This window comes from Paramisgurnus dabryanus, chromosome 4 (assembly GCF_030506205.2).
Source record: "Paramisgurnus dabryanus chromosome 4, PD_genome_1.1, whole genome shotgun sequence".
In the NCBI taxonomy this organism is placed as follows: domain Eukaryota; kingdom Metazoa; phylum Chordata; class Actinopteri; order Cypriniformes; family Cobitidae; genus Paramisgurnus; species Paramisgurnus dabryanus.
This window is the reverse complement of record NC_133340.1, coordinates 30,919,045-30,991,133: the sequence shown is the minus strand read 5'-3', so window position 1 is coordinate 30,991,133 and position 72,089 is coordinate 30,919,045. Positions and strand designations below refer to the sequence as shown.

The following is a 72,089-nucleotide window of genomic DNA, read 5'->3' as shown; positions in this document are numbered from 1 at the left end:
GTTAGAGAGTCGGGGTTGGCTCGTTGAAAAGGCCCTCTCGGGTAGGATAAGGGACCCGAAGGGCGAACACCCCGGACTTAAGGTGCCTGAGCTATGACCGTATGAATTTCAGGGAGTGGCACGCTGTATCTCGGCCAAGGAAAATAAATAACATTTAAATTAAACTGGCCGTCAGCACAATTCAATTGGTTTGGTGGCGAGTAAGGGAAAATAGAATAAAGTGATCCCTAAAAAATAAGTACTTTTTGACTGTAAATAAAATTGTAAGGAGTAAAAAGTACTTTTTTTTCTTAAAAAATGTAATTAAGTAAAAGTAAAAGTACTGATTTTAAATTGTACTCAAGTAAAGTAAAAATCCCCAAAAATAATACTTAAGTACAGTAATCAAGTAAAATTACTCAAGTACTATACACCTCTGCCATTACACCACCACCACCAGCCAGCACAGTGGTAACAAGGCATGATGGATCCATGTTCTCATTCTGTTTACGCAAAATTCGTACTCTACCATCTGAATGTCTCAACAGAAATCAAGACTTATCAGACCAGGCAACATTTTTCAGTCTTAAACTGTCCAATTTTGGTGAGCTTGTGCAAATTGTAGCCTCTTTTTCCTATTTGTAGTGAAGATGAGTGGTACCCGGTGGGGTCTTCTGCTGTTGTAGCCCATCAGCCTCAAGGTTGTGCGTGTTGTGGCTTCACAAATGCTTTGCTGCATACCTCGGTTGTAACGAGTGGTTATTTCAGTCAAAGTGGCTCTTCTATTAGCTTGAATCAGTCGGCCCATTCTCCTCTGACCTCTATCAACAAGAAATGTTTTTCCCTTTTCACACCATTCTTTGTAAACCCTAGAAATGGTTGTGCGTGAAAATCCCAGTAACTGAACAGATTGTGAAATACTCAGACCGGCCCGTCTGGCACCAACAACCATGCCACGCTCAAAATTGCTTAAATCACCTTTCTTTCCCATTCTGACATTCAGTTTGGATTTCAGGAGATTGTCTTGACCAGGTCCACACCCCTAAATGCATTGAAGCAGCTGCCATGTGATTGGATGATTAGATAATTGCATTAATGAGAAATTAAACAGGTGTTCCTAATAGGTGAGTGTATATAACACTGTGATGGTGATTTTTAGATATTAAGAGTTTGGTTCCAAGAATATTTTTCTGTCAAAACATGTTGAATGCTGTATTCTGATTGGCTGATAAATGTTCCATGGGTGTTGGTTATATTTCTTTAACCTGCGCACCTAACCTCTTAAATGTCTTAAAAATAGCCACCAGAATGTTTGTGGTAACGTGGTATACGTTTGAATTATTTGAAAATAATCCGCTTTGCGTCGTGCCACATTGGGTGTGCATTATTTTCAAATAATTCAACGGCCAATCAATTATTCATTTTATCACGTTTTTATTGTGTAATATTGTGCTACTTAGCTGTATTTTTTAGTTATGAAAGCTTTAATCAAAACAAACAAACTGCTGTTTGATTGGTTAAAAAGCACAATCAAAAAAATTAATTTTGGAAAAATTTAAAAACTGAGTTATCTCGTTTTGGAACCAAACTCTTCATTAATGCAAATATTTACATATTGTGCCTTCAAAGGTGGCATTACAGTCGAGATGTACGCCCCAAAATTAACCTCCTAAGACCTGGATGTTCACATACGTGGACGTCACCATAATACTTAATTCTGTGTAACTGGAACCTGTTGTACACAAACATGGATAAATACACTGCTTCATGTTCTAAGAAAAATATTTGGTTATTATATGTATTGGTTATATCTAACCCCAAAATAGCTTGTAGAAATTTGAAAAAAGACAAACCAAAACTCAGGTCTTAGGCGGTTAAATTACACATTAAATTAATTAAAATGTTAATTAATGCTATATGCTAGCATTTAGGCTGAAGTTCTACTATTGACGTTACAGTTACGTTTTGCGCGTCCATACTGAAAAAACACAAACTTACCCACTCAGAAACGCCCATTAACAATCTCCAAACAATTGATTTTTCCTCAAAATTTGTATCTTCATCTGATACAGACTCAAACATAAGGTCTGTTTGCACACACACAGAGCTACTGACCTGAACTGCTCTGTGAAGCAGCCAATCAGAGCACAGCTCAACATTATTATTAATGATCCTTTCAAATAAGGTAATAATAGACCATTTAATTATAAAGGCAAATCCTAGGGTTGTAAATGGACATGTAAAACAGGTTTTAGATAATTGTTGCACTTAATAAAGCCACATACCTTCTATGTAGATATCAGATTTTTTTACATATAATTACAATACATTCTTTGTCACCTTTAACAGTTTGTGATTTTCTCAGATGGTACATTCATTGAACGCTTAAACGTTCTGCTGTCTCATTTTATTTGCACAGACATATGATGATGTTACACCTTCTGGAAATCTCATGAAATGTCCCACTCATGGCTTTGGTCCTCTCCGCTTCCGTATTTGGCTAAAGAAACAAGATGTACCTCACTTCACCACATTAAACAGTAGGCAAGTTTGGTCGGCCTCGTCCTGCCAGTTTACAGTCTCAACCAATGTTGTCTGTCTGGGGTGTGACATCACTCGCTCACTGTATGCACATGTACCATGAGGTTTCAGGAACCACGAGGAGTCGGAAAGATTTTATTTTCTCTCTTGGCTCCAAGCTGACAAAACCAGACTTGTTTGCAGTTAGTCTGCTAAAGTTATGTAAGTTATGACACTTCCCCTTTTAGAAGGTGGAGTGATAAACACATCAATGCAACTTGTGTGTGTGATATTAGACTAGTAAAAGATGAAGAATCTTGTGTAGATGTATTTTTATAGATGTTATTCCTGGGATATTAAAAAATAACTCATTACACCAATATTAAAGATGTTACACTTAAGAATAAATTCTTAAATTAAGATGTATTTTCTTGATGAGCAAAATGACCTAGGAAAATAAGTCTAGTTTTTAGACATAATATATAAACTTTAAGTAAATTAGTGCTTAAAACAAGCAAAACTTAATTCAAGAAAATGTTTCTTATTCTATTGGCAGATTTTTTGCTTGTTTTAAGCACTAATTTACTTAATGTTTATATTTTTTGTCTAAAAACTAGACTTATTTTTTAGATCATTTTGCTTATCAAGAAAATTCATCTTAATTTAAGGATTTTTATATATCTGTACTAAAAATCAAGACAAAAATACTGAGTAAGAAAGTATTTTTTGCAGTGTAAGCACTGCAAAACATGATTTTCAAGAAAATAAATCGTAGTATTTTTGTCTTGTTTTCAGTAAAAATATAAAAAAATTTTTAAATTAAGATGAATTTTATTGATAAGCAAATAACCTAGAAAAATAAGTCTAGTTCTTAGACAAATATATCAAATTTAAGTGATTTTGTGCATAAAACAAGCAAAAAATCTGCCAATGGGGTAAGCAAAAAAATATTTAAAATTTTTATTAAACACTTAATTCAAGAAAATTCAAGAAAAATTTGCTTACCCCATTGGTAGATTTTTTTTTTGGCTTGTTTTATGCACAAAATTACTTACATTTGATGTTTTTGGTCCAAAAACTATTTTTTAGGTAATTTTGCTTATCAAGAAAATTCATCTTAATTTAAGGATTTTTAGATATTTGTACTAAAAATCCAGACAAAAATACTAAGTAAGAAAGTCTTAGTATTTTTGTCTTGTTTTCAGTAAAAATATCTAAAAATTCTTAAATTAAGATGAATTTTCTGCCAATCTGCCAATTGGGTAAGCAAAAAATCTTTACCATTTTTATTTAACACTTTTTTTTATTAACACTTTTTGCTTGTTTTATGCACAAAATCACTTAAGTTTGATGTTTTTGGTCTAAAAATTGTTTTTATTTTCTTGGGTCAATTTACTCATCAAGAAAAAGCATCTTAATTAAAGAATTTTTAGATATTTTTACTGAAAACAAGACAAAAATGCTAAGAATATTTTTCTTGAAAATCATTTTTTGCAGTGCTTGCATAACATACATTTATGATTGATGATTTCTCTAAAAGCCCCCACATAACTGCAAAAAATAACTGTCTTACTTATTTTTGTCTTGTTTGTAGAAATATCTAAAAAGTCTTAAATCAAGATGTATTTTCTTGTTGAGCAAAATGACCTTTGAAAATAAGTCTAGTTTTTATACAAAAACTATACAATTTAAGTGAATGTACGCATAAAACAAGCAAAAATAAATCTGCCAACGGGGTGAGAAAATGTTTTCTTGAATTAAAGCAACACTAAAGAACTCTGGCTCTTTGCTCCCCCTACAGGTTAGAAGCGTAATTGTTCATTACCACTGTCATAAATACTGAGGCATAGCTGGCTCTGATTGGATTGTAGGTCTGCCGTAAAGCAAGTTTTTGTAGTATTCACTCGGACTACAGGACCACTACCCGACGTTTGGAAACTTCTTTAGTGCGGTTTTGGTCGATAGAGGGCTGCAAAGCGAATGTGAAAGTGCTGTTCACCCTGTTTAGAGTGGATGAACGACTGAAACTGTTTTGGAAGCGTTATTTTAAGGTAAAAAAAACTCTTTGGTGTTGCTTTAAGTGTTTAAAAAAAGTTAACTTATTTCAAGATTTTTTTCTCACCCCATTGGCAGATTTCTTTGCTTGTTTTAAGCACAAATTCACTTAAGTTTTATATGTTTTGTCTACCTGGGGTCAGACACGCTTGAGGCATCAAATTCACCTCTACCGCGTGTAGTTGGACGTTTGAACATTTTGAGTGTTCTCGCTTCATTCGTGCGTGAAAGCCGTGTGTGAAATTCTAGTCATCGAGACAGTCACGCGGAAATTTACGTCATTCTGCGATTCTGCTCGCTTCCTGTAATCACGTCACTACTAGAGCTATTAGCTCCTGATTGGTTAATGCAGAGCGTTTTTCAATTCACGCCATTAGCGTCAAAAGTCATTTTCTGCAGTATATTGCCCACATAAATGACAATACATTGTTAAACAGCATTTTGTGCCCACATGTGGATAATTTCTATCAACTCAACAATGACATGAGTTATGCATTCCTTCCCAGACATATCTTATGGTTGCTGGGAAATACCTTAATTAGCACCAGGTCTACGCCTACGACTGAGTCTGAGTCATGCAGAGGACTTTGTTAAAGTCTAGAGAAAGTTTCACCCCAGGGTTAGAGTCCGACAGAAGCCAGCATGCTGACTGGTGTTTCTACACAAATCATTTTGTCTTTGTGGAGTTCCAGTGTTAAAAGGAGAGTCAAGGGTGCGGTTGATGTGCAAAAACAGACTCGGTGTGCAGTACTGAAACATTTTTGGTAACATCCTGGACCGAAACAGACAGGCCAGTGTTAAATACGGGGTAAAGAGTTTGCTTTAACATATCGGTGGGTTGCATGAGATGTGACTTACTGTATCTCAAGTATGAACTGCAACTGATGCAAACTAGCAATTTCAAGGCATTAACTGGAATTGGTGTGACTTGTGGGGGTGTAATGGAAAATGGCCTAGAATGTGTATTTAGTTTATTTTTTTGTTTAAAACTATTTTGGCATTGTGTTGCAGACCTATGCCAGGCACAAAACTGTAGGACTGAATCGACTGTATATAGGTCAAGGATTCCCACCCATGTGTATGTCATGTGTACCCCAGAGGATATTAAACAGGTTTAAGAGGGTACTTGGATGGATTTGGTTTTTTTAAACCTATAAAACAGAAATTATTACTTCCAGCAAAAATTCAGGAAGGTGAAACTGCTTGCTGGGTCTGTTTATAAGGATTGGACAATAAGGACTGTATTCAATTTATTATACAAATTATTATTTGCGGCACTTAAATAATATGTATCCGGTATTAATAATGATATCCAGTATGGTAGTTAAAGCAACAATCCGTAACTTTATTTAGTAAAAACAAAACAGTTATTAATGAAAATTTGTTGTTAAAAATGTTCTATTTACCATGATTCACAACGGTAAGCCTATAATAATAATTTATCGTTTTAACTGTCGGGTCGATTTCTCTAATGTCAGTAGTTTCTCGAAGAGCACCAATGGTCCAATTCATGATTTTACATTTCCTTTGATGTGTAAGTGTGTGTTAGTTCATGTTAACAATATGCAAAAGGTACAAACCCCAAAGTAAATGATAACGCAAGTTATTGTCTCCAACGTAAATCTCTTTTCTTGGACTACAACAAACACATGGATTAGGCAACAGTTTACTTCCTTGGATTGGTGATGTAGACAAGACCGACATTATCATAATTTCTTCCACTTTGGACTCACAGCCGATAAATTAACTTCTGTTAGCATTGCATTGTGAGCGAATCTTTTAAACATGGTAAGGAGCGTCACATTTCCTGCTGACATCAGAGGTATTCAGGCCAATCACAACATACAAATTGGCTGGCCAATCAGGTACACAGCGCTTTACAAATCTTTGCATTTCAGGAAGTAAGTGAAATCTGGAGCTACAAAAATATACGGCATGTGGAAAATGATGTATTTTTAACCACAAACCACGCACATTTTGAACATTGTATCATACCAAATACACGAAATAATTTTTTTTAGCAATGAAAAGGTGCTCTTTAACAAAGTTAGGTACGTAAAGTAGCCAACTATAATGTTTCAAGCCACGATGGAGAGGTAAAAGTTACGGATTGCAGCTTTGAGGGCTTTTCACATCAACCGCGTATATTGAATGTTCAACACTTTGCGACAGTTGATTTCTATGAATGACTTTACACTGGCCACAGTTATTTGCGCCATGAAAAAGCAAAGTTGAAATGTGTTGAATTTTCTCTCTTTCGCCCAATGAATAAACGTGTCGACCAATGAGATCTGAGCATTACTTCACGTTCCTATCTAGTGTGCAGGCGTTAAATACAATCTTGATCAGCGACACCTATCTGCCAGGCGTGAAACTGCTCAAGTTGAACAATCGCTGACATGGTTTGTTGGCGATTCACCTCGCTTTATTGCATCCTTGTCAATGTGGAAATGTCTTTAGAATCATTTTTTATTAATGGATTTTTATGAATAATTTGGTGTTAATTAAAAAGTATTGAACTTGAACGGTTGTGGGGTTACATAAGAAATACATGTTAAGAAATACTGGTCTTTGTCCACTAACAAAAATACCATAGTAGTAGCATATTTTTTGTACATGTACAAGCACAATTTTTTAAGTGTACTATAAGTTTTTGTCCCACTCTGTAATTAACAGGTCGAGCTTTTTCTCAATAAAAATAGCTCATATAAATGCTAAGTTCTTGTTGAAGGTTCTGAGCTCCTGACATTGAAGGTTATGAAAACATTAATCCCATCCTTTAATATTAAAGATGTTTATTCAGACTTGTTTATGACCAGAAGTGATTTGGATGTTCTTAAACTTATTTTGTGTGGTCACTAAGGTAACATTTGCTTATTTCAAATGATGCTTGTCAGATGGCTGTTTATCCCAGACAAAGATTTACTTTAGGAAGCAACAGTTTCATGTCCACTTCTGAAATCTATGAGTTCTTATGTTCTAGTTCTGAAACAGAATGAAAGTTCACGATCCTTTTAAAGTTTGCTCTCCTGATAAAGTCGCTGGAGGTTTTGTGATCATATCAGATAAACAGGCACATTTTCCCATTCGCAGACAGTCTGGATGCAGAAGTATCAGGGCGTGCATGAACGCAATCGTACAGCTGTTCGGTTACGTCACCCTCAGTTTGAAAAGGACATCACATACAAATTCCTAAGGAAATATTTTTAAAAGCTATGAACTGTGTGAAGCTGTCTCAATGGCTCATTTGGTTTAAATTACTAGTAGTTACACACTACAGTGCAAGACAGACTCATTTCTGATAAGTAAGATTAGATTGACTTAAAAGCTTTACATACCCAACTGGATTTGGGAACATATATTATACTTAAAATGCTTTTGAGAAGAGCAAACTATATGCCAAAGGGGTAAACATCTGTAAGTATGTTGTGTTCTCAGCATTTTCTACAGCTTTATAGAATTTGTGTTGTGTGTTTATTGGAAAATTGCAGATAATTAGGACATTACATTGAATGGCTGAACATGATTTCTGGATCTTTCTGGATATTTTTTGTAAAGTTTCACAAAATGCTTTCCAGGAAAATTTCTTCTGAAAATATATAAACATACATATATATCAAATGAAAGAACAGACCCTCAAAGAAAGAACAATAAAATAAAATGGGGAAAAATAACGTTTCATCCTATCTATATTTTTTCTTTGCTTATAAACTCTTAAATATGGGTATTTTTCTTAAAAAAAATTTTTAGCAAAAAAAAATAATGCTGAAATAATTGCATTTTTGTGAAGGAATTTTGTTAGAGATCAGATTCAGAATGACTATCAAAACATACACAGAGTTTAAAATTAGTAAAAAACATTTTTGCTTCAGTTTTTGTTATGAATTGGGTAAGTGAATAATCGCGCTATTACAGATTAACATAAAAATTCATCAGGAACACTTTTTTCATGCAAATGTTTTCCCTTAATTGACTCGATAACTCGTCAATGGCAGGGAAAGAGTTAAGAGCTCTAAGCTCCAACTCCGTCAAAAATGAGATAATGATATTGACTGAATGCTCTCGGCACTTATATGTTCATCTAATACTTTCATCACAACTTTGCTTGATTCAGAAATACAGGTTTGTTGGCAATCTGTTAAAGGACAAGTTCAGTATTTTAGACTTAAAGCCCTGTTTTCAGATTGTTTATGGTGAAATAGAACGGTTTTGACTGAAATGTCGACATATGCGGCTGCCCTGAGAATTTTCGCATGTTTGTGTTTCACCTCACACCTCTACAATGGGTTTAATGGTGCACTGGAACAATCCTTCATAAAATGTATTAAACTTTTGTTTACAAAGACGTGAAACTCACCGAGTGGTCAGGGGTGTTCACTGATATGCTCACACAAAAATCGCTGCAAAATACGCATTCCAACAGGTTTTATCGTAGTTTTTGCCAACTCCATTGACTTGTATTAGATGTCCTGTGAGGTATGGTATTACTCGGCGCCGGGAACTTTGTTTCTATTCTTGCAATTGGCAAAGGCGGATTAGCGCCACCACCTGGGCTGGAGTGTTTATAATTCAAGCTCTCAGCGGAAGAATGTACGGGTGTGAGGCGTTTGGAAAAATAGGTCCACAAGTTAACAACGAATGCTAAAACAGCTGTTGGAAAGCATCTTTTGCAGCGATTTTTGTGTGAGCATATCAATGAACACCCCTGACCACTCGGTGAGTTTCACGTCTTTGTAAACGAAAGTTTAATGCATTTTAGGAAGGATTGTTCCAGTGCACCATTAAACCCATTGTAGAGGTGTGAGATGAAACACAAACATCCAAAAATTCTCAGGGCAGCCGCATATGTCGACATTTCAGTCAAAACCATTCTATTTCACCATTAACAATCTGAAAACAGGACTTTAAGTCTAAAATACTGAACTTGTCCTTTAATGACTAGTCCGTTTTTCAGCAAAGTCCTCTATGTGCACCGAGAAAGAATTTGATGAACGGCGGCACACTTACGTCAGATGCAAGCTGCAAGTGTTTTTACCCAATGAAAGGATGTGTACCAAATGGTTTATGATATTGACTGAATTTTTTTTTTCTTTAAAAAAAGGACACTAAAGAGTGACTGGAGAGAGATAGGGTGGGAAATTAGGTTTTCGCCAAAAAGACTTAACACATTTGTTAAATACCAATGAAATGACTAAAGTGAAATTTGTGAAATAAGGCATTTCAATTACTGACTAATCATAAAAGCATGATAAAAACACTTATTTACAAGAAAACATGTCAGATGCACAAAGAGTTTTGCATCTGAACTCTTCAAATATCTTATAAAGCGAAATTATAAAATTGTTTTCATGTTTTGAGTGTATTTACCAACCGTGGTGTTCATATGTATTACATTTAGATAAAAAATGGCAGCACACTGGCTCCATGTTGGTAAATTTATTTTGTGAACCTCTGACCATCTTGCTTACCGGCATGAAGTCGACGTACCGTCAATTTTTTAATTTAAACATGTGTATTTTTAACGCAATGTATCAATCACTAAATATGTTAAAATATGAATTGTTTTGTCTCTCTAACATATCATTTTAATGATAGAGTGTACGAATGGTTATGTTATATTTTCCCGATGGTAGTTTTGCTTTTTTATCCTTGACCTGTTTTACTCAAACAACTCATTGATGTCGGTCATAGGCTGAACAAACTCTAAAAATGTTGGGTTGTTTCTATCCATGGTTCGGTAAAATGGACAAACCAATTGTTGCGTATTCATTAGAAAAAGTCTAGACTGTATCTACCTAACCTGATGTTGAAACAACACAGAATTGTTTAGAGTGCAGGAATGTTGTTTCAGGACTACGAAAATATGGTGATTCAGGTGCAAATCATGCTCAAAGATTTCCCAAAGAGATTCCAGAAACTACATTACCGACCATACAGATCACAGTACATAACAGGACTCTTTGTTGAGCAAGACAGTCACTAAAACAGCAACCGGAAGACATGAGAAAGCCAAAACATTTGCGGGCAAGATAGACGTTGTATTATCTTTCCTGTTGCTGAAGGCGATGACTCGGGCCATTTTTATTATTAAAAAACATGGAGATATGAAAACATGTCCATTTTAGGCATGTCTCTATTACCAGATACCTAGCGTCTGTGTTTGTTCGTGTCATTTGCCGTTAATATTGGCTTACAAGAACAGACTCGATGAGTACCAGTGGACGGTGAAGTCATCTGCCATCATCATCCAATAAATCAACTCTTGTTGGGCATGAAACTGTGGTCTGGCCAGGCTAAAATAACCTGGATGTTGTTTCATACAGAGACCACAGGTGAAAAGTAATGCAAGACATGGGTAGACAGAACTCACTAAGAAGAAGATTCGTGAAAATACGTTTTGGATTAGTTATCTGCCTGTCTTACAGGTTTTAACTTTATGACGAGCAGATATCAAAATTCAGTGCAACATGAATTATTTTTAAATTACAATTAACAAGAGCGTAGGAAGTTAAACAATTTGACAAATGTCTGTGGGGTGGGGGACAGACAAACTTAAACTTTAGTTGTAATGTTTACGCCCCTGAATTGAATATATATATACCAAGGCATAAGAGTCTTATCTAGCAAAACAATCGTCATTTTTGCAAACGCATTCTTCTAAACTTCACATAAGCATTCTGGGGACACCAAAAAAACCTGCAAAAAATGACTTTCTAACTTAGTATTTTTGTTTTCAGTAGAAATATCTAAAAATTCTAAATTAAGATACTTTTTCTTGATGAGCAAAATGACCTAAGAAAAATTTCTAGTTATAGTACAATTTAAGTAAATTTAAACCTAAAACAAGCAAAGTTATCTGCCAATGGGGTTGAGAAAAAAAAGTTTTCTTTTTTCCTAAACACTTTTCTCACCCCATTGGCAGATAATTTTGCTTGTTTTAAGCACAAATTCACTTAAATTGTATAGTTTTGTCTAAAAACTAGACTTATTATCTAAGGTCAATATGCTGATAAAGAAAATACATCTTGATTTAAGAATTTTTAAATATTTTTACTGAAAACAAGACAAAATACTAAGTAAGAAAGTCATTTTTTTGCAGTGCACTTATTTATTATTTATATTACATCTTAAAAAATCTCATAATATGACCCCTTTAATACACTGCAAAAAATGATTTTCAAGAAAAAAATCTGAGTATTTTAGTCTTGTTTTCAGTTAAAACTATCTAAAAATTCCAAGACCCAAGAAAAGAAGTTTATTTTTATAGACCAAAAATATCAAATTTAAGTGATTTTGTGCATAAAACAAGCAAATCTGCAATGGGGTAAGCACATTTTTCTTGAATTTTTCTTGAATTTAGTGTTTAAGAAAAATTTTCATTTTTCGCTTGTTTTATGCACAAAATCACTTAAATGTGATATTTTTGGTCTAAAAACTAGACTTATTTTCTTCGGTTGTTTTGCTCATCAAGGAAAAGCATCTTAATTTAAGAATTTTTAGATATTTTTACCAAAAACAAGACAAAAATACTAAGAAAGTTTTTTCTTGAAATTTTTTTTTTTTTTGCAGTGTATACAAAAAAATATTCTTGATAAAACTGCAAGATGTACTTGCTGGTATTGAAGTATATTTAAGTACATTCAAATATACTTTATTTTTTACCTGGGATAATTTAGTGTTTTCCTTGCTGGCAACATCATCATCAAAAACAGAATCTCCGGTTGAAAACCAGATGTGGCCTCTGTTTTTGCCGACTGTGGTTAATTTATTATATTTCTGCGCAAATATATTAAGTGTTTTTAAACAACAGCAGAACCACAGTGTTTTCTCAGACATTTCATACAAACACAAGATATGAAGATATGAAACAGTCAGAAACATTAGCCAACAGCACCTTCCGATTCTTTTAACCCCTTAAAGTTCCAATGAACCGTGGGAGGAACACTGCATTATTTGACTGAAAACTTCATGACAACAACTCAAAAACAAAAAGCTAAACATGTCACATATCTTTAAAAAGCTGTAATTCTTGTGATTCGACTGATGTAACCCCTTTTAAGATACAATCAACAAAGCAGGTACAATTAGCGTCCTTTTTAAGCCTTTTTTAGCCTTTTCAGGAATGCTGAAAGGCAGCTGTTTCATTGCGTCTCTCAGCCATCACCTGTTGTCTGTGTGTCCCACCCTGGCCCGCTGGTTCCCAGACACTGTTTAGACTTCACCAAGGTGTGTTGACTAAAGTCCTGAATGCTCCATTAGTCATTTGTCATTGTTTTAGTAATCCTGTCGCCCCTTTCCAACAACAGTATACTCTCAGGTAAAAGGTACAAGAAGGTACAAAGTTGTCACTGGTGTGTACCTAAATGTACACTTTTTGGTACCTAAAACAGAAAATACTGGTACCTCAAAGGTACATATGTGTACAAAATGGTACAGGTACTCTCCTAGTGACCACTTTTGTGCATGTGATCATGCAATTTATTGCTTTATGAGCAAAATATTAATGTTTCCAGTGTTTTGCAATATCAGCAGAGCTCGCAGTCTGCGCTTATTCGTTGGGGTCGGTTTGGTGGGTCTCTACCTCAAGTGACCTCTGTTGCTTATTGGTCAATATGGAAGACTTCTTTAGTTCTTCCAAACACCTTACTGAGGCAGTCTGCAAAGCCAAGCATGGTGTGAAAGCACATCTCGACAACATCACCATTCACAAATGGTCAACAAACAAACCTGCCTGAAGAGCCGCGCTGAGTCATCGAGTTTCTCAGACGATCGCGTCTAGCCTTCCGTTCACTGTCGAGTGTCCTGACAAACAGGAATTGGTCCGGTGAAACATCAAGCTTGTGTTGAATGCAGCACTTTGTCAAAGCTATGTGAGCAGAACATGATGTGGATGAGGTGAAGTGACGTTCAGCGAAGAGATTAGAAAGGAGAAATGTTAAACAATTTTCACACGAAGGCAAAAAGCGAACAAGTTGTCCATTAAATAAGTATTGGATGGGTTAACAAATATGACATCTGTATCTAAAATAAAACAGACAGGAGATCAAGCGATTGACGTTTGGATTTCTCATTATATTTACTGTACATGATGACGTTTACATTAGGCATTAAGCAGACGCTTTCATATAGAGATTTAAAAAGTGAGAAAGGAAAGCTTGAAGATTTGTCATTATGTGCATCTTTGTTGTAGAAAAATAAGTAGGCTATAATAATGTATAATATAATGTATATAATAACAATATAGAACATGTTTAATAATATAAGATACAGAAAACATTATAATATAAAATATAAACATGTAAATTGTATATATCAACATTATATATTATAATTATAGCCTAGTATTTTATTATAGCATACCGGAGTTGTTTTTAAGGTTTTTCTTGAATTTTTGCAAACATTTAGAAGACATTTTGATACGAAAGTTTTTGTTGAATCATGATTTGTTCGTGAAAACATCCGTACGCACATCTCACGCACAAATTTGTGCGTACGCATGCTTTATGAACGAGACCCACTGTCTAAATGTGTAAGTGTCTGTACAGTGTTAAAGGTCCACTGTGTAGATTTTAAAGGCTTCTAGTGGTGAGATTGTGAATTGCAACCAATGACATTGTCCACAGCTCGCCCTTACTTTTCAAAACAAGCCATCATCTGAGACAACGTAGTGACAAAATGCGTTTGTCTATTTAGGGTTACTGTAGAAACATGGCGGTACAAAATGACCACTTCCATGTAAGGGGACCCACTGTGTATGTAGATAAAAACGGCTTTTGTAAGGTCTTTATACACCACTAACAATATAGTTACGTATATATTATATTGCATTTCTGTCAAAAGATCTTCCTAAAAGTTACACAATGCACATGTAAAAGATTCATTACCATTCAAAGTTTAGGGCATGGTCTCCAGCTCTGTTCTTAGACGGCACCTGTCCTGCAGATTTCAGCTCCATCCCCAATTAAAAACACCTACTAATTTGTTCAGGGCTAACTAACTAAAAATTAGAGGCAGGTGTGTTGGAGTAGGGTTGGAATGAAAATATGCAGGACAGGTGCCCTCCAGGAACAACGCTGGAAACTCATGGTTTAGGGTCACTGACATGTTCATCATAATTAAAGAAATCTTGGTAACACTTTACTTGAAAGGGTGTTCATAAGACTGACATGACACCTTCATAATCATGACATGACACGTTCTATGAACATGAATGAGATTGCACATTTACGACAACTGTCATTAAGTGTCATTCGTACAATTACTGTGTGTCATTTTTAATGCAAAGATGACATTACTTGAGATGTCTTTGTTAACTTGACATTAACCAATACATAATAACTTGTCATGACACTGACCACATTTTACCAGCGATACAAAATAAATTTGTCATTTAAATGTTATTAAGTGTTAAAACTCAGTATTGTTTTATAACAATGTCATTAATATTTTTCTTGACCTCAACTAGAGTGGTACAAATATAATATAAAGTGTTAATACTATGTCAAATAGTTTTATATCAACATCATGAATATTCATCAGTTCATAATGTTTTTTTTTTAAGTTTTCTTATGTGTTTTACAAATAAAATCAATCATTCAATAATAATAATTAAAATAATAAAAATAAATTTTGTTGCATTTGGAGACAGATTCACCTAAAATTAAATGAATACCGTACAATAATGGGTTAAGCAATGCAGCGTTCACTGCAAAATGAATAACATTAAATTAAATTTATTAAATGTTTTGTTAGTTTTTTCTTCTATGTCAAAAAATGTCAGAACCCTCTGTGTGAGGAAAAACATGTTCTGTTAGTTGTCAGTTTTTTATGTATTGTCCATATACATTAAGTTAAGTTGCATATTTTACATAGTATTAACAATTAATGACATTGAATTGACAGTTTAATGTAATGTTAACCCATAAAGCTAGGTAGTTTCTTAAGTTTGATAATTATTCTGCTATGTCATGTTTATGACAGATTTATGACAAGTTATGATGTATTGGTTTATGTTAAGTTGTCATTACAAAAACTATTCAAACAATGTCATCTTTGCATTCAAAATGACATAACTGAACAAATGACGCTTAATGACAGTTGTCATAAATGTGCATAAAATCTCCTTAATGTTCATGACACGTGTCATGTCAGTCTTACGAACACCCCTTCAAATAAAGTGTTACCAAAATCTTTCTTATCTGAAGGTATAATTATTACTTTGTGTTTAAAATGAGTTATGTGGAGAACAAATAAATGTGAAGAATGGGTAAATGAGCCTAACCTTTTGAAGGTCTTGGTCTATATGGTTTAGCCATAAATGTGGAAAATAAAGACTAATTTGAATTATTGAAGATTTAATTATCCACTATAATCATATGTCCAATAAATTGGAAGGCTAGAGTGTATGTCACTATATCAGGCTGAAGATCTCTGCCAAGTGTCTTGGATGTAGCTTGAATGTTCCGGGAAGATTTGCAGTCTAAAGGGAGTTTTGTTACCCAAGTTTGTGCTACAACAGTATGTTCACATTATTAAGCCAACAAAGTTATGGACTGGAAGTGAATGTTGAGAAATATATTGAACATTGAGAAATAACTGTTAAGAGAAACATGCTAGTTGGTTTAAACTGGTATAAGAGGATAATTATTTTAGCTGGTCAATCAACCAACTGGACCAGGTACTGTGACCCAAAACAGTTATCATATTAAATTGGATATTTAAAGTATATGATCTTATATTTTGTTATGTTTATGATTGTACTGTATGCTTGTGGGCTGTTCAGAACAATTCTTAAAATGTGGTAGATTTATGATTTTACTTTTATAATTTTCAGCAGGTTGTAAATCATAGACTTGGGGGTGGTTTCCCAAACAGGGTTTATCCAAGTCCCAGACTAAAAGACTGCAAAACACCATGGGGCGGTTTCCCGGACCAGGATTAGCTTAATCCAGGACGAGGCCTTAGTTTAATTAGGAAATATAACTAGTTTTAACAAACATGCCTTACTAAAAACATTACCTGTGTGCATTTTGAGGTAAAACAAAGGGCACTGATGTAGTTTAAGATATGTCAGTGCAAGTTATTTTCAGTTTGGAGAGCTCTTAAAAGTGTTTAAGTCTAGGACTAGTCTAATCCCTGTCCGGGAAACCGCCCCCATGTCCTGACTAATTTTAACATATATCGGTTTTGTGTCAAGATGCACACCTGCATTGTATGTTTGTAAAAATGTCTTAAATGACCCCATATAAATAGTAGTCCTGTATTAGCCTAAACCCTGTCCTGGAAACCACCCCATAATGTGTAAAGTTGTTTGTTAGCATTAACATTAACATCAGTAATCACATTTCCTTAAATTTGTGACCCTGTCTGTGAAATTCATACTAGGAGTCTCATTATCTAATGATGAGATTTGAAGAATCAAAGTTTGGTATAACATTGGTTTCAATCTTTGACATGACCTTACTCAGTCAAAATTAAAGGGCCAATATTTTTGCAAGATGTAATATAAGTCTAAAGGGGATCGCACACCGGCCGCGCCGCTCAGCGCCGCGCCGTTCTAAATCAACTGAACACATTGTTTTCTATGAGTGTACGCACACCAGCGCCGCCAGGAGGCGCCTGTCCGCGCCTGTCCGCGCCGCCCAGCTGTGACTCAGGAAGTTGTTCAAATCCCTGTCGCGCCACACAGCGCCACTCACATAGTTTAACATTAAATAACATCATATTTGTCCCAAATCATTAAGGATAAACATTGGCTGCTAACGTATATTTTGCATTTTGAAGTAGACGCTATCTGACGAAGCTCGCGCTATTTAATGTGCACTTCCGGTTTACAATACCTCCGAGTTCTGCTAGGCGCGACGCGGCGCTGAGCGGCGCGGCCGGTGTGCGATCCCCTTAAGGTGTGCCTAGAATGTGTCCATGAAGTTTCAGCTCAAAATGTCCCTATTTGGGCGGGAGCAAAAAAGTGCTGTTTTAATGTCTGTACCTTTAAATGCAAATGAGCTACTCAAAATAGATCTGATTCCTGTGAATACAGTTTAGGACAATACTATACATAGCCACATTACAGCGTGCTAACAAACACATTTAGTAAAGCTTTTAGGTTAAATTAAACAGTTAGTCAGTGGCGGTGGGCGGGGCTTTGTTAGTGTGACATCACATTAACAAGACAATCAAAACAGCATGTTTAATGAGACTGCTTTGGTTTATTGAGGATTAAAAAAGAAGGAAAAGCTGATTTTTTTCATTATAAGGTTGTTTTGTTCACACACTGCCAACAAACATTTATGTCCAAACACCTGATTGTGCATATTTAACGATATTTAGGATGATTTTATGTAGAAAACAGTAAATCACAAAGTCATGTATTTTATGAACAGACATGCATATGCAAGTGCTTGTCAAACTTTGGACAGATGTTGGCCTGCCGATTGCATAAAATAAAAAATAAAATAAATGCATAAAGTATGTGCTTATTCTGACAAATTGACAGTGAATGATGGTGTATTTTAGACATACGGAAGAAATTTTATGATTGTTTTTTTTATTTAATTAACATCTGGCATTTAGAAAATAACTTTTTTTTACTGAGAATTTCTGTCTAAAGATGATGTTAGTTACTGGACTCTATGGAAACGTATCATTACATTACGTCTTGAAGAAATATGTTGCTAATATGTTCTCAAAGATTTTATGTCTCCCACACTTAAGCCATCTGACTGTATATCATCCGTGTACTCCTGCCTGCTTTCTCAAATATATTACCTGTTTGGTAAACCTGTAGCCTGTTAATAGTCATTTTGCAATTCAGTTTGACAGCACCAGCGATAAAGAACGTGCACACTGCACCTTTAAATTTATATTTGAGGATTAAATACAACTTTATTAGTCCAGGATATTTCTTCAGATGTCATGTTCAGTCCTATTGGTATTACTTCTTTAATTTTTGTGACAGTGGGTGTTGTTTTTTTGGTTTATTCCTACAGGAACATTGCCAAGATTACAGACGAGAGAATTGCACCATCATGCAAATGTGAGTGTTCAAATGATCCCACTACCTCACAATGCCAGATGTGTCTGAAAGCAAAAGCTGACCTCATGTTTCAGTCCTGTAGCATTTGCCTTCACTATGATGTTCCAAACTTTACCTAAATGTAATAAAAATAGACTAATAGATACATTAAAAAAGAAATAAACACTGCACAGGGAGTTTATGGTTCGTGCATCACAAACAAGTACAATATACATATGCTTTAATTGCTGACAGCTGTTGCTATATGAATATAATGTATGTGGTGAGCTTTTGCAATGGCCATTATTTTTTAAAGTCTCTTGCCAAACTCTTGCCGTCATATATAAAATAAGCTGTAAATTGTCATCTGTATATAATTTGAAAGTGCTTTAACTGATTCATTATGTTTACGTTGATAATGCTAATGCAGTGGATTAGATAAAAATACAAATAATGGTCAACAACGAAGGTCCTTCTTAAACGGGTGTTAAAGATTGATTTGTATTTTATTAATATGATCGTGTACATGAGTTTTCTCCGGGAAGGTGAAATTTAAGACGGTCTGGGGGTTTTGGAGAATGTTGGCTCATATATCATCAGGTGGTCTGGGATGTATCAATGTCTGTAGATTTCATCATTACAGTACAATGAGATTGCATTTCTACTCATACAGTACAACTAATATTCTGTACCACTTTAAAATCCATGAAGAAAACTCCTAAATTGGATTGCCATTGCAATTTACTGTAAATATAATAAAATACAATAAAATATAGTAGTATGTTTAACATATAACAACATTTTGAAATAAATTTGAGTGCTGTTTGCCCATGCAAAACATTTTCCTGTGTTGCTATGTGGTTCCAAAGGTGTTTGAGTTTTGCTGTGCTATTGTACAAAAATATCGAAAAATTCATAAGATGCTTTTTCTTGATGTGCAAAACAACCCAAGTACATAAGTTTAGTGTTTAGACCAAAAATATCAAATTTAAATGATTTTGTGCATAAACAAGCAATAAAATCTTCTAATGGGGTAAGCAAAAAAATCGTGAAAATTTTTCTTAAACACTTAATTCAAGCAAAATTTGCTTACCCCATTGGCAGATTTTTTGCTTGTTTTATGCACAAAATCACTTACATTTTATATTTTTGGTCTAAAAACTAGACTTATTTTCTTGGGTCGTTTTGCTCATCAAAAAAGCATCTTAATTTAAGAATTTTAAAATATTCTTACTAGTGATGCACCGATGTATCGGCCGCCGATATTTATCTGCCAATTTTTGATGAATTTGAAACCATCGGCATATCGGCAATAGCATGAGAAAGGCCGATACCGATTGTTTATTAATTAACTGCATAAAGAAATTGTTAATGTTGTTAATAAAATAAATGCTGAATAGCAAAAACCACCTTTTAAGGTTGTCATGCTGTCTTATTATATTTGTTTTAGCTTAATTTGTGCCTCTCTTATTATGTTGGTCAGTGAAATGTTAATTAGATCCAATACATGTTCAGTTAAAATAATTTGATGCAGAAATAAACTAGCTAATAGACCAACTGTATAGTATTGTATACAAGTGTTTAATATCGGTATTGGCATCGGTATCGGCCAGAAGTTGTCTGTATCGTATCGGCCCAAAAAAATCCTATCGGTGCATCACTAATTTTTACTGAAAACAAGACAAAAGTACTAAGATTTTTTTTCTTGAAAATAATTTTTTGCAGTGTACTTGATGTTTTGGGTGGTTGCTTACTGGCCCAGGTCAAAAGATCACAACCTTAAGTCTGCTTCGCTTTTTTACGTGTTTTTATTCACCTGTTTCATGTTCAGCAGGCACAAATGTGGTTTAGACATCTAGAAGTAATAAACAATACACGTCCTAACAATTCTCTTGATTTAAGGGATCATGCATGTAGCTCAAAAAACATTTTGACAGAATTTGAATGCTTCCTCATTTGTAAGTTGCTTTTGATGAAAGCATTTGCTGAATGAATAAATGTAAATGTAAAAAAAATGTGCAAAAGTTAAAAGCCAAAGTTTAATACCATTGCTTAATTTATTGCATAGTTTAACTTATCATATTATTTTCGTATTTTATGATTTATTTTGCTTTTTGATTGAGGTACACTCTCAGTAAAAAAAGTACAAAAGTTGTCACTGGTGGTACCTTTTAAAAAGAGTCCTAATATGTCCCATTTTGATATGCACCAGTATGTACCTTTTAGGTTCAAAATTGTACTTTTATGGACAACTATTGTACCTTCTTTCGTAGAGAATAAAAGTCTTGGAATTGATCTTGCACACAGACATATGTCTTGGATGTATAAGAACAAACATTGCACCATCTGCACTTGGCAAGGAATGCAAATTGCTCTCAGTGCACTTAAAGATGTAGAGGACATGTAAACTTTAGGAAAACATTGCAGTGAAGTTGCTGTCAGTGAAGTTCTGCGTTAGATCAGTTTAAAGGCGAAAAGTTCAGCGAAACAGCCTTGAGGAACATTATAGCGTTAAACAGCATGACTTTTACACCAAGTCAACGTATAACAGATCCACAGTTATGTAACAATCTCCCTGAGCAAAGCGGTCTCTTTGAAATTTGTATAAATAACAGCTCATCAGTGAACACATTACAAAGGTTATCAGATATACAGAGAAGATTGTGAATTTGTGGTTGGTAAAACCAAACTGTTTGTTTAATTTTATTTAGTTTAATGAGCTCACCTGTCTGTAGTTGCGTGAGTTCACTGAATCATTGCTTGTTTTGTCCGTTCACCTCTGAATCATTAAGTTTTTGAACCTGTCAAACAGTAAACGTGCTCCTGCTCTATGCCTCGGGTGTTTCTGTCTGTTTTTGTCCATGTTTGTTTGGTTCTGATTCACATGGTCCTTAACAACACTCCCTTACTGTAACTGCATATGGGGTGTGACATGACTTTATACAGAGAAACCCTTGTATACAGACTACAACCCCAAAGCATGAGCCCTTTTTCTATTATGCATTAAATATTTAATTACTTTCTTAACAATTTTGGTGAAAACATGATTATCATGATTTAAATCTTACAAAGATTATCTTGTGTGCCTCAACTGAAGCAAAGAAATCTGATATTTTGCATATATTTTTTGTTCAGTGTCACAAATTAGTATTTTTATTTGTAAACTTAAAATAGGTTACAATCTATTTCATGTTTATTTCATGTCATCACTTTTTATATTGCTCTTTTGTGCACCAAACACGTTTAAATAAAACCATGGCTCACACTTTGCCTCTGAATGTAAATTTTTCTATGAAGTGTAAGGTATTTTGCAAATGTGAAAGAGACCCCAAATATATATATATATATATATATATATATATATATATATAAATGATTATCTGAGAGTTTCAGTGTCAGACATGGACAGCAGGTATTAGACATCAATTCCCGTAAGTTATTATTTGCTTGAGCTTTTAAATACTAAATCTTGTCGTAGCCAACAGCTATTTCCTTTTTAATTGACTTCCTTGGCTAGACAAAAAAGTGCACCTGCGGCATCACATATTTTCCACCAATAAAACACAAGGCATTATGGGTAAGCACAGTGTGCCCAGAATCACTCCGCCCATTATCCATTATGAGGGATAAATGTTAATCTAAGCAAATGAAAAACATGAGGGCTTAGACAATAGAGGGTATTGTATTTGTCTTGCATGTTTTGTTTAAACATTGCATTAAACAACTTCTCAAATACAAACATTCGGAAATTGAAATGAGCTGCTAAAATGACATGTTTAAGTTTGCAACCACAGCCAATGGTTTTAGTGCAAACCCAGCTAACAGAAAAAAGTAAGAACGTTCCTTGAAAGTTTCCAACGTTCCTAAAAACGTTCTGGCAACACGAAAAGTTGGTGAACAACGTTCTGGCAACATGTTGAAAACAAATGTGTTTTACACACACAGTTAATGCAACCAGGGAAAGCAAGCAAAATGTCAAGGGTCAAGAGTCCAACTAAAACAAACACTGATCACCACAATGGTGACTTAAAATGAAACAAAACATCAACACCTAAACCTAATATGTAAAATGTGTTTTCTACAGCAATATTTTTACAGAACATTCAGAAATTATGTTTTATAATAGTTTTAATATAATAAAATGCAAATAATTTACATAACAAGTAAAAAAGTAAATATAGACATAAAATGGTAAAATGTAACATTCCTCTAACGTTCAGACAGCCAATAAACGTTATTATAAAAACATAAAAAACTGGACACTTCATGTTGCCAGAACGTTTTTGGGAACATTGGGAACTTTCAAAGAACGTTCTTAGAACTTTTTTCAGGTAGCTGGGAAGATATAGCACTGCGACTAGTGTTTATTTAAAGTTAAACTTCATAGAGGCCATTTGTAAAGATAGATTAAATACAAATGTTATAAATTAAGTTTAGATTAAGATTAAATACTTTTATCAAGGCAGATGATCTTTGAACTCACAAACTATGTAGGTTACAAATACTCATTATTCTTAAAAAAAGCATTATTGCATTATAAAGTAAAAGTTTTATACTTTATATTTAGACTACTTTATAATATATTATCTTATCTGAATGGACATGATCCGGTCTTAAGCATTATAAGTTAAGAAAAACGTGAAGTATTAGAATATCCATAGTAATAGTGATATATAATAATATGAAATAGCACATTTTCAACTCTGTGAACTCCAAATGACCCTTACCTGCGAGTTCACGAGTGTGCAGGTGATAACTGGTGTCCTTCCCGGTGTGGTTGGAGGCCAGACTTCCCGACACTGACGCAGAGACTGGAGAGGGGGAGACAGATCCCTCCCCTCAATCATTTTCTCTCCCTCTCTCTCCTCACTGGGCACCATAAATCCCCCTTTATAAGAGAGCTCGTCCCAAAACAGCCGGACGTCGGTGCTTCGGTAAAGATTCAGTGGAGGCAGCTGGATGCGCAAAGAGAATCACAACCTCTCCAAGCCTTCCCGTGCGCAACAGAAAATACTGGACATTAACGAAGTTCAGCAACATTCTTCTGCTCTCCGAAGCGGATAACAATGACCCGGAGCCCAGTGGCGAGGCTTCTGGTGCTGTTGAGCATCGGGGGATCTATCCACTGTATGCCACAAACCGCGGGGAAAAGCAAAAGACATTCGCAGGATCAAATTCAGTTGGACCCGGTGTTTGATGAAGCCATAAGTTTAGCAGTGCATCAAAGTATGTACATTATTTTACTTGTGTTGGTATTTAATCATTAGAGATAGATAGATGATAGATTGTGTCTTTTCAGCTGGCTGCACCGAGAACGGGCGCGTTTATAAGCTGAACGATCAGTGGGAGCGTCCCTACATGGGCAGCACTCTTCTGTGCAATTGTCAAGGGGCTTCGGGGGTCAAGTGTAAAACCAAGCCTGCAGGTGAGAGCTGCTGTAATCTAAGCTTTTTGCATTCTTATTGACCTAATCTTATTTTTTTTTAATATACGTCAGCGTTTTTGAGAAAGAATGTTCGTTTACGCGCAGAGGGCGCAATTACGCACGAACTTTAGAGCGCTTTAGAGGTGTCTGGTCACTTGATCGTTTTATAAAACTTTTTATTTATTGAGTTCTTGATGATTATGTGCTGATTTTAAGGTTTGTATGCTCGTTTTTAGCCGAGGAGACGTGCTATGACAAATTCAATGCCCGATCTTATCAAGTCGGAGAAACCTACGAGCGACCTAAGGATGGGATGATTTGGGATTGTACCTGCATTGGGTCAGGAAAGGGCAAAATAAGTTGCACAATCGCAAGTAAGTGACAATCCAAAAACCGAGTCTTGCTTATAAGCAGTGTATTTAATACACATAATAGATAACTGTGTGAAATAGCAAATTCCTGATTCACATTAATGATGTATCATGTACATAATTATGTTACAGTGTAAATGTACCTTCATGCACACTGAGTTAGACAACTCCTTTACAATACTAAATGAGTTTTGCATTGCACAGACCGCTGCCATGAAGGAGGTAACTCATACAGAATTGGGGATACATGGAAACGACCCCATGACAGTGGAGATTACATGCTTGAGTGTGTCTGCCTCGGCAATGGAAAGGGTGAATGGACTTGTAAACCTGTCGGTGAGTACCTCTGTGTTTTGTCTTCAGCTGTACAGTCAATCATAACAGTTTGCAGATTGGAAATTTGGCCACACCCAACTAGAAAGAGTAAGATGAAAAATCTTCTGTTTCCTCATAGCTGAGCGTTGCTATGATGATACACAGGGAGCTTTATACACGGTGGGTCAAACATGGCAGAAATCATATCAGGACTGGATGATCATGGACTGCACGTGTTTGGGAGAGGGTAACGGGCGCATCACCTGCACCTCCAGAAGTAAGTGTTTGCTTTTTAAACAATTAAAGTTTGTCATTTATACTTTCCTTTATAATCCGAAAGCATTGGCCTGTAACGTTGCCTCAACCAATGGGGTAATGTAGTAGTACATCAAACACATACTGCCCCAACAATAATTTAAGAAACAAAATTAAACCGATATTTGAAACTTTAAGCCAGATGTTGCCAAAGTTGCAGAAAAAAATTATTGACTCTGCATTTTTTCCCAACGTCCAGCATTTTCCAATGTTTTCATGACTTAGTAACTATTTGCATGCCCCACCCTTATTACATAATTACCAAAGAGCTACGCAGTGTTGCACGCTTCATGCGGACCAACCTGGAAAATAACTGCATGCACTTTCCAAGGTTCTTGAAGTTAAGGCCATGAGGAGAAATAAGTCAGAGCGGGTGAACCAAACACAAGCTTGATTTCCTTCAATTCCATCCCCTGGAAAGTGTCAGCAAACACTTTGAAGGTCATAAATAAAGACGACCTGCTGAGGTGTGATGTCGTGGAGGTGTTTTCCAAACACCTAGTGGCCTAGTGTGAAAGTTATAGTCTGTTCTTCACGGACGGTAGAAAGAAAACGCTCGTCTCCATGACTGTTCTGTTTCACCAAGTAAGATGTGATCCTGGATCAACATTTTTTGTTAATGAAAATGAAAATTTTAAATGGTTAATGAAAATTTTGATCCAAGACCAACAATGGTGTTGGTCCAGGATAACATCCTACTTGGTGAAATCACATTCATCGTTATGTCACATTTGCCCTTTGAGGAATCACAACCTGTATGCTTGGTTTGTATTGACTCTTGATTATTGTTTAGACCGTTGTAATGACCAGGACACCAGAACCTCATATCGCATCGGCGAGACCTGGACCAAATACGACACCAGTGGAAACACCCTGCAGTGTCTCTGCACGGGCAACGGTCGTGGAGAATTTAAGTGCGATAGGCATGCTGCTTCCCACACGGGCCCCAGGGGTAAGTGTACCTCTCTCAAACACCAGTAATTCTGTATTGGATAGAAAAGACATACTGCAATCTTTTAAAACCTTATGCGAATATTTTTTGGTCATTGCTGCAAATATGGGCAGGTATTGATTCGTCCATCTTTGCCATTAAGTAGAGAGAATGGTCACCAGTTACATACCAGTTTTCTACTGGTCACATCTCTACACTTCATACAAATTCACCAGACTTGAACTTTGTTTCGCAAAATATCTTTGCACGAGCTTCCATTTCCAGTTTGCCGCATTCGCATGCGTACAAATGGAATTCAATGAAACAAAAAGTGTAGTGTGACTGCCCCTTAAGCTTCAACACTCTGCAAAAAAATATTTTTAAGAAAAAAAATTCTTAGTATTTTTGTCTTGTTTTCAGTAAAAATATCTAAAAAATCTTAAATTAAGATGCTTTTTTTTGATAATCAAAATGACCAAAGAAATTAAGTCCTTTGAAAAAAAATTTCAAATTTAAGTGATTTTGTGCATAAAACAAGCAAAAAAATCTGCCAATGGGGTAAGCAAATTTTTCTTGAATTTTTCTTGAATTTTTCTTGAATTTAGTGTTTAAGAAAAATGTTCAAGATTTTTTTGCTTACCCCATTGGCAGATTTTTTTGCTTGTTTTATGCACAAAATCACCTAAATTTGATATTTTTCGTCTAAAAACTAGACTTATTTTCTTGGGTCATTTTGCTCATCAAGATAAAGCATCTTAATTTAAGAATTTTTTGATATTTTTACTGAAAACAAGACAAAAATACTAAGAATTTTTTCACAATCATTTTTTGAAGAGCATCCAGTTGGTGCCTCACTTGATGTTCGGGTTCGACCGGTGACGGATCAAGTCAACGTCGTGTCCGCACTGCTTGAGGAGGGCAACTGTAAAACCGATTCCGGCGTGTGGTATTTCAACGGAATGAGCTGGATCAGGACTCAGGGCAGCATGGAAATGCTGTGCACATGTGTCGGCGGGGGAATCAGTTGCGAGGAACACGGTAATATTTCTCTTTGATTCAATATTCAGATTTCGAATGTGTTGAGCTTTGGAGCAAACATAGAAATGTTGGGAAGAAATGAGCCTCCTACAATAGTTTAGAGTGGTCTTTAATTCTTGTTAATGTCTTAACTAATAATGTCATCCTCCAATTGGTTTATGCAGATGGACAGTCACAGGTTTATGGAGGGAACTCTGGCGGGCAGCCGTGTGTTTTCCCCTTTGTGTTCGACGGAAAAACTCACTACTCCTGCATTTCTGATGGTCGAAGTGATGGTCAGCTTTGGTGCAGCACCACCTCTGATTACGACAATGACCGCATGTACTCGTTCTGTACCCGGAGGAACCGTAAGTTAATGCTGGAACCTCCTTTATTAACTCTCCTAAAGATCAACTTGGGGAATGTTTACATGACATTAAAAACTAGATGAAATTTTGTTTTATAATTATTTTGGCTCTTTTTTACATTTATTTTGGGGGCCTGAAAATGCATACTTAAAAAAAAACATCTCTATAAACCACAGAAATGGCATTTGTGAAAACGGTAATGTCATGTGCATACATATGCTGCGTCCGAAACCGCCTACTACATACTATATAGTACGCGAAAAGCAGTAGGCGAGGCGAGTAGTATGTCCGAATACATAGTATTCGAAAAACAGTATGCGAAAAGAACCCGGATGACCTACTACTTCCGGTTAGATTTTGCAGTGTGCATACGATGGACGCTTCACTATCCCATGATGCCCCGGACGAGGAGTTATCCAACGAAGAAGAAGAGGCACGCGGCTGTTTTCGCGCTGAAATGACATGACGTGATGACGACGTATGTCACGTGATGTAGCAACATGGCGGATGTAGTACGTCCGAATCTCATTCATACTACCAGGATTCATACTGTACAGTGCCTACTGTTTTAATGCCAAGTAAGTAGGTACTTCATCTTATTCAGTACCTACTATACAGTATGCGGTTTCGGACGCAGCCATGGTCTGTATATCTTTACAAAATGACATTGCCACTTACTGGCCTGGCATGGAAAATACAGAGTTTCCATTTTTGATTAGGATCATCTCGACAATATTGTCGCCTTTACGCAATAAAAAAAAAATTAAAATTAAAACATTTTTAGGACAATAAATTTCCCCGTTAAGGCCTGTGTATACCTCACTTTTTATATGTACGAACAATCAGCTAATTTTGTCATCAGAATAGTATGCATCAGTTTATATACACTTAAAAAAATTAAGTATATTTGGGCCTTTAGATCACCAGCAATCTCTAGGCCAGGCTGGTTTAAACTAGTTAGGTGCTGGTTGTTCACTAATAAAAGCTGATCAACCTGCATGGTCTTTTAAGTAAACGTGCTGGTTATTTAAACAGCATATAGATTAAAGAAATGTTTTGTTCTTGAGTTTTTCTGATTGGTCTCCTTTCAGAGTTTGTGACGACTCGTGGAGGAAACTCGAATGGAGCTCTCTGTCAGTTTCCCTTTAAATACAATGGGCGTAACTACACTGACTGCACATCTGATGGGCGTCGTGATAGTATGAAGTGGTGTGGTACCACAACGGATTATGATACAGAACGACGATATGGATTCTGTCCCATGGCAGGTGAGAGCTTTCAATCGATTTTCGACTTATGAAGCTGTTTCGTCTTGGGGTATTCATCTTAAAACTAAATTTTTTGCACTAAAGTTACCAATAAAATTGCATAGACTACTTGTGTACTTATAGTTCTTTATGTATCAATAGAAATAAAACTGTGAAAAGTACTTTTTTTAGATGTGGAGCTTCTTAATCGTAATGGCACTCTGTGATCTGTGAATAGCTGTATTTAAAAGCCATTAAGAACGAGAGGGTTTTTAAAACCATGCTATTAATGCTGATTTGTGACTTTGCTGAAAGGATCTACAAGGTCAGGGTTCTGGTCCGGACACAGTGACCTGGCTCATATCCAGAATGTGATCACAATGACCTTTGCATTGAAAAGTACTTAGTGTATCTTACTGAAGTATGTAATTATGAGGTTTCTTAGTCAGTCTTCGAAATTTGGTTTTATTCAGCACATAGGTCATGGGTTTGATTTCCAGGGACCACACATAGTTGCCATATCTAAGTTGCTTTGGATACAAGCGTGTGACAGATGCATAAACGTAAATGTCTTTGTTTCAACGCAGCTCATGAGGAAATCTGCACGTATAATGACATCATGTACCGTGTCGGAGATGAATGGGACAAGCGGCATGACACTCTTGGTCACATGATGCGCTGCACCTGCTTGGGAAACGGACGGGGAGAGTGGAACTGTATTTCACACACTCAGCTCAGAGGTTAATGGACATTATATCACAAACATGATGTTGGTTTTGTTGACACATCAATCTGTGATTTATACTTAAAAAAAAGTTTCAACGCATGGCTAATATATGGAAAGTCCTGTTGGGTTTAAATGAACCTATGCTCCGTGTTGTTTCAATTTGTGGTTGGGTCAAATATGGACATATTCAATTAATTTAACCCAACAACTCAGCATTTGCTGGAGTGTACTACACCCTACCAGGCCACCGTAGGCTGTTTTCTATATCATTTATTTTTTTGGTAAAAATAATTTGGTGCAATCTTTTTACAGATGCACAAGTAAATTATGGAGTTTAAAACAGTTTTTTACAATGCAAAGAAATAAAACACACATATCTTTAACTGTGTGTTCACACCAGACGCAGTAGATGCGGCAAAAATGCGCTGTTCATGTGTAGTTTTGTGTTTACTCGCTTCATTCGCGTATGAAATTCTAGTCATTCGAGACATTCAGACGGAAATTCGCGTCATGGGAGGGGCTTCTGCGACTCTGCTTGCTTCCTGTAATCATGTTATTACTAGAGCAAGCTCTTGATTGGTTAATGCACCGCGAAAATCCGCCAAAGTTCAGATTTTTCAATTCACGTGTTTCCCACGGCAAACGCTCAATTCCCGTGGAACATGCCATCCTCAATCATGCAATTCGTGCGTACTGTGCTTCAGGATGCCTAGTTGCGTTTTTCCATTGACTTAACATGTAAATCACTCGCTCTTGCCGCCTCTTCTGCATCTGATGTGAACGCAGAGTAATATTGCAGTTGTTTCACCTAGATAGCAGTAAAATGAAATGGACAGCAAATGGAGACTTTGCTTACTATCTTCTGAGACACCTACCACATGAAAAAATACTTAGGTATTAACTTTGGTAATTAAGCAAAGCTGGCTGAACTTTCAGCCTGGTCAAGCTGGTTTTAGCTGGTGGGTAAGCTGGTCTTCCAACTAAAAAGTGACCCAAATCCTCTAAAAACAGCCAGCTACACCATCTTACCCAGCTGAAACCAAACTAGGAGACTAGCTTAAACCAGCTACTTACATCTTAACAGTTAACCTTTCAGCACAGTCAAGCTGGTTTTAGCAGGTGGGTCAGCTGGTCTTCCAGCCAAGATCAGCTAAAAGTGACCCAAACCCCTCTAAAAACAGCCAGCTACACCACCTTACCCAGGTAAAACCAGGCTGGGAGACCAGCCAAAACCAGCCAACCAGCTTAGGATGGTTTGAGATGGTCTTTTCAGTAGGTGTAGGAATTTTACTCAATTTTACTACAGTATTTTTTATGTGGATGACCCCATTTGCAGCTGACTCTTGAAAGAGCACTCAAGGCCGAGCAATAATATTTTCTTCTGAGTTTAGGTCATACTTTCCAATTAGTAAATGTTAATGTACAGTATACATAAGTCCAGAAAGTTCATTGCATTCTGTTGCTTGTTTTAGACCAGTGTGTCGTGAACGAGCAGACGTACGAGGTGAATGAGACCTTTGAGAAGCGTCACGATCAGGGCTACATGATGAACTGCACATGCTTCGGTCAGGGGCGCGGGCGCTGGAAGTGTGATGCCATTGGTAAGCCTGCACCATTTTTCGTCTCGCCACGTTTGACCTTTTGTTCTGCTTTATGCCTGTTTTCATTTTCTCTCCAATGAAATGTCAGAACTTCCTTTTATAAGTTCAAAGTGACTTTTCAGCATGAATTGTCCGTATTTCCTTTGATTCAAAATGAGCAGGCTTACTTTAACAATAGCCAAACATTTAATATAACCAGAGTTGGAATGAAAGACAAATAATATCTGCACAAACTGATTTTTTGTTTGGTTTAGACCAATGTCAAGAACCCGAGACCAAGACGTTCTACCAGATAGGTCAGACGTGGAACAAAGTCATCCAGGGCATCCCGCACAGATGTTCATGCTATGGTAACGGCATTGGAGAGCTGGCCTGCGAACCTCTGGAGTCCACGGGTAAGAGATCCCATAACGTCCTAGCCAACAGGATGAGAAATGAATTCGAAATTGTATAGTAAATCATCTGTCGACAACAATGTTCACATTCTGTCTTTCGCTGACATGTTTGGGTTTTTAAAGAGCATCAAATGGTCCCAATAAAAAGTCAAACCACAGATAAAGGACTTCATTCCCGTCTCTCAGCATCTCTTAGCAATGTAAAGTTAACCAGATGGGACGAGTGTTTATTCAGTACCTTTATTTATTGCTCCCTGCCCCACTTGTCCTCTTTTGTATATAATGAAAGTAGATAGCATCTCTCTCAAAAGTAGGCCATTGTGCATTGTATTCGGAGACAAAGCTAAGAAATCTAATGGCACAATTGTGCTGATCTTGTGGCCTTTTGGACCAAGGGTTTTATTTTTGTCAGACTTGTGCAAAATACCAAATGGGATTCACAAAGACAGTTTTATAGCTTTTAATAAATTGCTGTTTATCTGTGATCTGCACCAAATGGCCTGTAGGCGTTGCATTTGGTAATATAAGAGACTTTGCCATTTGTTTGCCAAAGAGTTTGTTTTTAAGGAAAGTGTGAGTAATATTTTTAGGACCTGCACATCTGCACTTTGTAGCGGGCCATCTGTATATGATCAGGTCTTTAGCACAGTTATACCATCTCATGCATTATAGGACATGGTTTCTTCTAGATTAACCCCTTATGCTCTCTTGTGGAGGACTCAGCATGAATAAAATTTTGGTTTGACACAATGAAGGCAGATTTATGGTCTGCCAGAAATCAAGGGAACAGAATTGTCCTGAATGATCTCACCTCTTTGAATTGCAAGCAGCTGTTAAACCAAACTTTGTAAAGCCTTCGGGATAATAAAGGAGAACGTGGGTGAAGAATGTTAAGGCCACGTGTGATTTTTAACACCCGTGCAATCGTTCCCCGGACTTTTTGACACCTTTTACTTGAAAGAATGCATAGAAATAACCAAAAAAGTTTCTCCATATATAGACATCTGGCTAGACAACATATCTGACTGTGCTATCCAAACCTTTAAATCAGTGCAGATGTTTTCCTATTTTCGAGACGTTTTTGTTTTTCTTTTCATCGCATTTATCTGATTTATGCCATTCATCTTATCCTGCATGCCGGATTAAGGCCGATTGCTTGGTAAATAATTAATGTTACAATATAACAGGCTGTCATTCATTGTCGCTACTCTTTATTTTCCCAAAGCTCCTGTTCGTGTCATCATCACCGAAGCTGGAAACCAGCCCAATTCCCATCCGATCCAGTGGAACGCCCCCCCTTCTGCTCATATCACTCAATATATTCTGAAGTGGAGAGTTGTAAGTCTTGTTGCGCAATTTATTTCACTTTACACAATGGGAAAATAGCATTGCAGTTAAATTTTAATAGTGATATATAGATTTGATGATGTTGACCAGGGGTCTCACACTTCTTGAAAAGGAAAGCCAAAATATTTTGATCGCCCCCTGGTGGCTGTAATCACTGCCCTCTCGATGTAAACAAATTGGAACGCGATACGAACCTTAAAAAAATACACTTAAAAATGTTTTTTCCCAACCATTGTTTTTGTTATTTGAGTTATTTGTTATAACTCTGATGACTCTTAAGTGTTCATTTTCTAAGTAGTTTGATGTAAAGGGGACATTTCATGAAAATCTGACTTTTTTATGATTAAGTGCTACAAATGGGTCCCCAGTGCTTCTATCAACTAGAACATGTGAAAAAGATCAACCCAGTAACTTAGTTTTGGTAAACCATTCTCTTCAAACAAAAAAGTAGGTCACTGAAATTCGGCTCCCCTTGTGATGTCAGAAGGGGATAATACTAATTCGCCAACGTCAACGTGATGTTTAAAAAGTGACTTATTGTGAGAGGAAAACTATGTTTTAGTCGGATATCATCAATTAGTGAAAACGGCATCATTTCACAAAAGTTTTTTATCGGTATTTAGAAAATATTGCATAAGTTTTGTGCATATCTGTAATGGTAATGCAGCTTATGATATTACCGGTTCATCTTAGTAATAAACCTTTACTTTATTTATTCATTTTAATCTGGATTCTGTGAACAGGAGACATTTTGTTCATGTTTGAGTACATGCTTTCTGTCAAAGGACAGGATGAGATTTCATCACACACAAACAAGTCCCAGTCCTTGAACTGAAAAACACACATTTGCTTTTCACTGACTGGAATAGTCAAAGTTGTTCATGTGTTTATCTTATAAACCAACATAAAGAAGCTTTGCAGTTATATCTATCGCCAAAATGTAGGAAATTGAAATTATAATTGTGTATATGTTTGTCTTGAGTAGTATTTGGACAGCATTTCGTTTTTCCAAGCCATTTAAAGTTCAACCCTGTTTTTCTCACAATGAATCTTAATAAATACAGTTTCTGTTTTTGATGTTAAATGTCATGTTTTTCCACAGTGCTGCTGAGTATTACGTAATTAAGCATAATATCCAAGCTGTCTGTTTAAAGTCAATCTGGCAACTCTGACGAATGTTCAACGTTGTTCAACCTTTTTTTAAGCATGTCGCATTTTCCTTTCACAGAAAAACTCACGCTTGCCCTGGAAAGAGGCGACCATTCCCGGGAACATCAACTCCCACACCATTTCAGGGCTAAAACCGGGTTTGACGTATGAAGGTCAACTCATCAGCATTCTGCGATATGGACCCAGAGAGACCACTCGCTTTGACTTTACAACTACATACGGCTCTCGTAAGTCCATTTTTCTCCTTTAATTATATTGAACCTGAAGAACCGAGCGTACTCAGGAATCTGATGTTACCAACGCAATGGAACGCAATGCATTCGGGGAGTTTATGGTACGGAAGTAGTGGTGGTTACTGTGAAGTTGTTGCTAACGATTTTATATTACAGACTAAAAATGCATCCAAAATGACGAACTCTTGCTGTGTAGTTCATTGTCATAAGGCAGTCATGATCGGCGCTGGAAAAAATCTTAAATGTCCAATTTTTCAGCTTTCCCACTTGGAAACACAATGGCACAAAGACTTCCAAGTTAACCAAAAGGCGTTGCATGGCATGGGTTGCAGTAGTAAGATGAAGAAGACATAACCTTTAACTGGATTTCTAAAAAAAACTAGTAAACCTTTTTGTTGTGTTTGTTGTCAGCAACTTGTTATCAGTTATTTGGGCTTTTGAATTTCCGTAACTGCATACTAGACTAGCGTCTGTTCGCTTGTGCACTGCATAAAACATGGGGGATTCTTCCCACAATGCATTTCAACGCAATTAGCGATGACGTCGATTCCCAAGCTCCAAAAATCTCCATTCATATCGTTCAACTCAAATCAGTCACCATCTGATAGAACAGCTTTAACATGATGGCACCTTTTTGTACTTGATTTTGGAAAAATGTGCCATTTCTAAAGCCCATCATATAATAGTTTTAAATTGGTATATAATGTTAGCAGCACAAATCTCAAGGGTTTAATTGTCAAGAATAACGCATACTAAAAAAATACTGTTATGCATTGTAAGTCACACTGGATAAGGGCATCTCCCCAATGCATGAGACATTACTTACTTATATTGCAGTGGCCAGAGCAGAAGGCGAGACCACCCAGCCCGCAGCCGAGGTGGACACTTCAGAATCTGTCACTGAGATCACCTCTAGCGGATTCGTGATCTCATGGGTGTCTGCGTCCGCCACCGTTTCTGGATTCAGGGTGGAATATGAGCTCTCGGAGGACGGAGCTCAGCCACAGGTGATCGGTGAGTGTTGTCAGAGATCGGGTCTTGTTGACATAAATAGATGCTTTTTAAAGCATATTTAAATATATAACTGAATCATTATTTTGTTTATCGTAAAAAAACAGACCTCCCTAGAACAACCACATCAGTCAACCTACAAGATCTTCTGCCTGGTCGTAGATACAACGTACAAGTGTTTGAAGTCAATCCTGATGGAGACACGAATCTCATCTTGACGACCACACAGACCACCGGTAAGCCGACCACCACTGCCGTTGACAAATTGGAGCAGCCAACCGGATCTAATGGGAAAACGTACCCAACCTATAACCAGTTTTACATGCCGGCGATATTGTGTGAATTGTGCTGTGTGGATTGTACGAAAATTTACAATTATCAGAATAAAGCAACCCCACTCCCAATCCCATCACCACAATATGTTGCATTACATTGATGCTGTAACAAACCGATCTGATGTATTGTGATATTTCTTGTTTTAGGAATATAATAGGATATTAATTTATAAATATGCAAACCGTAGCAAAAAATTTTGGCGCACCCCTATGCAATACTTCCTGTCATGTTTATGTTCAGAGATAAGAAGAATGCTATTTAGAGGTTGTGATGTAAACTCCAAATAAAACATCTGCCATGAATCTTAATATAATTTTTAATGAAAATAATATCGATATTACATTTTTAAAAAACTAAACAGATTGACTATCACGGTACTGACGCATGACAATATTTTTTTATAATGTGGTGCGAAAGTAACCAAAAAGTAACATAAGCATTACTTTTCATGAAAAGTAACTAAGTAACACAATAAGTTACTTTTGTTGTGAGTAACTTAATATTGTAATGCATTACTTTTAAAAGTAACTTTCCCCAACACAGTTACGGCATCTATCAGTTTATGTGGTAACCAAAACTGACTCAACTCTTCGATCTGTCTGTTTACAGCCCCCGATGCGCCAACCAATCACGAGGTCACAGATGTTCGAGAGACGTCCATGGTGATCAGATGGTCCAAGCCTAAGGCTCCAATCACTAGTAAGTACTGGTTAAACCTTCATGGATACGAACTCAAAATCGTCTTCTAGTTGTGTATCGCATGTAAACGTTTACACATGTGTGCAGGTTACCGTGTGGTTTACACGCCATCCATTGAGGGCAGCAGCACTGAGCTCATCCTGCCCGAGACTGAGACATCGGTGACGTTGGGTGACCTTCGACCTGGCTTGCAGTACAACGTCAGTATTTACTCAGTGAAAGACAACATGGAGAGCAAACCTTTAGACATTCAGATCAGCACTGCTGGAAAACAACGGCCTGGTAAGATTTCCAAAATCATGCTGATATAGTAAAGAGTAACCAGAAACATAGAAATGTTGCAGGCAGGACTTGAACCTGTACCTCCCACATGAACACCATGAACAAACATATGTTTATTTTTTATTTTGTAGCTTTTGCTTGCCCTATATTTGTTTAAACATTTTTTATACTTTACAATTTATAATTTATCAAAAGGTTGTTGATTCATTTTTCTCCCAACTGAGCTTTTTGGCCAAAGTGCCCAAGTTTGCCTCTCAGATGTACAAATGTCTGCCAGTTTTCTGCCTCTTCAAAGTAAGATTTGACACTAGCGAATGCCGAAGTTGGAAGCTTTAGTGCTCGCTCAGAGCCAGGATTACCTTATAAGGATGAAATAGGACGCTTTTGAGTGCTTTTTTGTTCTCGTTGGATCGTGCCAGTTGACGTCTCTTTACCAAACACAAGCTCTTTGTCTGTGATCTTCTTAAAGTTAATTAGACTTTGCTTTTTGGCACTCAAAAGCATTTTATGATTATATACAGATATGCTTTATTATATTAATATGTATTTTCCATTGCTCATACTTACAGTATGGGTAGGAATTTCAGCCAAAGGAATTTTATGGGAATGACTCCTTAAACTGTGCAGCTTTCTGGGAAACAATCAGACTCATCGTATCTTCATAGTACTGCAAAAAAATAAAAACATAATTAAAAAATGTCCCCACCTAGGCCATAGGACTTTTTTAAACTATTGCATTGCGGCCTTGAACTGTAAACATTCCTTATTGCACTTTTATCAATTTGAAATTACAATTAATTGAATCTTGACCAGTAAGTGAGGAGTTGCTATAAATTCTAAAAATAAAATTCAACTTTATTTTTATCATTTATAGCAACTAACTAATCAAGAAAGTTTAAAAATGATTTGTAAATTTAAGTTGATTAAACTTAAGAATTAAAGTGCAATAAGGATTTTTTTTTACAGTGTTGTGACACATTTTCTGCCAAAAAGCCTGTTTAAAGTCTTAAAATGCTGTTTAATAAAAATATTTTGTTTATTAATAAATTCAGTTATATTTGAAGATAGATAGATCCCATACAGCAATTTTTTTTACCAAAAAAAATTTATCATACCAAATAAAATTTATATATGCTAATACATTTTGTAGAAAGTAAAGCTTAATAATATATTTTTACATTCAAAAATATATTTATAGTTTTAACATTGATATATTAACATATATTTCAAGTGTATTTTGGTGCAACAAATAAATTACAAATTTAACAACCCTTACAGTATAAAATATATTTTTCATGGACAAAATATAAAAGTTTATATTAAATGTATAACATATAAAATGTGTATAAAATATAAAATTAGAAGTATATTTTTGCCGTTGAAAATATATTTAATTTTTATATGTTTATGTTTACAGGTTTGTAACATATAAAGTTTTTCTTTCCAATGTGACGTAAATATAAATGCTTCAAAATTTATTTATTTTAAATATATTTTTCAAAATATACAAAAGTGGTCAAAAATACATTATTGTAAACATACTTCAATATATATATATATATATATATATATATATATATATATATATATATATATATATATATATATATATATATATATATATATATATATATATATATATATATATATATATATATATATATATATATATATTGCCGTATGAAATTGGTTGTAATATGCATTTTCTGTACAGCTGCTTAAAAACCATATGTTCTGTGAAAAGCGCTATACAAATAAATGCGAATTTGTGCAGTAAAGCAGTAAAAGATTGCAATTTCTTTTTCCATTCATTAACAGAGGAGGTCCAAGCCCCCACTGACCTGCAGTTCACTGAAGTTACCGATACCAAGATCACCATCACATGGACCGGTCCTCCCTCAGAGGTTACAGGATACCGCGTGACCTTTGCTCCCGTCAGCACCGACGGCCAAACCCATAGACCGATTAACTATCCCATCACAAGTAACGCTTACGCCGAGCTCACACACCTGCAGCCGGGAACACTTTATCGTTTCCATATCTATGCCATCAGTGGAGCGGGGGAGAGTAAACCGCTGGTTGGGGAGAAATCTACCAGTGAGTACTTTAGTTTTAGCAGTCACTCATTTTGATTGCATGTTGCATATGACATCATGTTTGGGATTTTGTTGCATAATTTTTGCATTTAGTGTGGAAAAAATATATTGATCAGTACATACAAGAAACACCCCTTCTGCAAAACAAGAATCATCACAAAGTCCAAATGTATATAAAAACCAATAAACCCACTCAATGTTCTCCTTCCTCAGAACCCGAAGCCCCTACCGACCTGCGCTTTACAGACATCACAGAGGACAGCGCTTTAGTCATCTGGTCCGTCCCCAGATCACAGATCACTGGCTATCGTCTCTTTGTCAGCATGGGAAGTTCAAGACCTGAACAGTTCAGGATCCCGGGTGGCCAGTCTCAGTATACCCTCAGCAAACTTCAGCCCGACACAGAGTACATGGTCACCCTGTATTCAGAGCAAGGCAGCACCCTCAGTGAAGGAGTCACTGAAGTCTTCAGAACATGTGCGTTTCATTATGTCTTGAGTATTTGAGGTTCAAAACTTTACAGGGACTAAATATTGTGTGGGTTTTTTTTAGGATACTAAACGCCTTTTATTTTTAACAAGACGACAGAAAGTTCCCAATCACAGATATTTCAGTGTTAATCGTTTTCAGTTGTTACATAAAAAGCACTAGGCCTAAAGTTTTAAGTTGTATGAGGTTTGGAAGAGCAAAAACAGGAAACAACATGGCAGTGGAAGTCATGATGTCATATATTCATGCAGGTCCGTTTGAAGTTTGGGTTGTAGATTTCCGCTGACATTTCCAAACTGGAATCGAGTGCCGTTCTTTCCCCTCCAAGTAGAAATGGAAAACTTGGAAGACTTTCCAAGTAGCATGAATATGTTGCTCTCCTGTGCCCCCTATGGGCAGGCATCAGTAAACTCTAATTTTTTAATACCCCCTTCTCTTATGCTTGTTTTCTCAGCTCAACCGATGGGTAATGCACCTCGATTCACCACTGAAGTCACAGACACAGCCATCATTATTTCATGGACCCCTGTACGACGATTCAGCTACAGGGTATAAACATTTTACAGATATATATACTGATAATGATAATGTGCAAAACTGCATCTTCTGGTGTAAAATCCAGTTTGAATTTAGATTAGATGGTTTTACATGGTGTCCAGCTGCACTGAATGATTGGACAGTAAGACTACCAGCTTGTCGGTCCAAGGTGGTAGACCATCTTGGTCAGGCTGGGTAGAGAGTTGTAAAACCACTTTAAACCAGCTAAAAACTACCTAATATGATCCAAAAACCAGCCTGACCTGTTTAAGCTGGTATGAACACGTTCTTCCATTAGGTTTTGTGAGCTTATATGTCCTTTCTCCATCTGTCTCTCAGTTGACCGTCAGGCCTTCACTTGGTGGTCAATCTCCTAGGGATGAAACCTCTGACACGGGCAGTCTGATGGTTTCCGGTCTGACTCCAGGAGTGGAGTACACTTACAGCATGCAGCCCTTGTTCAATGGTCGAAGACATGGCAACCCAATCACAAATAAAGTTGTGACCTGTAAGCAAAATTATGTCCAATCTAAGTCAATCCTACTTTGTTCCATACCGGGTTTTTTTGTGTAAAATCTCTCGCGATCTTGCTGGAAGTAGTAGGTCATCCGGGTACTTTCCGCCTACTGTTTTTAGAAAACAATGAATTTAAACATACTACTCGCCTACTGCTTTTCGCCTACTATATAGTATGGAAGTAGGCAGTCTCGGACGCAACCTTTGATTCTTTAAAACTGTACAGTAGTGCCTCTCTGCTGGTTAAAATGTTGTTTTGTATTTAGTGATAATTTAATACCATGCAAATTTGGACTTTCCTTTTACATGTTGAGTATTGAACTCATTTTCTAACGTTGGTCCGGACTCTGTTACAGCTCTGTCTCCACCGACTGACCTGAATGTAGTGTCAAACCCGGCCACCGGTGAACTCAATGTGAGATGGACCCCCACCAAAACTCCTGGTAAATATTGACTGTACACCCACTTTTTATCCAAGTCCAACTTTTCTCTGAAGCATGCGGATGGACCTTGGCCCTCTTTGTAGGCGTCTGTGTGTGTTTTTGGAAAAAATATTAAGGTCAACTTTGTCTCATTACAGTATTTCTTTTTTGCAATGATTCTTGTAGAGTTTGTCTTATTCTTTATTATATCACTCAGTTTCATTCTTTCAATTTGTATATACAAAATATGTTTCTTAACATTATATATTTGCTACGAAAAGGACCATGATTAAACCATAAAACATAATATATAAAATTGTTAATACTGAGGTATTCTTTGAGAAACCCTGCAGTACATTATTTTACGTGCCATGGTATGCACTTACCAAAAATTATTGTGGTACTATTGGTGGTACCTGGGTGCAAAAAATACCATATAAACACCATGATTCATACCTTGACTCTACAATATTAAGACCACAGTACATTCAGCCTCTGAACTATGGTTCAACTACACTTTGCATTTATTATCTTAGCATACTCTCCTTCTTCTCGTCAGACATCACTGGTTACAGAATTTCATGCACACCAACCAATGGGCAGCGGGGTAACTCCCTGGAGGAGTTTGTTTCCAAGGAAGAAACCTCTGGTACCTTTGAGAGCCTGAGTCCAGGCATTGAGTACAACGTCAGTGTCTACACTCTTAAAAACCACCTGGAGAGCGAACCCATCTCAACCACTGTAACCCAAGGTGAGAGACCCCATATACAGTTGACAAAAAATCTAAGTTGGAGGTAAGCTGAAGCCATGCTCGGATGGATCAGGAGAATCACCTGATCCATGAATCTCTCTCTCTGATGGTACACCTTAACTCAAACATCTAACGTAAGGTGCCGTTCACACTTGTCAGCAGTTTGCATTGACAAAGCAGCCAGAAGTCATTTAATAGCTTTATATAAAGGCAATGTTTGGTTCTTTCTGTGGTCCTTCTTGAAACAATCACATTTATCTTTTAGCAACTCAACCACTGCATTTCCCTTCTAAGCTTAAAAACTTTTTAACAGCTATATGGTGGAGCATACAACACAACTTTAAAGGCCTACTAAAGGGCTTTCTTCGATGCGTTGATGCATAATTTACATTAAAAACAGGAATTTATGGTGGTACGTACTGAGTTGCTCCATCTTCCTTTGCCTGCGCATTCAGTCCTAATGGTAAATGGTAAACAAACTTGGCTTGCTGTCCTTGAAGGGAGCTCTGAACCTTCAAAGAGACTGAACCTAAGGCTCGAGCCCCTAGTTCAACCCCCCGCAATATAACTGCACAAAGGAAGAAACAGAGCAGTGAAGGAGGAGATGGGGAGGAGGAGGGATGCCGGAAGAATTGCAGCTGGATGCCGAGGCCTTGAGGCTGCCTTATGTACGTTTACAATTATGATTGACAGGCCTGAATGTTTAGGTCCTCCAAAACCTACGTTTTGAACTAAATTTAATCTCATGGCCTGGAATCTGATGAAAATCCGAAGTGCAGAGTGATGTCATAAAAGTTGTTGATCCGTATAAAGACTATACATTTTGTTTGCTTATATCTTCTAAATACAAACAAATTTTGTCAATGTTTTGGAGCACTCTAGTTTATAGACCCTTATGGCTAACATATTTTAAAAAAAAATGCTAACAAAATGTAAAAAAAAACTTTACTGCGCGAGTAATATTTGAATTACTGCCGATCATGTGCGCTTCCACGATTAAAATTAAAGCCAACGACTATTAGGAAAGTTGGACTAGTTATTTGGTAGTTATTGTCCCTTTGTCTAATCTGTGAGCTCTGACTATACTGTACTGCTTGTTCTGCTTTGCAAGTAACACAAGCTGGGTTTCCATCGAAACTTAAAAAAAAAAAACTTTTTTGAAAATTCGCAAAAAAAGAAAAACAAACAAATGTGAATTAGGTTGTTCTTGTAGGTTGTTTGAGCGAATGATGGTGGTATTGGTAACCTAGTCATCAACAGTATTTAAAACAAGGCACACTTAGAAAATGGCAACAGATCTGGATTTAGTTACAATTTGGCAAGTTATACATTTAATAACAGTGCATGCTGCCAAACTGAATTCTGTGCACAGAAAAAGAGATTTTTTTGGGGTAAAAAACAACGTCAGCTGATACAGCTAGATGATTAGTCACGTAGGTTTGCTACGTTATGTTTGCTACATCAGAATTTATTCGGCAAATGCGTTTTTGTATCCCATGATTTGCATTTACTCTTTTTCGCATAATTTCAAAACCACCTCAAGCGAGTGTAAAACTTTTTTGCGAATTAAGGGTTTTATTGCAAAATTTGTAATGCAAATTTTGATTCTTCAAAATGCGCATAAAATCAGTGTCATGGAAATCCAGGTACAGATGCATTAACTGCTTTTTCCTTTTCTCTTGATGTTCTTCGTTCTGTTCTGTGCATCATGAAAATACATGTGTAATTCTCAGTAAGCATGGCTGTGTCACGTCTGAGTTAAGTTCACTGTATTGATTTAAAACTTTTGAATGTTGCATTTGACAATTGTTAAAAAAACGTTTATCATTGTAAAACTAACTGCATTCATCCAAATCCGGATCCCTGTCACAATTGTGTTGCATGTCATTTGCATGTCAGTAATTAGCTCACGTTAATTTGTTAATTGTCATTGCACCTGTTTGTCTTGTCTTCTGTGTCCTTTCCTCACCAACGCAACTTTGTAAACCGAATTAAAGATGTACCTGTGGTGGGCGATCTCAGCTTTGTCGATTTCACGGACACCACGATCGGAATTAGATGGACTCCGCTAAATTACACAGCCGTTACCGGATACCACATTACAGTAGTTCCGAGTGGGCAGAGTTCCCCGATTCTGGAAGACGTGGTGAACTCCTCCACCAGCTATTATACTGTTCGCGGACTGGAGCCTGGCATCGATTATGACATCAGTGTGACCGCCATCACGGATGATGCGGAGAGCAAGCCATCAGTCATCACGCAGCAAACTCAGTCTGGTGAATTATTTCACTTAGGATCTTTATTCTATTTTTGGGGGGATGTTAGGGGAGTAAAATGGAGAAGCAAAAACCTTCAGTGGGCATCATTTTCCCAGACCATAGCAGTCAACTAAACAATCTGAAAAAGTTTAGAATGGTAATATAAATGATAAAATACAATTTCCTATAGGTCGTTATCATATATAGATGTAATAAATTTAGCAGGTTCCAATCCATGGCCACTTTTACATAAAAACTTATTACTATGAGTTGGTAACCCACTTGTCCACTCATTGTAGGTGTACCAGTCCCTACAGACCTGATTTTTTCAGAGGTGGGTTCGGATACCATGCGGGTGTCATGGACCGCACCATCCGTCCAGCCCACCGAAATCAGTCGCTTTGTAATTCGTTACCATCCAACCAACAACGATGATGACTTACAAGAAGTCAATGTGGGAGGAAGCATGACCAGTTTTGTCCTGCAGAGTAAGAGATTGCCGATTTCGTTAATACCTTTAGTATGAAATGCATATACGATTTGAAAATGAATTGTTTAATTTTTCAATTCAGGCTTGCTGCCGAACACTGAATATATGGTGAGCGTGGTGTGTGTATATGGAGACAGGGAAAGCCAACCTGTTACTGGTGTCCAAAAAACAAGTAAGTATTTATTAAGGCAAAACAACTGTTTGTATATGTATACGGCTGTTATCGACCAGATAAGAGCTTTCTTATCACTTAATGCACTTTACAATTGTTTTCGTCTTTACCTCCCACCCATCCACACAGAACTGGACTCCCCCACAAATCTGGAATTCTCTGATGTCTCTACTAACTCATTTACCATACACTGGATGGCCCCACGTGCCGTCATTTCCGGCTACCGTCTGCGCTATCAGCCGACCGCTGGAGGTCGCGCTAAGGATGAACGACTTCCACCAACCAGAAATTACTTCTCATTGGTTAATTTGGCTCCAGAGACAGAGTACACCATCTACGTTTATGCTGTTAGCGGGAATAAGGAGAGCCTTCCACTTACAGGAACAAAAGCCACTGGTGAGAAGAATTAATAAATTTCAGTATTGCTATTAATAATATCAAGTATGTACGTTTAGAAACACGTACTTATTCTTCATACTTTGCACTTGTAGTCTCTGATGCCCCCACTGACCTGACTGTCACATCAACTACACAAACAAGCATCACCATCTCCTGGGACGCTCCTGCGGTCACTGTACGCTACTACAAGATCACACATGGTGAAACAGGTGCAGTGCTATTACCATTACATCTTGTATGACATTTATTCTCAATGCACTTAAAGGTGCAGTGTGTAACTTTTAGAAGTTATAAAGACCTTACATAATGAACTGTATTGTTTTTATTACCTTAGCGCACGCCATGTTTCTATGGTAGTCCTAAACGTTCAAACTGTTCTATTGAGCGAGTTTTGTCACAACTGTGTCTCAGACGATGACGTTTTTGTCCTGTGCCGGCTTCCGTAGCTTCACTATGCGTTTCGAAAGTTTGGGGTGACCTGTGGACTGAGCAATTCACAGTTTCACCGCTAAAAATCTACACAGTGGACCTTAAATTACTTCTCACTGTCCTGCAGGTGAAAGAGATGCGCCAAGAGAATTCACTGTTCCTGGAACTGAGTCCAGCGCCACCATCCCGGGTCTGCGGCCGGACACGGAGTACACCATCACACTGTATGCTGTGACTGGCAGAGGAGACAGTCCCGCCTCCAGCACACCGGTCATCATCACCCACCGGACCTCAGGTGACAGTAAGTACACATGATGACTTTAGAATTGTTTCTGGTACTTAATATTCTTGTAGCTCAGTTGGTACAGCATTGTGCGCAGCTAAATTTTAAGATAATTTCTTAAAAGTGTATGTGTGATTCATAAACGAATGCGCGCACAGAAAAGTGCTTTTTACAGATCTGAACGTTTTGACTGGCAGTTTACAAATATCTTGTCATTGTATCGTCTGTTCTCTTCCCCATTATTAGATGTAGTGTCCTCAGGAGATTTGGATGTTTCTAATATTCCGGATAGCGAAATGATCGTCCGTTGGAGCCCAGCGAAAGGTCCCATCACAGGTTACAGAGTACAGGGAAAGCCCAAGCATGGGATAGGTCCAACATTCAATGAGCTGGTGGGACCTGGTGAGACAACTCTGGTTCTTTCCCCTGTTGCCTTTTTAAATGCATAGTTATGACAAATGTTACGTTTACTTAACTTTGAGCAGACACTGTACCTCTGGACTGGTTCTTTTCTTATAGTAATTGTTCTCATTCTTCCTTTATTAGATCGCACTGAAACGACCATACGTGGCCTAGTGCCCACAGTGGAGTATGTGATTAGTGTTGTTGCTATTGGTCGAGGGGGTGAGACCACACCTGTAGTCCAAAAATCTACAGCAGGTTAGTATGTTCCTTTTCCTGTTATGTCACCAGTTTTCCAGTAACCAAGCCAACAGAGCAACACCAGCAAGGAACCAAAACTCAAGGCTTAGCCGCAAGGGCCAGTTCTTTTATGACAGGCTACAACTGTACTCTGTAACTTTTAGGTTAAAGGTGCAGTGTGTAAATTTTAGTGGCATCTAGTGGTAAGGTTGCAAATTGCAACCAACGGCGCAGTCCACTGCTCACCCCTCCCTTTTGAAACGCATAGAGAAGCTACGATAGCCGCCACCAGAAAAACATGTTATTGTCGGAGACAAATTAGTAAAAAAGATTGTCCGTTAAGGACTTCTGTAGAAACATGGCGGCACAAAATGGCGACTTCCACGTAAGGGGACCCTCTTGTATGTAGATAAAAACGTCTCATTCTAAGGTAATAAAAACATAATGGTTCATTATAAAAAGGTTTTTATACACCCCTGATAATATAGTTTTGTATATCATTTTGCATTTCTGTCAAGAGATCTTTCTAAAAATTACACACTGCACCTTTAAAATAGCTCAGAAAAGTGATTTTTTTATAGTAAAGCGATCCCTAGGATCTCGAGTTTTGTTGCCAAGGTTGTAGTTCAAAGCTTATTTCCCATCGGGCTTGAACCTGGTTAATATTCCTGTGCATATCCTAACACTACTCTTTCAACTCTTTAGCAACTTCGGAACAGCCAAATGATCTGAGCTTCTCTCATGTGGACACCAGCTCCATGCTTGTGACATGGGATGCTCCACGGACACCCGTGACCTCTTACAGGGTTCTGTACTCTAGTCCAGAAGAGGGAGAGAGAGAGTACCAACCAGCTGTACGTAGACAAGATACCAGCGTGGCTCTCCAGGGATTACGACCAGGAACCGAATACACCGTTAAAGTCATTCCAATGAAAGGGGGAGTCCCGATGAAGACCCTTGAAGGCACTAAATACACTACCCGTGTGGACTCTCATCCCACTGGTAGGATGTTAAATATATTTTTTGCTGTTTAACTACTTTCATTTTAATCAACTGACTCTTAACTTAAACTTCCTCAGCTGTTTCTGCCTCAACTGACATTCAGTTCTCCGACAGTAGTTGTCCTCCATTATTGTGGCATGGTGGGCACCTAATGCCAGGCTTATTTCCCATCGAGCTTGAACCAACAAACATCTGGTTAATATTCGTGTGCATATCCTAACACTACTCTTCCAATTCTTTAGCAACTTCGGAACAGCCAAATCTGAGCTTCTCTCATGTGGACACCAGCTCCATGCTTGTGACATGGGATGCTCCACGAACACCCGTGACCTCTTACAGGGTTCTGTACTCTAGTCCAGAAGAGGGAGAGAGAGAGTACCAACCAGCTGTACGTGGACAAGATACCAGCGTGGCTCTCCAGGGATTACGACCAGGAACCGAATACACCGTTAAAGTCATTCCAATGAAAGGGGGAGTCCCGATGAAGACCCTTGAAGGCACTAAATACACTACCCGTGTGGACTCTCATCCCACTGGTAGGATGTAAAATGTATTTTTTGCTGTTTAACTACTTTCATTTTAATCAACTGACTCTTAACTTAACATTCCCCAGCTGTTCCTGCCCCAACTGACATTCAGTTCTCTGACATTGGTTCTTCCTCCTTTATTGTGGCATGGCGGGCACCCAATGCAAGGCTTAGTGGATACCGTGTGGTGGTCACCCCAAAGAATCAGTATACCTTACCCAAAGAAATGAATGTTTCACCAGACTCTGCACAAGTTTTAGTGCCCGGTCTCATGGTAATATGACAGACTTACTAACTTTACTTATTTAACTATTACTTTTATGTAGTACCATGTTGATATTTGGTGACGGTGTGACTATAGTTGCCATCAAGTAGCTGTACAGGTGAACTCTTTAAAATAAAGAGCGATGCCAAATAAAGGGGAACCATATTTGGTTCCCCAAAGAATCCTTCATTTAAAAGCTGTATATATAAAGTATAGTTAACGTATGGTTGTTCTGTTTTTTTTTTGTTTTCAGGTGGCCACTCCCTATGATGTTCACATCTACGCATTGAAGGGTTTACAAAGCAGTTCTCCTTTAACTGGGGAGTGTACGACTGCTGACGGTAAGTGAACTTCCCTTAAAAAATCAGGCACCATCATTGACAATCCATAATTAAAGCTTTGGGTCCATATAAAGACAACTTTATTTGCTTTAATCTCTATTAAAAATATACTCCCATTGGCTCCACAGATATAACCCCACCTCGCCGTGTCCGTATCAGTGATAATACAGATACCTCCTTCACTCTCACATGGCGTGTTGGCACCGAGCCAATGACGGGTTTTCTAATTGAAGCCATACCCAAAACCAGCGGTTACCCGACTATCAGGAAAACTATACCTGCTGATCACCGTACCTATGTGGTCACTGGTAAGACACTGTAAAGAAAAAGTACACAACTGTGTTATTTGAATAAATCATACTTTTCTGTATAAACTTATTTAATATTTTTTCCATGTCTCAGGATTGCAACCAGGCATCATTTATATGGTCAACATGTACACATTAAATGGAAATAGTCGAAGCCCACCTTTCACTTTATCTGTAACCATGGGTATGAAACAATAATCCATCTTCAGAGGATGATAAATTAATCAGTCATTACATTAACTACATTTTGTTTGTTTGTATTATGGCAGCTCGGGCAACTGTTCAGTCTCCAACCAACCTCCAGTTTACCTCTCTGACTCCCAACTCCATCTCCTTTACTTGGCAAGCCCCATCCACACCCATCACAGGATATTACATCACTTATGAGGAACAGGGCGGTTCCCCTCGTGAGCTCACGGCACCACCCCGCGTTGGACAGAACTATGCTACCATTACCGGTAAGATCCAGAATACAGTCACTTATGCCAATGTCAGGTAGGGTCAACAATGAGTTTGCGAAATGCACCAGGTGACCATATTGTGACATCATAACAGGTCTGAGACCAGGCACTGAATACATCATAAAGATCATTGCTCTACAGAATGCCCATAGAAGTGCACCGCTGATCGGCACAGCCAGTACTCGTAAGTGAAAATCATTTATGCACACTTTAAGACATAAATATCTGAAATGTTTTGGTGAAAGTGACCGACACATGGTTTGGGTGGCAAGCATGACTTGAATGCTGCAATAGCAATTACACTAGATATAGAACATTTTGTTATTTCGCATTGGCTGGCAATTCGCTAAAACATACATGCTAAGCCATGGTTCTGCTTGTGCTTAGCTTACATACTGTAAACAGTATATCAGATATCCAATGGGTGTATTTAATTAGTCAGAAAAATGCAAACTTTGGACAAAAGCGTCTGGTAAATAAATAAATGTAATGAAAATGTTTCGAACATCACCATTGTAGCAATACGAAGAGAAATTGCTTTTGATATTGCTTTGCTCATGCAGCAAGCCAGCTGAGCTGCTAGCGCATTGCTTCAAAGCTGGTACAGATGAGCTCATATACATAATCGGATAACGTTGATGAGATAGCATTTTTTGTTCATACCTGATTAGGACCAGGCATTAGGAGTGAAACCTGGTTGCCAAAAATGCAGGATGTTAATTCATTGGCTGCATCTTTACTGCCTCGCAGGCCTATAGATGCTATTGTGGCTGTCTCTTTTGCTGCTGCTTTGCTTCTAACACCTTTTTCCCGCCCAGAGCTGGCGTCCGGTCTGCCTGTTCCGCCTTACCGTGGCCGCCCAGACTTGTTGGATGTGCCTGAAAGTGAGAACCATGTTCATGTGGTGGGTCCCACTGGGTCGGATGAGCGCGGGCAGCATGTGGAGTACACCGAATACAATAATCAACCCAACGGAGGCTACACGCCTAACAACCCTCAAACAGGCTCTTGGCCTAACCAACCCAGATATCAGCCTTACGTTCCTCAAGTGGGGGAGACTCTTGTCTATATCCCTAAGGCGGGACCCGACGGGGGTCGTGTGCCGCAGGTTGTTAAGGTGAGTGAGAAACCTGGAGATGCCAATCCTTTTGGTTTTCCAGAAGACACAACAGGAAGACTACAGGAGGCCCAGACCCAGACCACCATCTCATGGAAACCCTACCAGCAAAGCTCCGGCTACCTGGTGTCTTGCCAGCCCATTACCCATCAGGATGAGAAGATGTTTCAGGTGAGAAGCAGTGCATTCAATCTCTTAAATGTTTTTATCAGTATGTGTGTTTACTGGGATCAAACCCATTACTCTTGTGCTGCAAACGTAACAGTCTACCCGCTGAGATACAGCAAATCTTACCCTGGAGGGCCAGAGCACTACAGACTTTAGGTCCAACCCTAATCAAACCTACCCACATGTGATTTTCTCTTGATCATGAAGACCTTGATTAGCTTGCTCAGGTGTGTTTGATCAGGGTTGGAGCTAAACTCTGCAGTGCTCAGGCCCTCCAGGGTAAGATTTGGGGAACTTGATCGCAGTATGGGGTTACTTGATCGCAGCATGTTTGCTTGTATTGCAGATGCGTCTCCCTGGATCGACCACAAGCGCTACGCTGATCGGTCTTACCTCTGGTGCCTCTTATAATGTCATTGTAGAGGCCCTTAAAGGAGCCCTTAAACAGAAAATCTTGGAGGAAGTCATCACTGCTGGAAACACAGGTAAATCAGTGAAGAATCTTTTAGATCACAGTTGAGAAATGCACAAGGCTTCTGTCATACTAACATCTTTGTTTCTCGCCAACGAAAGCTCCAGGAGTTGGTTCATCCAATAAGGACTCATGTTATGACACCTTTACATCCACTTACCATGACGTCGGAGCGGAATGGGAGCGTATGTCCGAGACCGGCTTCAAACTATGGTGTAGATGTCTCGGCCTTGGCAGCGGACATTTTAGATGCGATTCTTCCAGTGAGTACCTTAAAACCTGAAGGTTAAGTGTTGGCAGGAACGTTTCTCTGTAGATGAAAGTGAATTGATTCTGAATATGTCATGTGCACGCAGAATGGTGTCACGATGGTGGAAACAACTACCGCATCGGTGAAAAGTGGGAACGGCGTGCAGAAAACGGTCACTTGTTGAGCTGTACTTGTCTGGGCAATGGCAAAGGAGAGTTCAAGTGTGAACCTCGTAAGTTCTACCTCTTGCTTAGGCTAGGCTATATGTGCTATTTGTTCTGTACATTGGTTCTTGGTCAGTCAAGTAAACTTGAAAAGGCCTTAATGCACAAAATGTAATGGCAGGTTAAGCATACCTGGGCCTTGACTTTTACAAATAAAGGTGATAAAAGGGATTCTTCTAGCAATGTTTGACAAGAAGCATTTTTGACTCCTCCAAATTTCTCTTTGATTTCCCAAAAAAACTCTCTCTCTACAAGTACCTTTTGGCTCTCCAAAGTACTTCTCTCTCTACAAGTACATTTTGGCTTTCCAAAGTACCTCTCTCTCCACAAAGTTCCTTTTGGCTCCCCAAAGTACCTCTCTCTTCACAAAGTACCTTTTGACTCCCCAAAATACCTTTTGGCTTCCCAAAGCACCTCTCTCTCCACAAAGTACCTTTCTCCCCACAAAATACCTTTTGACTCCCCAAAGTACCTCTCTCTCCACAAAGTACATTTTGGCTCCCCAAAGTACCTCTCACTCCACAAAGTACATTTTGGCTCCCCAAAGTACCTCTCACTCCACAAAGTACATTTTGGCTCCCCAAAGTACCTCTCACTCCACAAAGTAAATTTTGGCTCCCCAAAGTACCTTTTATATTCTGTTAAACCTTTTCCATGTTTCCAAATAACCTTTGAACATGCTCAGAACCATTCTGTTGCACAAAGTTCTTTATGGAACAATAAAGACCATCAAATAAGCTTTAGGAAACTTTTATTATCAAGAGTGTAACAGACTTTAAGAAGTGGTTTTGCAGCTTTCAAGTCATGAAATTATTCTGCACAGATGAGTCCACATGTTACGATGATGGAAAGACGTACCAGGTCGGAAACCAATGGCAGAAGGAATACTTGGGGGCCATCTGCACATGCACATGCCATGGAGGACAGCAGGTCTTGACACTTTGTTATGTTACAATGAAGGTTCCAGAAATGCTTTGGTTAAAATTTAAGGAGTTGCAAGAGATGCTTTGACCTGGTGTGTATTTTTCTTTTTAGGGTTGGCGTTGCGAGAACTGCATGAGACCGGGTGCGGAGGTCAGTGCTGATCGGCTCAAACCTGTCCGCTTGAACACGGGCTACAATGTGGTGAGTTTCTAGCATTTCACTTGGTCACAAAAACACTTAAAATGTGATGTACGTAAACCCTGCTAAACAAAACAATCCAGTTTGGAAGATCAGTATCACTCTGTTTTTTTGGCACAAGCTGATTTTTAAAACTTGTCCAGGATTTTACTCATACTTGGTGAATGACAAAAGCCCCTCAAAACACTTAACCAAGCATTTTACCTATGAAAATAGCGGCCATGTTTCTGACAGGGTAATTATTTTATGCATAAAGCTAAAGTTTCCATAATAATAACACATTTCTTTATTCTTCCAGAACATTCAATGCCCAATTGAATGTCTCAGACCGGCCCTTCTCGCCGATGCTGTGGCCAGTCCCAATCACAAGACTATTCCCAGAGAGTAAACTGCACCATGACCTCATAGCACCGCCTTAAAGCCTACATGTTTGTTACCACACCTCCACCGCTGGTCAGCTGCTGCTTCACAGCCAATCACTGCACCCATAGCAACGGCTGTGTTCATTCATGGTTTTTGTTTGGTCATGTGATTTAATTATCAATTTTGTTTTTTTCCATTCCAGTAAATATTAACTATTAAAACACAATTTAGGTAAATTTGGAATTGATTTACATTTTTGATGAGGCAGCATCCTTTTTGAAACTGAAATTGAACCACCATACTATTATTACCTTGAAGTTGATCAGATGTTTAAATTCACAGACACGCATTAAAACTTAAGCACTGTTTTATAAGATTGTCAGGTCAAGTTTCCCTTTATAAAGATTTTGTTCTCACGGCTCACGCTTATTTAGAGTCCGCACTGTTTTTCGATTAAAAGTGATTTTATTTTTTTGTCTTTTTTGAGTGTTTATACACTTCATTCAGTGTTTGGTTTGTATAGTGTTATGTCTACTGTCCATTCCAGTTTTCACTACTGTTAAATTACGAATGTTCGTATTTATATGATTCACTCAAATTCTTCTGTAAGTTCCAAAGTAAGCAAGCGTTGTCAAAAACGTCAACAAATGCCAATAAATTGTGACAAAACCTTTGAGAATCTACTGTATTTATTACGTAATGCTTATAAGACACTACAGACAAAAAGGAATGTATCAGCGAGTGTTACAGTATTAGCTTCAGAAATCATGAAGACAATGCACATTGCAAATATTCATTTTTTTTTTAAACAGCAGCATAAGTATGGGTTTGCAGAATAAGTAAAAAAAAATTAACCATGAATAGATCGTACTATTCTGAGCAGCTATTCAATTCAGCAGGAATGTCAATCATTGAAGATAATAACTTTGCCAGTAAAGCTTCACGATCTTATTTAACTATAAGTTTATTGTAACATGTTTTGCTGCCAACTAGTTGCAAATTGCGGTTTAAGTAACAGATATGAAAGCCCTAAACTTCTGTGATGCTGGTGTGAAACAAGTAGTTCTGCAAAGCTTCTTCTCAGTGATGAAAGAGACGGAGGTTGGTGTGGACTAAAGTGATGCCCAGTTCATTGCAAGCATTGATGACGATCTCATCAGCAGTAGAGCCTGAGGGAGCTGCAATGTATTCCACACCGCTCTGAAACCACACACATATGGAAAATTCATCTTTACATACCACTCAAATCTAAACATTTCAAAGATTTAATAGGCAAGTTGTAATATCAAAGTTTATACTTAAGCTTAGATATAGTTCACAAGCCTTAGTAGTCAAAAACATTGTTTATTGTACTTGTGCGTGTACGCAGATGTTCAACGCATGTGCATTGCGACAAAATGCAATACATTTCCTACGCTATATACTCCTGTACATGCATTCACCACTTACAAATGGTGAAATTTGTTTAACGCGCACTGTATGTGGACCCTCGCGTACGCATAAAACTACACTTTAGGCTTTAGCCGTCAAAACAAGCCACTTAAACATTTTATTTGTAAGATTTGTCTGGAAATACATTCTAAAGCAAGCATACTGTGTCAAAAACACACAACATGTTAAAGGTATTGCGGAGGATTTTCTTTTTCCGGGTGGATCATCAAGATCATCATCCTCCTAGTTGTCAATCAGGAGTGTTGCGCAATTACATTTTTTATTAAAAAAAGTGGAGAAGGCGGTTCTTTTCTAAAATTCGAGAAAATCCTCCGCTACACCTTTAAGATAAACTGAAATGTAATTGTACTTAATTCTTTCAGTGCCATTATGATAAAACACTTCCCTGCCAATGACGAGTATTTCCAGCGTTTCAGAATACCGCTATTATCCAGCAGGTGGCACTCTTCTACAACTTATGAAACCCGGAAGTAACGTCTCACGTGAAAGAGTAAGAACTCGGTGTAGGTTTTGATGATAACTCTTAATCTGATCTCTATCAAAAGTCCTTCACAAATATTTAATTATCTCAGCTTTTTGCTCAATATTTGGTGTTTTTGAAGAAACCTATATTTGAGAGGTTATTACAAGAGAACCAATGAAGGTAGGATGAAACATTTGTTGTTTTTTGAAAGCAGATGATGTCATTTTATATATGGCGAAAGAGTTAACTGTGCTATTTTGAGACACCATTTATTTAATTACACTGAAAATCAGTATTACTATTATTTATTTAGTATACTTTTTCAAGTGCACTAAGGCATTACTGAAGTAGAACAATGCTTTTAAGAAAAATTTTGTAGTATATAACTTTTACATTAATAAATACGAATTCATCGGACTCGTGCGGTGATGCAATTACGCGTCTGGTCAGATCTTTACTTCAGGTTTCTGTTTGTTTAATGGTCTGACTAGTTGCTAAACTGAACTATTGAACAAATACCTCGTCGAAGATAACAAATGTTTTGGTTTCCTAGGTAATCGACTTGTTGTTTATTTTGCTTGTTATATAAATAAACTACCTTAAAAGGACCTCTTTGCGGAGTTTACCGGAAGTTACGCGGCGTTGACCATGAAAGCCGCCTGTTTATGTTGTTACTGCTGAAACCGTCTATATAGCACAAAAATAACGTACTTGCTGGCATTTAAGTATATTTTAGTACATTCAAACATAGTGCTCATCAGTGTTGGGTAAGTTACTCGTAATCAGTAACTAGTAATTAATTACTTTAATATCTTCAATTATGTAATTACATTACTATACCAATTACTCTCTCCAAAAAGTATTTAATTACTTATTACTTTATAAAGCCTATTTAGTTAATTATACAAAGAAAGGTTTGAATAAATTATATAAAAGTACATAAATTATTCGGATCACACTTTTTAAGATCCAACTATCACTATTGTACAGTGTATAGACACTTAAAAGCTTGTACAGAATTGTGCATTTGAAAGCATAGATGAAACAGATGCACATATGAGGTAAATTACCCGTTTAGCCCGGTCAACGTTGTCCCGGAAGGGGAAGAACGCATCAGAACTGAGAGCCACAGCTTGCAGAGAACTTATCCAGTTTTTCTTCTCCACCTCAGATAATGGCTCAGGAACCTCTTCAAACAGACCTTTCCAAAGATCCAAATCTGGACCCTGACAAAAAAACCATATACTATTAGATACTCATAAACCACAACGATATATACATGGGTCAATAAAAGACAGAGTACCTCTCCAATTGTCCCACTGACATACTGATCGATGGCATTGGCCATCTCGGCACGTTTAACTCCGCTGCGAAACTTCATACCGAGCACTCGTGGGTGATGTCGGAGCCACCAGTTATCAGCTTTGTCACCTGCGAGCCGAGTGCAGTGGATGCGCGACTGCTGCCCGGCACCGATGCCAATCACCTGAAATGCATACAGAACTATATAAAAAAGCTGTATGGTGTCTGTTCGCAAAGCTGAATTTGTGAAATGGATAACTTTATATGCAAGTGTGCTTTTAAAAGCAGATGCTTGGCTACCTGACCATCTTTTGCATAACACACAGAGTTGGACTGAGTGAACTTCACAGCGATGCTGGCCACGATAAGATCTCGCAAAGCATTTTCAGACAGCTGTAATACGAGAAATTTACAGACAACAAAACAAATAATCAAGCATGAGACAATAATTATTACTTTTATGCACATGAAATACACATGAGGTTAAAAATAAAACCAATATTAGCAATTCTCACCTTCCCCTTAGACACAATGTTGCTGAAGAGCTCCTTATCAATGACCGCTCCATTTCTCTTCTGTTTGAGGTACAAACCAAACAGCACCCTGACCTCATCTTCATCTGGTTCGTACTCGGGGTCCATCTGCAAAAACAGGATGTACAGTCAGTAGTATCAGCCATGTTTAATCACAACAGACATTACACATGCGGAGCAATTATTTTTATTACGCCATAACATGTGACTTACCCGAAGGACGCAATAGTTTCCGTTTTTCTTTTTGGAGAGAATTCGTAGCGCCTCCTCATCGTAACCAGGCGCAATAATCCCATCAGACACCTGCGTGGAGGGTTTGAAATGAATGCACGCAAAATCAAAATGCAGCTTTGATATTACAACTCGAAATTAATGGCGTCCTCATTAAAATCCAAAATTCATTTGGAAATTCCTACGTACCTCTCTCGAGATGATCTTGGCGGTGGCGACATCACAGATGTCAGACAAAGCAATGAAGTCTCCAAAGGAGGACATCCTATCAGAACCTACAAGACATTTATCAGATATTTCTTAGGATTAAATATGACTTGAAGGTCATGAATGTGTGCAGACAGCTGTATTCGGAGAGATATGGTGTACCTCTGGCTCTTGCGTATGCAGTGGCGAGGGGGGTGAGATCTTTAAGCAGGTCGTTTACCATACACACCTTTGCCTCTTCTTCACTCAATGGGACACCAACAGCAGCTCCTGAAACAAACGACACTCATGAAACTAACTACTGAAAAACCAACCAATATTATTTAAGCCTCCATGCAAGTAGAAAAGTCAGAGGATCTTTAGATGCCAGAAGAGAAACACTGGGTTCAAAAGTGTTATAAATACAAAATGCATGTTTGCGTTTATACCTGCAGGGCTGACGTGCTTAAATGAAGCGGCCGCTGGCAACCCAAGAGCTTTCTTTAACTCTCTCACCAGCTGCCAGGCGTTGAGAGCATCACACAGATTAATGAAGCCTGGAGATCCATTGACCACTGAGAGACAAACAGAGGAACATTAACTCTCTTTGTGTACATATGCAGTCTGGTAGAGATGTATATGCGAGTTCAACACTGGTCTGTCAGTGGTTATAATGCACATATGACAAAGTCGCACCTGTAAGAGGAAGAGCAGATCGCGGCGTGTACAGTTGAGCTGGAGCTTGATGTGGGTTCATGCCGTACCGCAGGGGCAGCTGGGAAATTCCTCGACTGTATTCTCGTCTGAAGTAATCAGAGATGGCCTCATCGTACTGAGCGGTGTGTGTAAAGGCCTGAAACATTATACAGGGTTCCTACACCTTAGTAAACTTCAAATTCAAGGATGGTTTAGCACGTGTGCTTAAAAAGTCTAGAATTTTAATGTACTTTAATCCTACACTACACAGGGAATATATGGATCTTTTTTCCAACATTACTATGAAGGTAATTTAGCGCCTAAAAGATTTGCATGCGCAGGATAAATTTAGTAAGAATGTACTTAACATTGCAAGCGTAAAATAAATTTGCATGTGCGTTATATTGAACCAATCAGAATAGAGAAAACAATGAGTCATCAGGAGCCTTATTTCATTGCCCCGCCTTCCCACCCACGCTTGCAAACTCAAATCAGTGAGAGAATCGTAACAAAACTGCAAACGCAGAGGGACCAGTAGATGTCAGGTTATTTCAGGAAATAGTTTTCCTCCGTATGCAACAAGTCATTTACAACTGGTTTATTTTACACACAGAGACAGATTCTGCCCGATTAATTCATATTTGCCGTTCATGAAGGTGTGTTTTTCATTGCACACCACTGTTTGCAGACTTGCAATGCTTTTGGCAGTATTTCAGCGCAAAAACCGTGGCAAAAGTGTAAGCGCAGAAAAACTGAGGTCAGATGCATACAGTTCGTACTTATTTAGTGAAAATATGAAGTTTCAGTTTTACAAGACATGAATTACACTTCGGATTAACAGTACAATGATGCAAAACTTGTTTTCTTACGCTTGCAACTTGATTGACACCTTCACAAAATTGGTTTTCCGCACGCAAATTTATTTTATGCTTGCAATGTCACGTACACTCTCACAAATATGATCCTGCGCATGCAAATCTTTTTGACGTTATTTAACTCTCAAACATTACACAAAAGGAAAATATTTCCGTGCATTTTTGTCCTTGTCATTTGCTGATTCATGAGTTATAATGGGTTTTAAAAATGACAATCCAAAATTTGCCAAATTCCATTAAATTCTGCATTGTACAGTTAATTCCATTTTTATGCTTAGATTTCACGATTGCATCCGTGTTTTCCGCATCGCGGAAATCACAGGGCCCTAAATTTTGTGGGGAGTTGAACTGCTGCTCGCGCTCTTGTTTTCCAAACGGCGTTATTTGACGTTCAGTCAGCACCTCAGTGTTACAATGCCCTCTATTGGTTAAACTGAATCAAACTTAAAATGCACATGAAGCAAACTGTCAAAAACTGCACACTAGATGATTGTTATATTTGATAGTTCTGAATCGAAATAATCGATTCAAAAATCGAACTGCTTCAAATTGCGATATCTGTCTAAAACCGATTAATCGTGCAGGCCTAGGATAAGGACTTTTATTACAGATTTTCGACCTTAGTGGATGCTTCAGTGTTTTTCTAGGGATGTGCATCGATGCATCGCGGTCCCATTACAAATATCTGTCTGAAATCAATTTTGAATTGCAAGGCTCCAATTCTGCGTTTCATGCACAGCTTGTGCGTGTACTACGGCTTTGTGATCAGTAGGAAGTCCTGATCAATCTCAAATCTAGGGCTGCAACTAACAATTATTTTAATAATCGATTAATCTGTCGATTATTTTTTCGATTAATCGGATAATGAAAAGCATTCATTTCCAACCCCTTATTCAAAACAGAACTGAAATCTTCAGAAAGTGCACAAACATGTTGTTCGTTGAACATCACTGAGCTGTTAAAATAATAATAATAAAATAAAATAAAAATGGACTTAACACAAAAACAGACATGTATGCTTTACATCTACATCTATTTTTTAAATAAAGTGCACCTGAGCTGCCAGAACAATAAATAATTTATAAAAAATAATTAACAATACAAATCAGAAGCAAAATTATCTGCCAATGGGATACGAAAAATAATCTTAATGAGATTTAATCTCGAACAGAAACAATGCATTCTATGTCCATCCATTTTACGTCTTTTAGTTGGTAAACCGAATTAAAGCGCAGTTTAAAAAAATTTTAGTGCAACCAAAAGCTTTACGGGCTTTAAGACCATGGGGAATTCCTGGCAGCGGTGGGCTTGCGCTTGAATGAACACCGAATACAACGAATCGAATATGAAATTTGTTGCCAACACTTTCAGTTAATGATTTTATCTATTCGTTGTTGCAGCCTTACTAAAAATGTGTATGAGTTTGACTCATTTTTAACGTGCATTTTAAACAGCAACACTTGTCAAACACAATCATTCAAAATATTCTTTATTATCATAAAAATACCTGAAACAATCTGAATAACAGCGATATAAATATTCCTGTAGACATTTCCTGTAAAATAGTGTTTGTAATGATACTACTTTTGTGGCACAAATGGAGTTTCTGCACAAGAGCGCCCTCTGGCTTTTGGATGTGGAGGCATTTTACCGTAACTCATTCACTCGATTAATTGTCACAACCCTAGTGTTTTATAAATTGGGTAAGAGTGCCACCTAGTGGATAATATCAGAAATATGGATTGCTGTAAAAACTCATTATCGGCAAGAAAGCGTTTTCTCCTAATTGATGAGATAACTCGTCAATGGCGGGAAAAGACTTAAGGCCGTTTCACATGGTACGCGGCAACCGCGAGTGTTTAGTTCTTTTTCAATAGGAGACGTGCGGAAAGCGGCAAAACGGGGGCGGTTACAGAGGTGAAGCGGAGTTGGTCCACACGCCTTGCTCGTGCACCCAAAATCCTAATTCTTCTCCGGACATGGTACTTCATGACAGGCGCCGTTGAAGATAAACTTATTTGCACTAAATGCTGCACAAAACGCTTTCAAATACAAGAGAAAAGCTGAAGCCGTGCGGCGATTTTGCCGCTTACGGGGTACCGTGTGAAATGGCCATTAATCACCCAGTCAAATTTAAATAATAAAAAGCTGCAAATAAATATAGTTATCAACACAGGCATGATTCTCTGCTTCGCTGTCGGTGCTGAAACCATGCCCACTCACGTGACGCCGTCTCGCTCAATTTTCAAATACAGCTACTACCTAAATGGATGCTCTTGCAGAGACTTTAACATTCTCTGAGGTCATGAAAACATTTGGATCACACGACCCAGACAAACATGATAAACTTTGCTGTGTCAACTTTAACTACCACCGATTTACTCTTTAGCAAGCACAAACAAACAAACAAATCAATTGCTGCAAGCAGGGTGAGAGGTCACAAGGCCAGGAATGACATCTTAAACAGTCCTTGGAAGAAAATGGGTTTAAAATAAAGCGGATATGATTCAGATTATTGCTCAATGGTAACGGCACTTCAATGTGCATGTTTAAACATGATTTAGTCTAGAAAAACAAATCATCAGATACTCAGTAATGCTCCTTGTTTGTCTGCTTTGCACGTAAGAGTGTTTCGCTAGAATACGTTGTAAATGGGTAAACAGGTTTAGAACATGCATTTATATATTTCATTAAAACAAATTGTATCTTATTTATTGTATTAGTCATCAAAAGCATCAATCTTTCGTTTATTGCATTCAGATCAAGTGAGGTAAGATCAAAGGTTACCTTCAGTGCAAGGGTTTTGCGTGTTTCAACCGTGGTGTCGTGGTCCTCGGATGACTCCATTTCTTTGGCAACAGCGGCATAATCGGACGGGTCACAGACTACGGTCACTCTGGCGTGATTTTTTGCTGCCGCTCGTATGAGAGTCACTCCACCTAAACAACAAAATATTTTAGCAAAACAACAGAATCTCACCAGACTTTTAAGTACATACAAGTCACATTTTAAAATCACAACATAAACTAAACAAATGTTTGCATAGTGACATGATTTTCAAGTAAGGCAATAATTCGGCCCATATTTTATTTACGCCCTTCAGAAAACACTTGCATGCAGTTTTTATAGCTTTAAATATGGGGCACTATCCAATGCCATTACAAAGCTAAAAAAAAGCCAGGATATTATTTAATTTAACTCCGACTGTGTTTGGCTGAAAGTAGCAAGTCATATTCAACTGCAAAAAAATATAGTATTTTTGTCTTGTTTTCAGTAAAAAAATATCTAAAAATTCTTAAATTAAGATGCATTTTCTTGATGAGCAAAACGACCTAGGAAAATAAGTCTAGTTTTTTAGACAAAAAAATATACAATTCAAATGGATTTGTGCTTAAAACAAACAAAAAAAATCTGCCAATGGAAAAAGAAAAATTTGCTTGAATTAAGTGTTTATGAAAAAAGTCACCTTATTTCAAGAAAATATTTCTAATTCCATTGGCAGATATTTTTGCTTGTTTTAATCACAAATACATTTAAATTGTATATTTTTTGTCAAAAAATTTGACTTATGTTCTTAGGTCATTTTGCTCATCAAGAAAATACATCTTAATCTAAAAAACTTTAGATATTTTTTTACTGAAAACAAGACAAAATTACGTGTAAGAAAGTCATTTTTTAAGGGCATTTAGGATAGGCTTAAGGGCGAGTAAAACATGGGTTTATTATTATTTTGGGGTGAACAATTACTTAAGGCAAGGCAAGTTTATTTGTAAATCACATTTTACACATAGAGGTGATTCAAAATGCTTTACATAGAAATGAGAAATAAAAACTATTCGTGGTGGACTGATTAATATTTTCATTGCAATCGTTTTCCTATAAATATAAAATTAAAATATGGTAACTGTTGTTTGTAGTAACTATGGTTTGATTACAAAAGCCATAGCTGAACTATGGTTAATATTTTTTATAAGGGATGGTACTGGTATAGTCAGGTTAAGTCTGAGCTTAAATTCAGCCTGTTTACAAACCAATATCAATCTGCTCAACAGCGTCTTCCACGGTCACATTGGGGGATGCAACGGTCTTCACAAACGGGTAAAGATTGCACACGGCCACTCTTTAAAAACACAACATTCACAAATTAACATCAATGTGGTCGAAAATATAACTTATAAAGCTTTAAATATGCATGCATATCATTACATTTTTGACTACAAGCCCATCACATAAGGACAGCATTACAAACATGTGACTTTAAGCAGCCAATCAAGATCCTTTATATACAATCGATAGCCAATCAATGAGATTAAGACATTCAGTCAAAACAGAGCAGCACACGTTGTGTCAGCACTAAATCTTATTGCCCTTTTGTACCGTTATCACATACAAATTGTTACGACATTACCTATTTTTAAATAAAGCACTTCCAAAATACTCTAAATCTACATTTAACAATGAACCGTGGTACTATTATGGCACGGTATTACCAGCGTATGTTTAATTATTACCTGACAAGACTAAACCCAAGTTTTTCCATATCAGCTTTATCAGAGGGAGTTTGTCTGGCCAGAATCCCACCATGGACCGCAGGATGAAGGGTCTTTACTCGTCCTCCGAGCATCTCTGGAAATCCAGTGAGCTCTGATACATCCCTGTATATAAAATAAACCTTACATTACTGGAGAAACATCATTTTCAGTCATCTACTCAAATCTCATCTTATAAAAAACAAATGCATTTGGGATGCAGGATTTATTGCTTTTGTATTAAGCAAACCACTGCAACTTACAATTCAAAGACATCCGCTGAAGAACTATTTATAAAACAGCTGATATAAGATGTTAAAGATGTGTGACCTCACCTGACAGCAAGTCCAGCATCTCTCAAAGTTTTGGCGGTTCCTCCTGATGCCACCAAGGACAGACCCACTGCCACAAGTCGCCTGGCAAACTCCACCAGTCCTGTTTTATCTGAAACACTCAGCAAAGCTGAAAGACAAGATAGCATATAAGCTTTAAACATGACGTTTGAACAATTAAAAGATGAATGCGATGATGATACATGGCTTTTACAGAAGTGGTACCCTGGTACAGAGATGGTTTTACTATGGTACTCCAATGTAGTTCAGACATAAGACATCAAAACACGTGATGTAAAAAGAAAATGGCATTTACATTGTACGCCCACGTAAGGTACTGTGAAAAAGATTACAGTGGTATCTGTCCAACAAACATACAAGTACCATGGTATTTTGGTACGTTTTGGAAGTTATCACTCGTGTTTTAGCGTAAGAAACCAAGTAATTTCTTATCCAAATACTTTGCACACTTTGTCCTGACATCAGTAATGCGGAAAATCACACATGCTAAACAGACACAAACTGAATCGATTTGCGCTATTTTACTGAAACTCATGCAAACAAAAGCATGTAGATACAAAACAGACTGTATTACCCAATTCAGATGCCATCTTGCAGTGTAAACCAGTGTAAAGCGTGTAGACCAGTGGAAAGTGCGACTGTTGTCTGTAATGTCTCGTGCACCGCGCGCTCTTAATCAAAACACGTGGATATAAAGTTTGATTCCGGACAGATGCATGCTGGGAAATGTCGTCATTACACGCGCTTAGCCTACCTAACGTTTATTTATTTATTGTTATTATATTGCTGCTGTTATTAATACTTTTACATTTTAAAATAACTCTAAACATATTTACTACATATGTTATAATAATTAATAATAATAATAATAATTGTATAATCACAAACCATTACACATGGGGTTCAGGAAAAAATACACAAAAGGAAAAAACGAACGCAAAAATATAAACATAAACATGATACATATTTGCATAATTTTAAAACAATATAAAAATTCTGCTGTATGTATATGGTTATAATTCTTCACAATACCATAACATCAAATACAAAACAACTTTTATTAACTACGTGTGTACGTGTGCGTGCATTTATTTACTCAGAAAAACTGTATTTGATTAATATTATTTGAACCTGTATTGTTATAGGTAGGAAATGACGTGCATCGTCGCAGTTTACATTTACAATCAAACCACTAGAGGGCGCTGTTGTCCGTCGCTTATTTCCACAGCACGCCATCAAGGTTTGATATGATTCATCCTAATAAATGTGGCGTATTTGAACACTTAAGTGATACTAAAAGTGTCACTGCCTAAAATATCAACATAAACTATCAAACCAAAAGTAAAGAGTTTAAAATAAGTCATCATAACACTTTTCTGTCTTAAACAGAAACAGTAAAAAAATATGTAGTCACATCAACATCTGATTTTACATTACTTTAACTTTTCAAACTTGTTATAGAGTTACAGCAACTCACCACTAGTCGTTATTTAACATATGGTTTTACTACAGTTAAAAAGAAACATAGCCTGGTAGAACCATCCTCTGCTATTTTGCTTCGCTTCATAGACAGAGTCTGGCTGGGCATAATTGACAATCGTTTTCCTTCTCATGGGAGGGGCTTGTCTGAAGTTTAAAATCATTGGTCTAAACGTAAGCCAATCACATAACGTTTGGATATGATGTGCGTTATGCGCCAGCTCAGCCGCATCAAATTTCTGCTGTAAAACACACGCATGATGTGAAAACAAACCCATCGAGCGAAATACCGAAGTTAACATGGCTATGAACGACTTCTGCAGATTATGTAAAGTAAATCGGGCCAGAGCTAGTTGAACACTATCCTTACGGTGTCTTTCCACTCACGTCTAAGTGGAGGAACGCCCCTCTCTCCTCTCAAACTCTTCCACCAGACGGCCATAACCATATGTAAATTAAATCTTACTACCTTTTTTTCTGGTTAATCAGGAACGTCACCAAAGAATGTTTGCCCACGCGTCCTCCACCATTAACTGTGAACAATGAAATTTCCTTCCATGATATCTCGATTGTTGTGCACGTCAAGCTGTGCTGCACACAGTTTCTCGCTGACGATCGATAATAGTTGATAAATTAAACTTTTCCCAAAACCTGTCGGGAGTAGGGCAACAACATAATCTCCATTCAAAATGTTTAACAAACACTTTTCTTGTTCGGGATTAAGTTGGCAAGTGCCGGTTCTTCACAACAGAGCAAATAGCTTTCTGTGCCTCCATGTCCACTACAAACTACAACCGTACATTCGGCGCTTAGCGTCTACGTCACGGCTCTCAGCCCGCCCTCTGTTCATTGATTCGCCGGTTGTTTTGAGACCTGAGGAAAACGGTTTGAATGGGAGGTATCTCAGACTGAGTACAGAAGCGTAATGAAATTTAGCGGAAGTACAAAGTCTGACGTAGTCAGGCTAAAAGAAACACGCTTACTGTATTAAAACCATATAATTTTCAAAAACCATTGTTAAACCATGGTTTTGCTAATAGTAATCAATACACAAAAACATGTTTAATTTTCGTAAAGGCTAGGAAATTGTAATGACTTACACAGCCATTGATTAAACATAAAAGTTTAAGGCACCAAATGTTTTTTTTACAGTGAAAAGTTATAAAGAATTTATGATTTTATTATACACCCTTAGACGAATTTCAACTGTTTATATGGCATGAATATAATTTGTATGACGCAAACTTAAAATGAGACAATATTTTTTATTACATGTGATTGAGTTTTATTCATGTAAATCAGGCCGAGAAGTCTGAGACTCTGAGTCTTGTTTTTAAAGTAAGCAAACAAAATGTATCTCAACAATTTATTGAATTTTAGAGGTATGCTTTGTTCACATCTGTATCACATGGGATCTGGGCTATCAGAAATAAAGTAATGAAGGAAGCTTTTCTGACAGAAATTATATTTAAACACGCCTAACAACACAGCTACACCCCATCTAACCTTTAGTCTTAAGGTAATTAAAATACGCTTTAAAGCAGATAATGTTGTTGTAATAATGTTTGTGTTTTTGCAAATATTGCAAGCCAGATTCAAAACATCATCATGACTTATATAGCAGACAAAACACCAATTTTAAGAAGGCGTTTAAAAGAAAACAGATAAATTGTATTAGCTTTTCACTTTAAGTTTTGCAAGCTCTGTAGTTGGTTTGTTTAGGTTAAAACCCATAATGAGTTCATTAGTGCAGATTGCAGTAATAATCACTGGGCTTGTGCCAAACCAGCTTTCCCATCAGTTTTGGAAACCTGTCTTTGTAATTTAATTAAAGTGAACAAATGGCACGTGCAAACGTGGCCCCATGGGGCAATTAAGACAAAATTGTGAGTGAGCCGATACCGGCCTAACGATTTGCGCCACCTATCTCAGTTAAGTTGATTGCATCGATTTCATTGATTTGCAATGGCTTCGGGCTAATTTCATCTCCAAAGGTGTGCACTCTGTCTCCGGCGACGCTACTTATTTATTTCTTTACCCATCTACCTCTTTTTATTTTGCCAAGTGATTAGATGAAAGTGTTTCATCAGGGGTAACAAAAAGTCTCTTTTGCAGAAGGTGGCGTGAGGTTGGGGAATCAATAACTTTTTATTTGCCTGAGGGTCAACACAGGTTGGATGTTATTGATGCTTTTAAATGCATCACAAGTCTGTTGCATCAAAAATGCTGAGCTAGACAAGAAAGCGGCATTTACTGGGAAAAGCTGTGTATGTTTTCAGACTTACTTGCATATTAGGCATAAAAGTCAGTGTTGGCTATTTCATAAATTTATTGCACATCTTATTGAGGTCCAGGTACAAAACTATATTTTCGATGAATTGTAACATTTTTAGGTGAAAATGTGCCGTTTTAGCATCATGCCAAGGTCTTCTGGTTGGTTGCTAGGGTGTTGCTATGCCGATAGCAATCGACTTCGGGGCATTTATTGCTATAGGTTATTTTTGAGTGATTTCTGGGTAACTCTGGGCCGGATCTGCACCGTATCCTCGCCAAAGTCAGCAGCTGCAGTGCGGATCCGGTGCAGATCCGGCCCGGAGTCGTATGCATGCTTCACATCAAATCACAAGAAACCAGCATTCCTCAAAAGCTAACAAGTCCTTGCATTTGTCCTTGATACCTATGTAACCTGTTAGCACAAAGGCCCAATTTTCACTAGCCGGAGCGGTGGGATGTTTATATTTATCTTCTGATCCACCATGATTGTATCTAATTGGCAGATCAGGAGTTCATTAAAGCAGATTAAGCCCAGGGGAGGACGAGAGGAACGGTGTTGTATTGGTGAACAGGGTTACGGCGGAGGAGAGAGAATTAGCTGATTAAAATGGACAAGCGCTTGGACATAAGGTGGGAGGGGCCGAGTGTGATTGATGGCTAGATGTAGCAGGTTGAAGTGTTTGGCTAAGGCATGTCAGCGAGTTGCTATAGAATGAGCGAGATGTCTTCATCAATTTACAGCCATTATCGTGTCAAAAGGAGAGCTGGCATTTGCATGAGACTGCTTTGTAGGCAATCAATCTCATGCATACTAGAAATGCACACATTTCAAGGCCTATAGGCACGATCACTATCTATATACACAAATGCATTTAAATCTATACCCAAATGAAGTCTTACTTTGTATATTTGTAGTGTTTTTCTGTCTGTTTTTTACGTAGGTTACTCGCACACACCCATACACCCATAAATGCGTGCGCACCCCGCCCTCACCCCGCATTTTTACCGTAAGCCCGTTTAATTTTCCTGAAATAGGCACCTGACAGCTGCTTCATATTGATGGAGTATGCAGAGACAAATGAAACTGTAGACTGACACGCTGTTATCCATCCCAAGATGTTGTTCATCTTCTCATCGCATACATAAACACGCACATTGGTCCGGTTGCTTTATGGTATCACTTATCATGATTACTGCGAGAAAGCATTACGGTTTGCATTAACTGCTTTTCTGGGATGTTGACACAATTGATGTGAATATTAAGTGATATTTATATTCTGATATGGATGTTGATATGGGTTTTAATGGTCAAAATGAATTTGGATGTCTGTAAGTGAGTTTAAAAGAGTTGTGGATGTATTGTATAATATTTTATCTCGCCTTCTTGCTATTAAGTGTATGCATGAATTGTCAGTTTGCATTACAATCATTTAGGATTATGATGCATGGGGTTGTTTGGTTGCTAAAGTCTAACAATAGCCTAAAATAAAATAAAATAACGCCTCAAATGTAAACAGTGAAAATCTAATTATCATTTATTGAGGCACACCATGCATTTTGTATGTTTCCTTCCTTTATAGCGTTTGTACATTGCAGATGTGAAAAAGTAATGAATTATCCATTATCTATTCATATCTGGGACATCTGGGACTTTAGGTGGGATCCTTTGACTTCAAGCAAGCACTTAAAATCCACTACAGGCAGTCCCCAACACCTGTTAGTCTCGAAAGTGACTTTTGCACATAGCATCATTAAAATTTCTTATTTAATGTCAAAGACTTTGAAAAAATAAATTTCTATATGTTTTAAATATATACTAAATCCTTTTTGTAGAAAGTAAGCTTTATTAAATATATTTTTGTATTTGACAATATATTTAGCTTTAACCTTCATACATTTACATATATTTCAAAATGTATTTCAGGGGCAACAAATACATATTTTACATCCCATACGTATAATATGTATTTGTTGTTTAATGAAGGCTAAAGCTAAATATATTTTCAAATTCAAAAATATATTTATTTAAGCTTTACTTTCTACAAAAAGGATTTAGTATATATTTAAAACATATTTTTGGCCAGAGAAATTTATTTTTTTAAAGTCTTTGTTTTAAATATACCTACATTGAATAAATAAAATAATATATATATATATATATATATATATATATGTTTACAGGTTTATAACATACAAAGTTTTTCTTCCAATGTGATGTTAATATAAATGCTTTAAAATATATTTATTTTAAAATATATTTTTAAAAATATACAAAAAATTGCCAAAAAATATATATGGGTGAAAATACATTGTTATTTCAGCATATATATTTTGTGGCCTTTTTTGTTTATTTTGAAGTATATCCAAAATTATATTTGAAAATATATATTTTTTGCCTTATGGGTTTGCTGTGGAGTTAATGCAAAGCTCTACCAGTTGAACCACCATTCACAAGCCCTTCAAACGATTGGCTTCAAAAAAATCTATGGGTGACGTCACAGACACTACGTCCATATTTTTTCAGTCTATGGTCTATCATCACCGCTCGCAGCTATATTGTTAAAAAAATTTCCTTTATGTATTCTTACGTCACGGCATAAACACTTTTTTCAATCTTTAACAAGCCATTTTTGTATTTGTTACTTATTTGCAGTCCACTAGTTGCGGACCACGGGGCCGATGGGCCATCTGTGTAAAAAAACTTGAAGTAAATGCACGTCTTCTTCAAAGCAAGTGTGCAAAGGAGGCCGATGGGACGAGGAGAGGGGGCCGGAGCGATGAGAGTGATGAACAACGACTTGTCAATTCAGTGCACAGATTAACCCGAGGTCCAATCGAGCGGCGGTTAATTAACACACCAGCATCTATCACTGACATTACTGATGGGTTTAATCTTTACTAGAGTCTTCATGGGACTTTCAAGGTTTTTGGAGACAACCAGGACCAAGTTTAATTTAAAAGAGCCTATCAAATTTTTATGTATTAAAGGTGCTCTAAGCGAATTGAAGCGTTTTAGACCATAAAACATTTTTTGTTACATACCGGAAACATCTCCTCACTATCTGCTTGCTGCCTGTCCGCTGATCAAACTGTAAAAAAACGCGATCTCTGTAGACAGCCCAGGCTTCACAAACGGCATTATCAACAAATGGCCAAACCTAGCCAGCACAAAACAAAACAAAGTATTCCAGCCAATAAACGACAAGAAGGATTTGGGGGTGGGGGTTGGGCGCGTTCATGAAAGCACGGAAGGGAGGGGGAGGGGGAGGAGTTAGCTACGCTCTGTCTGTTTGAAAACAGTTCAAACATCAACAGGAAGTGACGTCGCACATTATTCGCTTAGAGCGCCTTTAAAGAGGGAAGAAGAAGAAGAGTCTTTGATTCTTTCTTATGAAAATAAAAGCATAACTCTCCTCAACAAGCCACACAATTTGATGTATAATTTAATTTTATATGCTTATGTGCATGAGGTGACCTTTGCACTCCAGTTTAGTCCTCAAGAATAGTGCTTTATTTAAATCCTAACAATGAGTATGAGTTATAATATTTCCCTTAGCAAACATCACTAAAAAGTGCAGTGCACTAGCAACTAGCTCTTAAATGTAGCCGTGGAAAGCTGCGGTCATAAATGTTATAATGATTCAGTCAGAAGTCAATATCAACTTCATTGCTTTTCCATACTCTTATATTCTGCGACTGCAGCGTTCACTTGGTAAATGCTGATGGATAAATGTCATCCAAATAAGAGCCCGAGAGATTTTGTCACCTTTAAGGTGACACAGAAACTCAATCGAAACGCTGCCACCCCAAAAGCCATTTTTTTCTGGGATAATTTATGAGGAATTGAATAAAATTCGTCAGCTTGATTGAATAATTGATTTTTTTTATTTCACAATCTTTTAGTAGTCAAATCTTGACGGTCAGCGGCGAAGTGCTAAATTGGCACACGTTATAATTTCAGCCAGGTTTTTCATTGGCAAAATCGTTTAGACTACTTAACTCAATCACCTCAATCTATCAGGTCAATAATTTGGGTATAAAGCTACTTAGACAGATTTCTACTCAGACACAGTAAATCAAATTTACAGAGAACAGAGGCACGCAGAACAAATTTATGTCCCGCTTTAAAGTGTATATTTATGCATGACATCCTGACAAGGTTAAACTTAAAAATAGCCACAAGAACAGTTTATTTGTTGTTTAATAGGAATAGTTTAAAATCCAAAAATTTAAATTCATGCATGCTTTTTTTTAGTATATGAATTCAATCAGATTACACTACAAGTATGTTTTCTTTTATCTTTTCACTCATTAAACAAACACTTTTATCCAAACGCATGACCTTTGCATTGAAAATGCAATGCTCTGCAAACTCAGCTACATATAGTGTCAAAATATCTGTCACTGGGGCAGTACCCTTTAAAATGTCCTAATAGTTAGGTACAGATATGTTTAGTAACAATATACAGCGGAGGTATAAACTCTTTAGCTGCAAAGGTATTTTTGAAAGGGTACTGCCCAGCCCCATTGCCACAAGGGAACAGATCTGATTTGTTCCTTCTCAGTTTATTTCTGGTATTCATGGCAAGAACGACAAAAACAAGGGTTTACATAAAAGATAACTTGTTTTGTGTTTACAAGACTGCCTGAAAAAAATATAAAGAAAATTACTTTAGGTTTCATTATTTTATACGCAACATGTAATGTAATGTAAAATCATGAATCTGACCATAGGAGCTCTTTAACTTCACTTGTTAAGTTAAAGTAACATATAAATATATGTTGATTTAAGATAATTTTAAAGATGTTTTTAAGACATTTTAAGACTGTCCGACATGTACTTTGTTTAATGGATAACTAAGGTTTCTTGTTTGTGCACATCATTGCAAGTTGTACCAAGGACAGATGAATACAGATTTATTAGACATCTGTTGCCCTCACCAACACACTCACATTTTTACATAGCATGTCTTTATCATTAATCAAGCCATTTAGGGGTGGTGTGTGCTGTCACGGTTGTTGTCTGGGAAGTCTTCAATTCTCTTGGGTCATTAGAGGGAACGTGTGAGTGAAACAATGGAAGAATAGAGCGGGCCGGTGGTGTATTGTTCTCGGGGGTCAATCCTCTTGTAGGATGTGGAGATAAAGCTTTCAGAAGAGGGTGGCAAAGAAAGGTCAATGTCTATGAAGATCTTTCTCACCCTTAAAGATTTACAGGGGATATTTAGATTTTTTTTTAAATAATAAATATAAT

General features: G+C 37.3%; 2 protein-coding genes and 1 long non-coding RNA gene across 5 annotated transcripts; 2 read left to right on the top strand and 1 right to left on the bottom strand.

The window, feature by feature from the left end:
• The first annotated feature begins 23,465 nt into the window (after positions 1 to 23,465).
• Positions 23,466 to 53,135, top strand: fn1b (fibronectin 1b). 3 transcript variants are annotated; one of them, XM_065254159.2, is made up of 47 exons: positions 23,466 to 23,794; positions 23,868 to 23,993; positions 24,230 to 24,367; positions 24,569 to 24,700; positions 24,819 to 24,956; positions 25,788 to 25,946; positions 26,760 to 26,963; positions 27,128 to 27,310; positions 28,402 to 28,578; positions 29,145 to 29,297; positions 30,757 to 30,885; positions 31,140 to 31,280; positions 32,506 to 32,618; positions 33,856 to 34,024; positions 34,868 to 35,044; positions 35,149 to 35,277; positions 35,987 to 36,076; positions 36,164 to 36,358; positions 38,177 to 38,455; positions 38,668 to 38,931; positions 39,398 to 39,492; positions 39,820 to 39,988; positions 40,353 to 40,439; positions 40,978 to 41,169; positions 43,167 to 43,445; positions 43,727 to 43,915; positions 44,000 to 44,089; positions 44,219 to 44,485; positions 44,581 to 44,697; positions 45,045 to 45,218; positions 45,447 to 45,602; positions 45,747 to 45,860; positions 46,548 to 46,844; positions 47,087 to 47,380; positions 47,458 to 47,645; positions 47,890 to 47,977; positions 48,106 to 48,285; positions 48,380 to 48,469; positions 48,555 to 48,743; positions 48,841 to 48,930; positions 49,565 to 50,034; positions 50,378 to 50,516; positions 50,605 to 50,766; positions 50,860 to 50,985; positions 51,801 to 51,907; positions 52,013 to 52,102; positions 52,398 to 53,135. In XM_065254159.2, exons 1-47 carry the CDS (start codon positions 23,635 to 23,637, stop codon positions 52,485 to 52,487), a joined length of 7,785 nt encoding a protein of 2,594 aa, XP_065110231.1. In that variant the 5' UTR covers positions 23,466 to 23,634; the 3' UTR covers positions 52,488 to 53,135. The 3 variants fall into 3 exon arrangements, with proteins under 3 accessions (XP_065110231.1, XP_065110230.1, XP_065110229.1); XM_065254158.2 differs by lacking the exon at positions 43,167 to 43,445 and having other exon boundaries at positions 49,907 to 50,034; XM_065254157.2 differs by lacking the exon at positions 43,167 to 43,445 and having other exon boundaries at positions 23,467 to 23,794.
• Positions 53,121 to 63,784, bottom strand: atic (5-aminoimidazole-4-carboxamide ribonucleotide formyltransferase/IMP cyclohydrolase). The gene is made up of 15 exons (XM_065254160.2): positions 63,657 to 63,784; positions 63,065 to 63,191; positions 62,712 to 62,855; positions 62,232 to 62,320; positions 60,988 to 61,139; positions 57,326 to 57,482; positions 57,079 to 57,204; positions 56,813 to 56,920; positions 56,633 to 56,718; positions 56,426 to 56,515; positions 56,195 to 56,320; positions 55,980 to 56,072; positions 55,681 to 55,863; positions 55,448 to 55,603; positions 53,121 to 53,662 (listed from the first exon to the last, which is right to left on the bottom strand). The coding sequence occupies exons 1-15, from the start codon at positions 63,670 to 63,672 to the stop codon at positions 53,543 to 53,545; spliced, it is 1,773 nt and encodes a 590-aa protein (XP_065110232.1). The 5' UTR covers positions 63,673 to 63,784; the 3' UTR covers positions 53,121 to 53,542.
• Positions 63,785 to 69,570: 5,786 nt separating this feature from the next.
• Positions 69,571 to 70,256, top strand: LOC135735467 (uncharacterized). Its single transcript, XR_010527607.1, has 2 exons — positions 69,571 to 69,823; positions 70,192 to 70,256. It is a non-coding gene; the product is annotated as an uncharacterized lncRNA (long non-coding RNA).
• The last annotated feature ends 1,833 nt before the right edge of the window (positions 70,257 to 72,089 follow it).

What these genes read in the sequence shown, in the direction of transcription:
- fn1b (XM_065254159.2), top strand. Translation starts at nt 23,635, where the DNA reads ATGACCCGGAGCCCAGTGGCGAGGCTTCTGGTGCTGTTGAGCATCGGG. An exon ending in TTTTAGTGCCCGGTCTCATG is followed by an intron (nt 47,646 to 47,889) that starts GTAATATGACAG and finishes TTTTGTTTTCAG; the next exon opens with GTGGCCACTCCCTATGATGT. An exon ending in CATCACTGCTGGAAACACAG is followed by an intron (nt 50,517 to 50,604) that starts GTAAATCAGTGA and finishes CGCCAACGAAAG; the next exon opens with CTCCAGGAGTTGGTTCATCC.
- atic (XM_065254160.2), bottom strand. An exon ending in ATCTGCTCTTCCTCTTACAG is followed by an intron (nt 57,205 to 57,325) that starts GTGCGACTTTGT and finishes TTTGTCTCTCAG; the next exon opens with TGGTCAATGGATCTCCAGGC. An exon ending in TCAGTGGGACAATTGGAGAG is followed by an intron (nt 55,604 to 55,680) that starts GTACTCTGTCTT and finishes TTTTTTTGTCAG; the next exon opens with GGTCCAGATTTGGATCTTTG.